Consider the following 72,089-nt stretch of genomic DNA (forward strand, 5'->3'; position numbering starts at 1 on the left):
CCCTAAAACAAAACATATATACATGATTTATTTATTCAAATTTCATTTTAGTCTATTCAATGTGTTACCCTTCTCATGTTCTGAATCTAAGGGCATTTCAAGTCCGGAAATTTTAACTAGAGACACAATATTTAAGTAGAGGCATACCCAAGCGAAACAAGAGAAAGTGTGAAACAAGCACAACTACTTTAGCCCAAGTTTTTAAAAATGAGAAAAAGCCGTAATCAGTTTAACAGTTTTATTTCAATGTCAAAGAGAAAAAAAAACACTTCACCAAAGGCGAAGATCCATCCATAGCGGCTCTGGGTCCCGTCAGTGTAGCACAAAGCTAGCGTGATCTAGGCTGCCATTATCCAAGGAGCAGGGCCAGGCGCGTGCCACCCGTTTGAACAATGCGGGCGAAATAACTGCCTTATGGGATGCGAAGCTTGCGCATGCGCAGTGACGCAGACGCGCCTTTCAAAATGGCGGCGGCAGCAACACACGCGAAAGATCGATCTCCTGTATTTTCTTAGTTTTATTCTAAACAAGATGCCCCGATTTCATTTAAATACATTTAATAGCTGTAGGAACTAGTGAGCGGTATCTAGCAACATGCTATGTTAGAATAATGCCATCAAACGTGTCTGTTAAGCATATCACAGCGGACATACACGGAGGAAACATGGGGTAGAATCAAACAGGCCACAGGCTTTGAGATAGGCTGGCTCCCCAAGCTATTGCCCCCATTTAGCCCGAATGTCATAGACCTCCCCCCCCCCCCCACATCCTGACAAAGATGTATTTAGTTGTATTTTGTTATCAGGGTGATCGTCCGTTCGCAGGCCACTTTGGCCATGTGGTGTAGTCATAAACCGTCGCGGATGTTTACCCGAAACCGGGGCATCAAACAAAGAATAAGGATTCCTTAGACAACCCATTTCAAAATATGGCAGCAACAAACGGAGTGCCCAGTTATTTCAAATAAACCATGACCTTTTTTTTAAAGTATTGAAGCACTTTTCTACCAATGTGAATAATAAACATTTTAGACAAAAAAAATCAACGAATAACGCTGGTAATTCGTTGTCAAAATGAGCGTACGGCATTAGCCCAGAAGAGGGGTGGCAATTTGCATATGTGAAAGCCTATGTGAATGAGACACAGGTCCAAAACTTTTAACTAGAGACACAATATTTAAGTAGAGGCATACCCAAGCGAAACAAGAGAAAGTGTGAAACAAGCACAACTACTTTAGCCCAAGTTTTTAAAAATTAGAAAAAGCCGTAATCAGTTTAACAGTTTTATTTCAATGTCAAAGAGAAAAAAAAACACTTCACCAAAGGCGAAGATCCATCCATAGCGGCTCTGGGTCCCGTCAGCGTAGCACAAAGCTAGCGTGATCTAGGCTGCCATTATCCAAGGAGCAGGGCCAGGCGCGTGCCACCCGTTTGAACAATGCGGGCGAAATAACTGCCTTATGGGATGCGAAGCTTGCGCATGCGCAGTGACGCAGACGCGCCTTTCAAAATGGCGGCGGCAGCAACACACGCGAAAGATCGATCTCCTGTATTTTCTTAGTTTTATTCTAAACAAGATGCCCCGATTTCATTTAAATACATTTAATAGCTGTAGGAACTAGTGAGCGGTATTTAGCAACATGCTATGTTAGAATAATGCCATCAAACGTGTCTGTTAAGCATATCACAGCGGACATACACGGAGGAAACATGGGGTAGAATCAAACAGGCCACAGGCTTTGAGATAGGCTGGCTCCCCAAGCTATTGCCCCCATTTAGCCCGAATGTCATAGACCTCCCCCCCCCCCACATCCTGACAAAGATGTATTTAGTTGTATTTTGTTATCAGGGTGATCGTCCGTTCGCAGGCCACTTTGGCCATGTGGTGTAGTCATAAACCGTCGCGGATGTTTACCCGAAACCGGGGCATCAAACAAAGAATAAGGATTCCTTAGACAACCCATTTCAAAATATGGCAGCAACAAACGGAGTGCCCAGTTATTTCAAATAAACCATGACCTTTTTTTTAAAGTATTGAAGCACTTTTCTACCAATGTGAATAATAAACATTTTAGACAAAAAAAATCAACGAATAACGCTGGTAATTCGTTGTCAAAATGAGCGTACGGCATTAGCCCAGAAGAGGGGTGGCAATTTGCATATGTGAAAGCCTATGTGAATGAGACACAGGTCCAAAACTTTTAACTAGAGACACAATATTTAAGTAGAGGCATACCCAAGCGAAACAAGAGAAAGTGTGAAACAAGCACAACTACTTTAGCCCAAGTTTTTAAAAATGAGAAAAAGCCGTAATCAGTTTAACAGTTTTATTTCAATGTCAAAGAGAAAAAAAAACTTCACCAAAGGCGAAGATCCATCCATAGCGGCTCTGGGTCCCGTCAGCGTAGCACAAAGCTAGCGTGATCTAGGCTGCCATTATCCAAGGAGCAGGGCCAGGCGCGTGCCACCCGTTTGAACAATGCGGGCGAAATAACTGCCTTATGGGATGCGAAGCTTGCGCATGCGCAGTGACGCAGACGCGCCTTTCAAAATGGCGGCGGCAGCAACACACGCGAAAGATCGATCTCCTGTATTTTCTTAGTTTTATTCTAAACAAGATGCCCCGATTTCATTTAAATACATTTAATAGCTGTAGGAACTAGTGAGCGGTATTTAGCAACATGCTATGTTAGAATAATGCCATCAAACGTGTCTGTTAAGCATATCACAGCGGACATACACGGAGGAAACATGGGGTAGAATCAAACAGGCCACAGGCTTTGAGATAGGCTGGCTCCCCAAGCTATTGCCCCCATTTAGCCCGAATGTCATAGACCTCCCCCCCCCCCACATCCTGACAAAGATGTATTTAGTTGTATTTTGTTATCAGGGTGATCGTCCGTTCGCAGGCCACTTTGGCCATGTGGTGTAGTCATAAACCGTCGCGGATGTTTACCCGAAACCGGGGCATCAAACAAAGAATAAGGATTCCTTAGACAACCCATTTCAAAATATGGCAGCAACAAACGGAGTGCCCAGTTATTTCAAATAAACCATGACCTTTTTTTTAAAGTATTGAAGCACTTTTCTACCAATGTGAATAATAAACATTTTAGACAAAAAAAATCAACGAATAACGCTGGTAATTCGTTGTCAAAATGAGCGTACGGCATTAGCCCAGAAGAGGGGTGGCAATTTGCATATGTGAAAGCCTATGTGAATGAGACACAGGTCCAAAACTTTTAACTAGAGACACAATATTTAAGTAGAGGCATACCCAAGCGAAACAAGAGAAAGTGTGAAACAAGCACAACTACTTTAGCCCAAGTTTTTAAAAATGAGAAAAAGCCGTAATCAGTTTAACAGTTTTATTTCAATGTCAAAGAGAAAAAAAAACACTTCACCAAAGGCGAAGATCCATCCATAGCGGCTCTGGGTCCCGTCAGCGTAGCACAAAGCTAGCGTGATCTAGGCTGCCATTATCCAAGGAGCAGGGCCAGGCGCGTGCCACCCGTTTGAACAATGCGGGCGAAATAACTGCCTTATGGGATGCGAAGCTTGCGCATGCGCAGTGACGCAGACGCGCCTTTCAAAATGGCGGCGGCAGCAACACACGCGAAAGATCGATCTCCTGTATTTTCTTAGTTTTATTCTAAACAAGATGCCCCGATTTCATTTAAATACATTTAATAGCTGTAGGAACTAGTGAGCGGTATTTAGCAACATGCTATGTTAGAATAATGCCATCAAACGTGTCTGTTAAGCATATCACAGCGGACATACACGGAGGAAACATGGGGTAGAATCAAACAGGCCACAGGCTTTGAGATAGGCTGGCTCCCCAAGCTATTGCCCCCATTTAGCCCGAATGTCATAGACCTCTCCCCCCCCCCCCCACATCCTGACAAAGATGTATTTAGTTGTATTTTGTTATCAGGGTGATCGTCCGTTCGCAGGCCACTTTGGCCATGTGGTGTAGTCATAAACCGTCGCGGATGTTTACCCGAAACCGGGGCATCAAACAAAGAATAAGGATTCCTTAGACAACCCATTTCAAAATATGGCAGCAACAAACGGAGTGCCCAGTTATTTCAAATAAACCATGACCTTTTTTTTAAAGTATTGAAGCACTTTTCTACCAATGTGAATAATAAACATTTTAGACAAAAAAAATCAACGAATAACGCTGGTAATTCGTTGTCAAAATGAGCGTACGGCATTAGCCCAGAAGAGGGGTGGCAATTTGCATATGTGAAAGCCTATGTGAATGTGACACAGGTCCAAAACTTTTAACTAGAGACACAATATTTAAGTAGAGGCATACCCAAGCGAAACAAGAGAAAGTGTGAAACAAGCACAACTACTTTAGCCCAAGTTTTTAAAAATGAGAAAAAGCCGTAATCAGTTTAACAGTTTTATTTCAATGTCAAAGAGAAAAAAAAACACTTCACCAAAGGCGAAGATCCATCCATAGCGGCTCTGGGTCCCGTCAGTGTAGCACAAAGCTAGCGTGATCTAGGCTGCCATTATCCAAGGAGCAGGGCCAGGCGCGTGCCACCCGTTTGAACAATGCGGGCGAAATAACTGCCTTATGGGATGCGAAGCTTGCGCATGCGCAGTGACGCAGACGCGCCTTTCAAAATGGCGGCGGCAGCAACACACGCGAAAGATCGATCTCCTGTATTTTCTTAGTTTTATTCTAAACAAGATGCCCCGATTTCATTTAAATACATTTAATAGCTGTAGGAACTAGTGAGCGGTATTTAGCAACATGCTATGTTAGAATAATGCCATCAAACGTGTCTGTTAAGCATATCACAGCGGACATACACGGAGGAAACATGGGGTAGAATCAAACAGGCCACAGGCTTTGAGATAGGCTGGCTCCCCAAGCTATTGCCCCCATTTAGCCCGAATGTCATAGACCTGCCCCGCCCCACATCCTGACAAAGATGTATTTAGTTGTATTTTGTTATCAGGGTGATCGTCCGTTCGCAGGCCACTTTGGCCATGTGGTGTAGTCATAAACCGTCGCGGATGTTTACCCGAAACCGGGGCATCAAACAAAGAATAAGGATTCCTTAGACAACCCATTTCAAAATATGGCAGCAACAAACGGAGTGCCCAGTTATTTCAAATAAACCATGACCTTTTTTTAAAGTATTGAAGCACTTTTCTACCAATGTGAATAATAAACATTTTAGACAAAAAAAATCAACGAATAACGCTGGCAATTCGTTGTCAAAATGAGCGTACGGCATTAGCCCAGAAGAGGGGTGGCAATTTGCATATGTGAAAGCCTATGTGAATGAGACACAGGTCCCAAACTTTTAACTAGAGACACAATATTTAAGTAGAGGCATACCCAAGCGAAACAAGAGAAAGTGTGAAACAAGCACAACTATTTTAGCGGTGAGGGTAAAATGCGGACCGTTTACAAACAGCGGATTCCGTGTTTAATAGTGTTGAGGCAATGTTTTCTAGCCATTTAAGAAAGGCAGCAAAGGTTTTTTTTTTATACCTTTAAACATTAACAAAAACCGCTAATGTCTTTTCTTTAAAATTTTCAAGTCTATTTCTGTCTGGTTTTTCGCGATAAGTTGCGTGAACGCCTGAGTTAGTGTGTTTTTGGGGCTTGGATACACATCGAGGTCCTGACAGAAATAATTATGTCTGCTTTCACAAACCTAAAGTTAAACTTTAAAGCCCATCGGCGTGTGTGTGTGTGTGTGTGTGTGTGCTTGTGCACATGAGCACAAGCACATGGTTCAATGTAACTGTAGCAGCTTATTCCATTCATTCATTGTGCACATACACACATACACTCACCTAAAGGATTATTAGGAACACCATACTAATATGGTGTTTGACCCCCTTTCGCCTTCAGAACTGCCTTAATTCTACGTGGCATTGATTCAACAAGGTGCTGAAAGCATTCTTTAGAAATGTTGGCCCATATTGATAGGATAGCATCTTGCAGTTGATGGAGATTTGTGGGATGCACATCCAGGGCACGAAGCTCCCGTTCCAACACATCCCGAAGATGCTCTATTGGGTTGAGATCTGGTGACTGTTGGGGCCATTGTAGTACAGTGAACTCACTGTCATGTTCAAGAAATCAATTTGAAATGATTCGAGCTTTGTGACATGGTGCATTATCCTGCTGGAAGTAGCCATCAGAGGATGGGTACATGGTGGTCATAAAGGGATGGACATGGTCAGAAACAATGCTCAGGTAGGCCGTGGCATTTAAACGATGCCCAATTGGCACTAAGGGGCCTAAAGTGTGCCAAGAAAACATCCCCCACACCATTACACCACCACCAGCAGCCTGCACAGTGGTAACAAGGCATGATGGATCCATGTTCTCATTCTGTTTACGCCAAATTCTGACTCTACCATTTGAATGTCTCAACAGAAATCGAGACTCATCAGACCAGGCAACATTTTTCCAGTCTTCAACTGTCCAATTTTGGTGAGCTCGTGCAAATTGTAGCCTCTTTTTCCTATTTGTAGTGGAGATGAGTGGTACCCGGTGGGGTCTTCTGCTGTTGTAGCCCATCCGCCTCAAGGTTGTGCGTGTTGTGGCTTCACAAATGCTTTGCTGCATACCTCGGTTGTAACGAGTGGTTATTTCAGCCAAAGTTGCTCTTCTATCAGCTTGAATCAGTCGGACCATTCTCCTCTGACCTCTAGCATCAACAAGGCATTTTCGCCCAACGGGACTGCCGCATACTGGATGTTTTTCCCTTTGCACACCATTCTTTGTAAACCCTAGAAATGGTTGTGCGTGAAAATCCCAGTAACTGAGCAGATTGTGAAATACTCAGACCGGCCCGTCTGGCACCAACAACTATGCCACGCTCAAAATTGCTTAAATCACCTTTCTTTCCCATTCTGACATTCAGTTTGGAGTTCAGGAGATTGTCTTGACCAGGACCACACCCCTAAATGCATTGAAGCAACTGCCATGTGATTGGTTGATTAGATAATTGCATTAATGAGAAATTGAACAGGTGTTCCTAATAATCCTTTAGGTGAGCATATATGCTATGTCTAGATCTCCTGGGGAAATCAAGAGTGTTGCCCACAAACATTGTTCAGCTTTTGGCCTAACATGGTCCTTGCGTGTTTTAAAGTTGCGTGAAGTGGAGTGAGGAGCATTCTGAACATCAAACTATTTTAAGATAAATTGTCTGTAACAGGAAATTTAGTTTCTCAATTTATTTCTTATATATTATTTTGTTAATTATTGAGTTCAAAGTTTTGTAGTAAATGGTGATATTGTCATCAATTTGGTGATAATGCGAGCCAAACATTTCTCGAAAATGACATTTGCATACAGTAAGTAAAACATTCTGAAATCATATTTCTATTTTATTCTGCTGCTGCTTACATGTTTACATCTCTGTCTCTCTCGCTCTCTCTCTCCAGGACAGTGAAAGTAGGACTATTTACCCTTGTTTATGTAGCTGTAGGATGGCCATAATATAGTTTCAATCCGATATCGATGTAATGCTTGTCTGTGATGATTGGTTAACATATTGATTGGTGTATTAATATAGCCGGAAAGTAATAAAACCCATTGCAATCAAGTATACAGTGCCTTATAAAAGTATTCAGTTATCATAATTTTACTCAATTACAAAGGATAGTTAAACGTTTTCCAAATGAGCATTTTATTGCATTTCCAAAGGCACTGTAACTTATTTCTGTGCCAACATTAAAATTAAATAAACTTATGATTTAATGTCGATATGAGATGACAAATTATTCACAAATGATACAGAGGTGCCACTCATTTCCACATACAGTAACTCATCACAATTGGGTGCCACTGTGCTTTTTAATGAAAAGCTGATAAAACTTAAAATGTGGTTCGGTCATGTGTGTAGTCTGTGTGTAGACAAGGAAACAGAGGCATAGTAGCTGTTATTTTTTTATTCCAAAGTCATCCAATTTGCTATTTTCCTTACATACCCACCCATTCACTCACTCACTCACTGACCCACCCACCCATTCACACACCCAAGTCTTCCGTAAGGTGTTTGCAGAACTCGCTGCAGAACCCAGGCTGTGTGAAGTTCCCCTCGTCTTCCACGCCCAATGTAGCCTATGGGACAATAAATAATAAGCAAGCATACTTAGTATCAAAACAGAGCAACAATGTTTTTCATTGCATACTTTCAAGAAAATATTCAGGACCTGACACACAATAAATTGTTCTGGTGACTTTCTTTTTGCAACCACTGACTTCAGCAACAATTGTCAACATTCTTACACAGTATGCATACCTGGTAAGCTGTTCTTATAAGTCTCTAGACAGTGCTGGCAGCATTCCAGGCGATACAATCGTCGGAATTGTGCTTGATAGGCCGCACTGTACAGTTTCCATGGGACTACACCTGTAGGTTTCAAATTTAAGAATGATTCATTAGAGTAAAATCCCTTGTTAATGGGAATACAAACATCCTAACTCAAAGGGTATTCAAATATCATAATATGTTTTATACCTACTGTCAAGCCACTGAAAATGCGCTCGGGCACGGAATGTTTCCCTTCCGACTAAGTCCCAAAAAAAGGTGACAAACAAGTGACAGCTTTAAAAAAGCTTTGTCACCCTCGAACAGGACTACTTCTAAAAGGATATCCTCCAGGACGTCGAGGGGGATCTGTGAAAGAAATCATACAAGCACGCAAATATTATTTTACAATAGTTCTGTAATATAACAAAAACAGACAAAAATAGCATGACTTCTACATTCCAACTCCAACTGCTTAAAATGAAGCTCATTGTTTTCACATTTTTGTAGGGTACAGCACAGTAAGCACAGAGAAAAAAAGAGAAAAACAGCAGGTTCAGCTGTAAGATCAGCTACATAAATACCTGTTCAATGGAGATGGAACCCATTCCTCCTCCTCTACCATCTGTGCTTTCAACACATTGAATTTTCCTAAAAGAAATTATATTGTCACAACTATTGTAAAACTATGACATATTGTAATGGTATCACATAGAGTTGACTCCACCTGAGGGCACAGGTGTAAAACAATTTGATCACGTTGGGCACCAGACCTGGAAAAAGGCAGTCATGATACTACCAGCTTGTCAGACTGAAAGGCTTATATGCATATGGGTCAGAACAATGCATCAGAGTGATAAATATTACAGCATCAACTTTGTAAGGTGTATCAATCCCCACTAGGGTTGTAACGGTATACCGGTATGGCGGTTTATTGTGATATTGACATGTACGATTATCATATCATGCACATTTGCCTATCCGCGGTTTGGAAAAAAAAAAAAGAAACCAAATCTCACCTGCGCTGCTGTGTATATGCAACTTCTTTCCGCTTTACTGCTTAGACTCCACCCATAAATGCACAGCGGCGAAAATGTCCGATAGTGGCTGCAAATTCTAATCTCTATTTCCCGCCGAAAAAAAAATTAAAATCTGCAGTATGGGAATATTTTGGGTATCCGAAAAATGATCGTGGGGTGGATATCCAGTTTGCAAGAAATGTGGACGAACAGTGGCCGCAAAAGGAGGAAATACGTCGAACATGTTCTCCCATATTCGCGAACACCATCCCTCCGTGAAGATAAAGGTAAGTTCCATTTATAACTTAAAGCCGTATTATTTCTGTGATGCAGAGGGAATCCCGGAATCCAGTCATGTAATTGGAGTCAATTACAGTATAATTCAGATGCCACGTAAAATGTCCGATTTGATAGATAGATGGATGAATAAATCAAAATATAGCTGTGCAGCAAATTAAATCGCGATGTGCGTCTGTGAATATACAGCGCAAAAAGGCTGCCGCTTGCTCATTAACCAACTACCCCCCCCCCCCCCCCCCCACACCACACACACACACACACACACACACAGCGGCACAGATGATTATTTTGTCCTCCAGGTTCGTGTGCCGCCCCCCATAGAATCCCTCCCGGCGCCCTCCCAACTTCATCCCTTATCGTCTCCGCTCGCCCATCCTCTAGAAAAACGCTTTATTTAGATTATTTTTGTTTTCCTCCAAGTTCGTGTGCCGCCCCCCACGTGACATGAAAAAGTGCCGCCCCGGGCGGCTGCCCCGTTCGCCCATGCCTAAAACCGCCACTGCATGATGGTCATGGTTTTTAAAGCGTCTGCTGTCTCATTCACTATGTGAAGACGTGAACACATGAACATATCCAGAGCTACTCTCAAGAGAACACTTAATGATCACTTTATAATTTTATTTAAAAGAATAATCATCAAATACACTAACTGAAAACTCATAGGTGTTTAGTACAAGTGGACACATTCTCTCACCTCAGCGGTCAAGATTGAGCCCTGAAAATCTCAACATGCTTACATTTCTTCATCATAATCTGACCTGAAAAAAAGCAAAGAAATGCATGCTGCTATGATAATCTCAGGAAAATATTAACAAACATGACCCTGCACATATTGCTCTCCCATATACAGGACTGTCACAGAAAATTAGAATATTGTGATAAAGTTCTTTATTGTCCGTAATGCAATTAAAAAAACAAAAATGTCATACATTCTGGATTCATTACACATCAACTGAAATATTGCAAGCCTTTTATTGTTTTAATAGTGCTGATTATGCCATACAGCTTAGGAAAACTCAAAAATCCTATGTCAAAAAATTAGAATATCATGAAAAACTATACTAGCAGGCTATTTAACTAATCACTTGAATCGTCTAATTAACTCGAAACACCTGCAAGGGTTTCCCTGAGCCTTTAAAAACAGTCAGCTTGGTTCAGTAAACTAAATCACAAGTATGGGGAAGACTGCTGACCTGACTGCTGTCCAGAGGACCATCATTGACACTCTCCATCAGGAGGGTAAGACACAAAAAGAAATCTCCAAAAGAGCAGGCTGTTCACAGAGTGCAGTTTCAAAGCACATTCACAAAAAGTCTGTTGGAAGGAAGAAATGTGGCAGGAAACGCTGCACAACCAAGAGAGAGGACCGCAGACTTAACAGCATTGTGAAGAAGAGCCGCTTCCAGAATTTGGGTGAGCTTCAAAGACAGTGGACTGAAGCCGGAGTTCAGGTATCAAAAGCCACTGTTCACAGACGTGTCCGGGAAATGGGCTACAATAGCCGTATTCCCATGGTCAAGCCACTCCTGAACTCAAGACAACGGAAGAAGCGTCTGACCTGGGCTATGGAAAAGAAGCACTGGACAGTTGCAGAGTGGTCCAGAGTCCTGTTTTCAGATGAAAGCAAGTTTTGTATTTCATTTGGAAGTCAAGGCGCTAGAGTCTGGAGGAAGGCTGGAGAGGAGCAAAATCCAAGTTGCTTGAAATCCAGTGTGAAGTTCCCACAGTCAGCAATGGTTTGGGGAGCTGTGTCAGCTGCTGGTGTTGGTCCGTTGTGTTTCATCAAGTCCAGAGTCAATGCAGCTGTGTACCAAGAGATTTTGGAGCACTACATGCTTCCATCTGTTGAACAGCTCTATGGAGATAATGATTTCATTTTCCAGCATGATCTGGCACCTGCCCACAGTGCCAAAACCACCAGTAACTGGTGTATTGACCATGGCATCACTGTCCTCGATTGGCCTGCCAACTCCCCTGACCTGAACCCTATAGAGAATTTGTGGGGTATTGTGAAGAGGAAGCTGAAACACACCAGACCCAATAATGCAGTTGAGCTAAAGGCCGCTATTGAAGCATCCTGGGCATCCATAACACATCAGCAATGCCACAGGTTGATTGCCTCCATGCCACGCCGAATTGATGCAGTAATCCGTGCAAAAGGATTCCCAACCAAGTACTGAGTGCATTAATTGACATTTTCAAATGTTTGATTTTGTTTTGCTGTTACAAATCTTATTTTTTTACTTGGACTGAGGAAATATTCTAATTTTCTGAGATGGGATTTTTGAGTTTTCCTAAGCTGTATGGCATAATCAGCACTATTAAAACAATAAAAGGCTTGCAATATTTCAGTTGATGTGTAATGAATCCAGAATGTATGACATTTTTGTTTTTTTAATTGCATTACAGACAATAAAGAACTTTATCACAATATTCTAATTTTCTGTGACAGTCCTGTATGCTGTTAAAGAGGAAGGACAGTTTGATTTATTCTTGTCTAATATAAAGAGAAATAACTTATTCCTTATTTTGTTCAAATGGGAGATGCGCAGCTTTATTTTATTTATTTTTCCCCCAAAAGTTAGACTCATACTTCCATAAGTTTTTTTTATTTTCATTAAAAAAAAGTTTGTTACAATAAACCATGTTCATCCAAAAACCATATCTCTTTTTATTCATTTAAGGGTCATTGTAGCTGATGATTATACTAATAATAATGATAGTTTAATACCGTATACCACGAAACCGTGATATTTTCTGAGACGATTATCATACCGTGAAAATCTCATACCGTTACAACCCTAATCCCCACCTTCAGATCAGATCACTAAGACCAATTAATCTGACTCCATTAAATTATGCTGCTGTTTGTAATAGGGTCAGTGGTGGCCTAATGGATAGGGAAGTGCACTTGTAATCGAAAGGTGCCACTGAAGTACCCTGAGCAAGGTACCACCCCCAAGCACTGCTCTCCTCTGCAATGTCATGGTGTCATATAGGTTAAATGCAGAGTACACATTTTGTTGTTGTGCACTGTGTGCTGTGGTGTGTCAATGACAACTAATCACTTCACTTATATGCCATGCACTACGAGGCATCACAGAAAATATTTAAAAAGTATGACACAAAAGGAATTGTATTACTGATTAATGAATAGTTTGTTTCCAAGTTATAAATAATATAATAACCGATACATTAGATGTTAAAAGTTATAACACCCATAAACAATGACAACTGTATTACATGAAATGGTTGCCAATTGTTAAATGGTTTCCAAATTTGCGACTAAGAGAGCCCATGCGGCAATCAATCAAATGAGTCAATCAATATATAAACAAACAAACAAATACGGAGGAACAAAACATAAAACATGCACCTCTGAGTCTCTGATTTCCGATCGGGCACTTGTGTGCTCCAGATGTGGTAGTCCCCAGCAGTCATCACTGCACACTGGTAGATCTCCTGTCATACATATCAGACCATGCATGAAAATATTAACCAAATAAGTGTTTCACCACATTTCTGTGATACTGAGCCATCTTATGAAGCATATAACACTTTCTTAGGGTGGCTGAAGGTTGGTATACATTTAGCTGCAGATCAAGTACCCACTGCAAACATACATAAGTATACATATTCTAAAAAACATGGATGTGTTAAGGTTTTTATTAAGTTGTACAACCAGGCCCTCAAAAAATATATATTGTCTTCATACCAGGGGATGCTGCAGTTGTCATACCATGAGCTGGTGCTGCTGTTGTTGTTTGTGCTTGTTCGGCTGGTGCTTCAGCTGGTGCTGCAAAAAAGCACATTTTAAACCAAATGATTTAGAATGAGTTAAATCGGTTGTACTGCATGCATTTCTCATCAACGCTATGCTGTCTAGCATTTCTGACAGATTTGTAAGTTATAGCTTTATGATCTTTCAAATTGCAAAATAAACATGAGGAATCACCTACAATTAAAAGACAAATATAACTTCACGGCACCGGACAGCAAAATTACATAAACATGACATAAACATGACATTACCACTAATAATTTAGAATGAGGGTGGAATACATACCCAAAACTGTCTGACCATTGGAATTTAACTGTATGTCCACTCCTTTGCCCAATCTCTTCTTCATGCTTTCTATGGTTCTTGAATTTCTAGCATTGTTGTAGTGACACAAAATATTTCGCATCAAAAAGACATGCGATGAGGGAGTCATCATGTTGAGAAAATGATTGTTTTTCCTCATTCCAGCTGGAAGAGCACACGGGCTGTTGATCCAACCACGTAACTCTGGGACCAGTTCCACCTTTCGCAAGACATCCCTGGCATCTTTTGAGTTTGCCTCATGAAATCTATCATAAAGAGCATAATGCTCAGACGATCCAGTTATAGGGTGGCCATTTTCATCAGGAACTGGCTTCTTGGTGACTAGCCATGGCAAGCTCACTTTTATCTGTCCAGTAGTGGCACATCTGATGTTATCTTCAGTAGGCTCAAGTAACCTACCCCCATGAGGTTTGAAGGGTAATGATTCTGGATCTCTTAGGTTGGTATGTGTTGCCAACCCTCTCGCAAAATCATATAATACAATGTTTGGAAAATGTTTCATCGACAATAAAAGGTCAGCAAAGTCCCGGGGGCTCTCAGCCCTTATGTTGAACTTAACACCATACACCACAGCACAAGGACAGGTGACCACAGCCCATCCACCTGTTTAAGGAAACTGTAAATCAGAGTGCAACCATTCCAAGTAATGAAACTAAGAACTGTCTGTAAAAACGGTCTCTCAGTAATAGAACACAACTTACCAGAAGCTCCCCAGATCTGTGAAAACACCTTATCATAACTCGCTCTGTTCTTCATTTCTTGTTGAAGTCTCGTTACCAGGTCCATCCGTGAGCCTTTGGGGTCTATGCCACACTGTCGGCACAGAGCACGCACAGCTTCCATCTATAATGAACATTAGTATAGTTGGTCTGGCGTGGTTCAAAAACACACATCTTTGACAAAACTGACAAAAATTGACTTAAGTTCAGTACCTTGAGCTTAAGAAGTTCATCAGTCAGTCGGTCCTCTGTGAGGTTAAACTCAGATTCCTCCTTTGCACTACAAGCAGAATACACTTCTTTGTATTCAGTGTTGAGTACAACATCCCTATCTCTTGTGTGAGGACCAATCCACGGAGCCCAACTATGGTAACTGGGATGGACGACAAATGGGTTTGACTTGTTGCCTTTAAATGATGTTAGAAAATATTATTAACATAACAGTACATTATTCCACGATAAACAAAGTAAATGCTAGAATACTGTCATCCCACCTAGAACATTGTGCGGACTGTACTTACTTGGGACCAACCCACGGCTGATCATTTCAAGGGAAACCATCTCCCAGAAATTTTCAACACTTACCTTTCCATCAAAAGTCTGAGATGGTTCCTCAATGCTGCTCACTAAGGAAAGCAAGACTTAAGTAAGCATGTTCCAAACAGTCATAGCTGGATATGTGGTGCTTGAAACAATGTAAGACTAAGAAAATGAATAAATGTGTTCACTTACCAGGCATGCTAAAAACGCCCTTCTCATGAAGGTCCATCACAACAGATACTGGATGATAACCACACGATACACAAGCATATGTGTAACCGAGGTCTGACAGTGCTTCAAAGCTTAAATAAGCCTGCAGGACCCTTTCCCTGGATGGATAGGTTTTACCAGAGGTCTTCTCCAACACATCCATGGCACTCCCTACTGCCTGATGAGTCTGTGAAATTGATGTATGACATTTAAAGGCTTTACAATATATTATTTTGATAAAGTATTCGTAATTGTTTTAAATGATTAAAACAACAGAACATGGTTCCTACCTGAAGTGTATTGCGTAGAAAATGGCACATGTATATGGACAGAAGTGTGTGGTCATCGAAATTGTGGACACCATCAGTCCACTCCTGGTATCGATATGCCATACCACACCTGTAGCACCATTTTCTGTACACTGAAATTCCTAATGGACACAAGCACCAGTAAATGTTACACATTTATCTTTCACCATTTTACACTGTGACATGTCTCTATACTTTGCACAGTACTAAAAGCCAGTGTATGAAATTATCTCAGTAAGCATACAAGTGTGAATTGCTGGGAAGGAGGCTAAGCTGCTGATAGTGGAAGTCATGGCTACACTGACATTTACAGTACATGTAGTGAGTAATGAAATGTTAAAATATCGATAATAAATATTTAAATAAAGAGAGAACATACCTTCTATGACATCAGTGATTGTTAGGATTTTAGCCTTAGATGTAATCAGCACAGGTTCGCTTAGAGGAGTGGGCTCTAAACATTCTGAGCAAAAGGTTTCTGATGGTATGAAGTGCACAGGGAAATGAATGGTCTTGACCACGTCTGAGGGGAAAATCGCAGGCAGTTTCTTCTTATGAAAAATGTATTGAACCATCCGCGACAGATTTTTGCCTTCAGGTGAGTATGGAGCTCCTTCTTCTAGGTCAAAACTTTCCATGTCAATTGGAAAATGTTCTGTGATGTTCTCCTCCACACTTCTGGTTTTTCTGAAGAGTGCCTGGTCTGTTTCAAATAAATGCCACTTGGCAACATATTTAGGTATGCATGACTGCCTTGGGTTCGCGCAAGGACAATGCCATGAAATGATTTTAGAATTGTACCTTACCACCACTCTGCCAAGCCGGCTGTAATAGGAGATAGTTGACTCGTATACAGAAATGTGCTTTTTGTAGGGGGGTCCACACACAGTCACCAGACAGGACAACGGGACTCCTGCATCATTTGCTTCTCTCTGACGTACCAAACACCTTTCCTTTTTGTCTTCCCCAAACCACTTGTCATGTACCATCACCTGCAAAACATCCTCTGTAAGTGATGGAGTGTCCATTCTGGCTGGAGGGCAGTACACGAGGGACTGAATGTGGTGGCACTCAAATGGACGAAGGTTTGACCTCTCTGCAAACTCTGCATTAATTCTGCAGATATCCAGCTCACACATTGTTTTTTGTTCAGGACCCCATGTCCTTTTAATGACACGTACTGGTGTGCTGGGTGCTATAAAAGACTTTGCTACTGCAAACACTCCATTTGTGTAATCAACACACTGAGCACTGAGGTGGTTCTGTGCCGTAATGTCCATTTTGATGGGAGTGTGACGTCTTCGAAGATGTATCCGTAGGTTCCGTCTATTAAGGATTAGGCCACAGCTAGTACACTTCACTGTTTTCTGCTTTCTTTGGGTGAGAGGGTGGTAGTGCTGGTGCTGCTGAGGAGCCAGGATCAGAGGAACATGAAGAAAGTGAGGGGTGGAGGATGGGGACTGGGGGAGGGGGACATGCAGCTTCAGAAGCAGTAAAGGAGGGAGCAGGAGAGGCGGGAGGTGACTGATGCGCTTCCGTTGTGGTTGGCTTGGTTTCACTGATGCATTGGGATACATGATGTTTAAACTGGTCTTTGCGTATTATTGTTTGGCTGCAATAAAGACAATGAAAGTGTCCTGTGGGTCTGCAATAATTGTTGCATTTGCTGATGAAGAAACCTGCAAGACGGCAACATGAAGACCAAAGCTATCAACAGAAAAGAAAGGTATACACAGAACGGGACTGGGGGAGTGAGGTCAGGAGTAGCTGATCAGAAAGTTACAGTGTCAAACAAAACACAAACATAGGTAAATTAGCTTACCAATATTCACATGACTTCAGGGACTCCCACTAAGGAACTCCACATCATTTTGTCTATCTTGATTGTAAGAAGTGCATTCTACATTTAAGCATGTGTATGTTTTAAAACCACCAAAATCAATAGACCAATAAACATCATTAGGAATTACCTCTATGCTGTACTGCATGTCTCACGTGGCTCTGAATGTGTGTTGTAAATTTGAATTGTTGGTCAGTTGCATAAGTGCAGCATGGGCATCTGAACACACCGTCTAGGCAAAACCTTGTTGCATCAGGACTGGCCTGTAAATGCGTTGGATGCTTTAAAACATAAACAATAAAACATTGTGTAAACTTACTGTTACTCTGAGGTGCACGCTCATTCTAACAACATAACATGCATGCAGAAGTAATGCAGCTTGTAAGGTTATCAGGCTGTGATATCGATAAAATATCTTATAGAGCATTCATATCATCAGCATTAACTTGAGTATCCTGAGCATCATAATATAGCCTAAACATCTGCATAATATACTATTTTTACATAAATACCATTGAGGTTGTTGGTGTAATTTAATAATATATCGGTCACATACTCCATAACTCTTAATAAAACAATTCGGTCATCATAATCAGAAAAACTCAAAAGCACCTGTCGTAGTCTGTTTTCTACATATGCATTTGTGATAAATATTTTGCAATATTGTCATATAATTTTTAGGACATAAGGCCCAGACCTGCGGTCCCTGAAACAAAAGAGAAACAACCTAGCAGCAAAACGTACCGTCTGCGTTTTCTAGTGTTACGCCCTAAAACAAAACATATATACATGATTTATTTATTCAAATTTCATTTTAGTCTATTCAATGTGTTACCCTTCTCATGTTCTGAATCTAAGGGCATTTCAAGTCCGGAAATTTTAACTAGAGACACAATATTTAAGTAGAGGCATACCCAATTTCATTTTAGTCTATTCAATGTGTTACCCTTCTCATGTTCTGAATCTAAGGGCATTTCAAGTCCGGAAATTTTAACTAGAGACACAATATTTAAGTAGAGGCATACCCAAGCGAAACAAGAGAAAGTGTGAAACAAGCACAACTACTTTAGCCCAAGTTTTTAAAAATGAGAAAAAGCCGTAATCAGTTTAACAGTTTTATTTCAATGTCAAAGAGAAAAAAAAACACTTCACCAAAGGCGAAGATCCATCCATAGCGGCTCTGGGTCCCGTCAGTGTAGCACAAAGCTAGCGTGATCTAGGCTGCCATTATCCAAGGAGCAGGGCCAGGCGCGTGCCACCCGTTTGAACAATGCGGGCGAAATAACTGCCTTATGGGATGCGAAGCTTGCGCATGCGCAGTGACGCAGACGCGCCTTTCAAAATGGCGGCGGCAGCAACACACGCGAAAGATCGATCTCCTGTATTTTCTTAGTTTTATTCTAAACAAGATGCCCCGATTTCATTTAAATACATTTAATAGCTGTAGGAACTAGTGAGCGGTATTTAGCAACATGCTATGTTAGAATAATGCCATCAAACGTGTCTGTTAAGCATATCACAGCGGACATACACGGAGGAAACATGGGGTAGAATCAAACAGGCCACAGGCTTTGAGATAGGCTGGCTCCCCAAGCTATTGCCCCCATTTAGCCCGAATGTCATAGACCTCCCCCCCCCCCCCCATCCTGACAAAGATGTATTTAGTTGTATTTTGTTATCAGGGTGATCGTCCGTTCGCAGGCCACTTTGGCCATGTGGTGTAGTCATAAACCGTCGCGGATGTTTACCCGAAACCGGGGCATCAAACAAAGAATAAGGATTCCTTAGACAACCCATTTCAAAATATGGCAGCAACAAACGGAGTGCCCAGTTATTTCAAATAAACCATGACCTTTTTTTAAAGTATTGAAGCACTTTTCTACCAATGTGAATAATAAACATTTTAGACAAAAAAAAATCAACGAATAACGCTGGTAATTCGTTGTCAAAATGAGCGTACGGCATTAGCCCAGAAGAGGGGTGGCAATTTGCATATGTGAAAGCCTATGTGAATGAGACACAGGTCCAAAACTTTTAACTAGAGACACAATATTTAAGTAGAGGCATACCCAAGCGAAACAAGAGAAAGTGTGAAACAAGCACAACTACTTTAGCCCAAGTTTTTAAAAATGAGAAAAAGCCGTAATCAGTTTAACAGTTTTATTTCAATGTCAAAGAGAAAAAAAAACACTTCACCAAAGGCGAAGATCCATCCATAGCGGCTCTGGGTCCCGTCAGTGTAGCACAAAGCTAGCGTGATCTAGGCTGCCATTATCCAAGGAGCAGGGCCAGGCGCGTGCCACCCGTTTGAACAATGCGGGCGAAATAACTGCCTTATGGGATGCGAAGCTTGCGCATGCGCAGTGACGCAGACGCGCCTTTCAAAATGGCGGCGGCAGCAACACACGCGAAAGATCGATCTCCTGTATTTTCTTAGTTTTATTCTAAACAAGATGCCCCGATTTCATTTAAATACATTTAATAGCTGTAGGAACTAGTGAGCGGTATTTAGCAACATGCTATGTTAGAATAATGCCATCAAACGTGTCTGTTAAGCATATCACAGCGGACATACACGGAGGAAACATGGGGTAGAATCAAACAGGCCACAGGCTTTGAGATAGGCTGGCTCCCCAAGCTATTGCCCCCATTTAGCCCGAATGTCATAGACCTGCCCCGCCCCACATCCTGACAAAGATGTATTTAGTTGTATTTTGTTATCAGGGTGATCGTCCGTTCGCAGGCCACTTTGGCCATGTGGTGTAGTCATAAACCGTCGCGGATGTTTACCCGAAACCGGGGCATCAAACAAAGAATAAGGATTCCTTAGACAACCCATTTCAAAATATGGCAGCAACAAACGGAGTGCCCAGTTATTTCAAATAAACCATGACCTTTTTTTAAAGTATTGAAGCACTTTTCTACCAATGTGAATAATAAACATTTTAGACAAAAAAAATCAACGAATAACGCTGGCAATTCGTTGTCAAAATGAGCGTACGGCATTAGCCCAGAAGAGGGGTGGCAATTTGCATATGTGAAAGCCTATGTGAATGAGACACAGGTCCCAAACTTTTAACTAGAGACACAATATTTAAGTAGAGGCATACCCAAGCGAAACAAGAGAAAGTGTGAAACAAGCACAACTATTTTAGCGGTGAGGGTAAAATGCGGACCGTTTACAAACAGCGGATTCCGTGTTTAATAGTGTTGAGGCAATGTTTTCTAGCCATTTAAGAAAGGCAGCAAAGGTTTTTTTTTTATACCTTTAAACATTAACAAAAACCGCTAATGTCTTTTCTTTAAAATTTTCAAGTCTATTTCTGTCTGGTTTTTCGCGATAAGTTGCGTGAACGCCTGAGTTAGTGTGTTTTTGGGGCTTGGATACACATCGAGGTCCTGACAGAAATAATTATGTCTGCTTTCACAAACCTAAAGTTAAACTTTAAAGCCCATCGGCGTGTGTGTGTGTGTGTGTGTGTGTGCTTGTGCACATGAGCACAAGCACATGGTTCAATGTAACTGTAGCAGCTTATTCCATTCATTCATTGTGCACATACACACATACACTCACCTAAAGGATTATTAGGAACACCATACTAATATGGTGTTTGACCCCCTTTCGCCTTCAGAACTGCCTTAATTCTACGTGGCATTGATTCAACAAGGTGCTGAAAGCATTCTTTAGAAATGTTGGCCCATATTGATAGGATAGCATCTTGCAGTTGATGGAGATTTGTGGGATGCACATCCAGGGCACGAAGCTCCCGTTCCAACACATCCCGAAGATGCTCTATTGGGTTGAGATCTGGTGACTGTTGGGGCCATTGTAGTACAGTGAACTCACTGTCATGTTCAAGAAATCAATTTGAAATGATTCGAGCTTTGTGACATGGTGCATTATCCTGCTGGAAGTAGCCATCAGAGGATGGGTACATGGTGGTCATAAAGGGATGGACATGGTCAGAAACAATGCTCAGGTAGGCCGTGGCATTTAAACGATGCCCAATTGGCACTAAGGGGCCTAAAGTGTGCCAAGAAAACATCCCCCACACCATTACACCACCACCAGCAGCCTGCACAGTGGTAACAAGGCATGATGGATCCATGTTCTCATTCTGTTTACGCCAAATTCTGACTCTACCATTTGAATGTCTCAACAGAAATCGAGACTCATCAGACCAGGCAACATTTTTCCAGTCTTCAACTGTCCAATTTTGGTGAGCTCGTGCAAATTGTAGCCTCTTTTTCCTATTTGTAGTGGAGATGAGTGGTACCCGGTGGGGTCTTCTGCTGTTGTAGCCCATCCGCCTCAAGGTTGTGCGTGTTGTGGCTTCACAAATGCTTTGCTGCATACCTCGGTTGTAACGAGTGGTTATTTCAGCCAAAGTTGCTCTTCTATCAGCTTGAATCAGTCGGACCATTCTCCTCTGACCTCTAGCATCAACAAGGCATTTTCGCCCAACGGGACTGCCGCATACTGGATGTTTTTCCCTTTGCACACCATTCTTTGTAAACCCTAGAAATGGTTGTGCGTGAAAATCCCAGTAACTGAGCAGATTGTGAAATACTCAGACCGGCCCGTCTGGCACCAACAACTATGCCACGCTCAAAATTGCTTAAATCACCTTTCTTTCCCATTCTGACATTCAGTTTGGAGTTCAGGAGATTGTCTTGACCAGGACCACACCCCTAAATGCATTGAAGCAACTGCCATGTGATTGGTTGATTAGATAATTGCATTAATGAGAAATTGAACAGGTGTTCCTAATAATCCTTTAGGTGAGCATATATGCTATGTCTAGATCTCCTGGGGAAATCAAGAGTGTTGCCCACAAACATTGTTCAGCTTTTGGCCTAACATGGTCCTTGCGTGTTTTAAAGTTGCGTGAAGTGGAGTGAGGAGCATTCTGAACATCAAACTATTTTAAGATAAATTGTCTGTAACAGGAAATTTAGTTTCTCAATTTATTTCTTATATATTATTTTGTTAATTATTGAGTTCAAAGTTTTGTAGTAAATGGTGATATTGTCATCAATTTGGTGATAATGCGAGCCAAACATTTCTCGAAAATGACATTTGCATACAGTAAGTAAAACATTCTGAAATCATATTTCTATTTTATTCTGCTGCTGCTTACATGTTTACATCTCTGTCTCTCTCGCTCTCTCTCTCCAGGACAGTGAAAGTAGGACTATTTACCCTTGTTTATGTAGCTGTAGGATGGCCATAATATAGTTTCAATCCGATATCGATGTAATGCTTGTCTGTGATGATTGGTTAACATATTGATTGGTGTATTAATATAGCCGGAAAGTAATAAAACCCATTGCAATCAAGTATACAGTGCCTTATAAAAGTATTCAGTTATCATAATTTTACTCAATTACAAAGGATAGTTAAACGTTTTCCAAATGAGCATTTTATTGCATTTCCAAAGGCACTGTAACTTATTTCTGTGCCAACATTAAAATTAAATAAACTTATGATTTAATGTCGATATGAGATGACAAATTATTCACAAATGATACAGAGGTGCCACTCATTTCCACATACAGTAACTCATCACAATTGGGTGCCACTGTGCTTTTTAATGAAAAGCTGATAAAACTTAAAATGTGGTTCGGTCATGTGTGTAGTCTGTGTGTAGACAAGGAAACAGAGGCATAGTAGCTGTTATTTTTTTATTCCAAAGTCATCCAATTTGCTATTTTCCTTACATACCCACCCATTCACTCACTCACTCACTGACCCACCCACCCATTCACACACCCAAGTCTTCCGTAAGGTGTTTGCAGAACTCGCTGCAGAACCCAGGCTGTGTGAAGTTCCCCTCGTCTTCCACGCCCAATGTAGCCTATGGGACAATAAATAATAAGCAAGCATACTTAGTATCAAAACAGAGCAACAATGTTTTTCATTGCATACTTTCAAGAAAATATTCAGGACCTGACACACAATAAATTGTTCTGGTGACTTTCTTTTTGCAACCACTGACTTCAGCAACAATTGTCAACATTCTTACACAGTATGCATACCTGGTAAGCTGTTCTTATAAGTCTCTAGACAGTGCTGGCAGCATTCCAGGCGATACAATCGTCGGAATTGTGCTTGATAGGCCGCACTGTACAGTTTCCATGGGACTACACCTGTAGGTTTCAAATTTAAGAATGATTCATTAGAGTAAAATCCCTTGTTAATGGGAATACAAACATCCTAACTCAAAGGGTATTCAAATATCATAATATGTTTTATACCTACTGTCAAGCCACTGAAAATGCGCTCGGGCACGGAATGTTTCCCTTCCGACTAAGTCCCAAAAAAAGGTGACAAACAAGTGACAGCTTTAAAAAAGCTTTGTCACCCTCGAACAGGACTACTTCTAAAAGGATATCCTCCAGGACGTCGAGGGGGATCTGTGAAAGAAATCATACAAGCACGCAAATATTATTTTACAATAGTTCTGTAATATAACAAAAACAGACAAAAATAGCATGACTTCTACATTCCAACTCCAACTGCTTAAAATGAAGCTCATTGTTTTCACATTTTTGTAGGGTACAGCACAGTAAGCACAGAGAAAAAAAGAGAAAAACAGCAGGTTCAGCTGTAAGATCAGCTACATAAATACCTGTTCAATGGAGATGGAACCCATTCCTCCTCCTCTACCATCTGTGCTTTCAACACATTGAATTTTCCTAAAAGAAATGATATTGTCACAACTATTGTAAAACTATGACATATTGTAATGGTATCACATAGAGTTGACTCCACCTGAGGGCACAGGTGTAAAACAATTTGATCACGTTGGGCACCAGACCTGGAAAAAGGCAGTCATGATACTACCAGCTTGTCAGACTGAAAGGCTTATATGCATATGGGTCAGAACAATGCATCAGAGTGATAAATATTACAGCATCAACTTTGTAAGGTGTATCAATCCCCACTAGGGTTGTAACGGTATACCGGTATGGCGGTTTATTGTGATATTGACATGTACGATTATCATATCATGCACATTTGCCTATCCGCGGTTTGGAAAAAAAAAAAAGAAACCAGATCTCACCTGCGCTGCTGTGTATATGGAACTTCTTTCCGCTTTACTGCTTAGACTCCACCCATAAATGCACAGCGGCGAAAATGTCCGATAGTGGCTGCAAATTCTAATCTCTATTTCCTGCCGAAAAAAAAATTAAAATCTGCAGTATGGGAATATTTTGGGTATCCGAAAAATGATCGTGGGGTGGATATCCAGTTTGCAAGAAATGTGGACGAACAGTGGCCGCAAAAGGAGGAAATACGTCGAACATGTTCTCCCATATTCGCGAACACCATCCCTCCGTGAAGATAAAGGTAAGTTCCATTTATAACTTAAAGCCGTATTATTTCTGTGATGCAGAGGGAATCCCGGAATCCAGTCATGTAATTGGAGTCAATTACAGTATAATTCAGATGCCACGTAAAATGTCCGATTTGATAGATAGATGGATGAATAAATCAAAATATAGCTGTGCAGCAAATTAAATCGCGATGTGCGTCTGTGAATATACAGCGCAAAAAGGCTGCCGCTTGCTCATTAACCAACTACCCCCCCCCCCCCCCCCCCACACCACACACACACACACACACACACACAGCGGCACAGATGATTATTTTGTCCTCCAGGTTCGTGTGCCGCCCCCCATAGAATCCCTCCCGGCGCCCTCCCAACTTCATCCCTTATCGTCTCCGCTCGCCCATCCTCTAGAAAAACGCTTTATTTAGATTATTTTTGTTTTCCTCCAAGTTCGTGTGCCGCCCCCCACGTGACATGAAAAAGTGCCGCCCCGGGCGGCTGCCCCGTTCGCCCATGCCTAAAACCGCCACTGCATGATGGTCATGGTTTTTAAAGCGTCTGCTGTCTCATTCACTATGTGAAGACGTGAACACATGAACATATCCAGAGCTACTCTCAAGAGAACACTTAATGATCACTTTATAATTTTATTTAAAAGAATAATCATCAAATACACTAACTGAAAACTCATAGGTGTTTAGTACAAGTGGACACATTCTCTCACCTCAGCGGTCAAGATTGAGCCCTGAAAATCTCAACATGCTTACATTTCTTCATCATAATCTGACCTGAAAAAAAGCAAAGAAATGCATGCTGCTATGATAATCTCAGGAAAATATTAACAAACATGACCCTGCACATATTGCTCTCCCATATATGCTGTTAAAGAGGAAGGACAGTTTGATTTATTCTTGTCTAATATAAAGAGAAATAACTTATTCCTTATTTTGTTCAAATGGGAGATGCGCAGCTTTATTTTATTTATTTTTCCCCCAAAAGTTAGACTCATACTTCCATAAGTTTTTTTTATTTTCATTAAAAAAAAGTTTGTTACAATAAACCATGTTCATCCAAAAACCATATCTCTTTTTATTCATTTAAGGGTCATTGTAGCTGATGATTATACTAATAATAATGATAGTTTAATACCGTATACCACGAAACCGTGATATTTTCTGAGACGATTATCATACCGTGAAAATCTCATACCGTTACAACCCTAATCCCCACCTTCAGATCAGATCACTAAGACCAATTAATCTGACTCCATTAAATTATGCTGCTGTTTGTAATAGGGTCAGTGGTGGCCTAATGGATAGGGAAGTGCACTTGTAATCGAAAGGTGCCACTGAAGTACCCTGAGCAAGGTACCACCCCCAAGCACTGCTCTCCTCTGCAATGTCATGGTGTCATATAGGTTAAATGCAGAGTACACATTTTGTTGTTGTGCACTGTGTGCTGTGGTGTGTCAATGACAACTAATCACTTCACTTATATGCCATGCACTACGAGGCATCACAGAAAATATTTAAAAAGTATGACACAAAAGGAATTGTATTACTGATTAATGAATAGTTTGTTTCCAAGTTATAAATAATATAATAACCGATACATTAGATGTTAAAAGTTATAACACCCATAAACAATGACAACTGTATTACATGAAATGGTTGCCAATTGTTAAATGGTTTCCAAATTTGCGACTAAGAGAGCCCATGCGGCAATCAATCAAATGAGTCAATCAATATATAAACAAACAAACAAATACGGAGGAACAAAACATAAAACATGCACCTCTGAGTCTCTGATTTCCGATCGGGCACTTGTGTGCTCCAGATGTGGTAGTCCCCAGCAGTCATCACTGCACACTGGTAGATCTCCTGTCATACATATCAGACCATGCATGAAAATATTAACCAAATAAGTGTTTCACCACATTTCTGTGATACTGAGCCATCTTATGAAGCATATAACACTTTCTTAGGGTGGCTGAAGGTTGGTATACATTTAGCTGCAGATCAAGTACCCACTGCAAACATACATAAGTATACATATTCTAAAAAACATGGATGTGTTAAGGTTTTTATTAAGTTGTACAACCAGGCCCTCAAAAAATATATATTGTCTTCATACCAGGGGATGCTGCAGTTGTCATACCATGAGCTGGTGCTGCTGTTGTTGTTTGTGCTTGTTCGGCTGGTGCTTCAGCTGGTGCTGCAAAAAAGCACATTTTAAACCAAATGATTTAGAATGAGTTAAATCGGTTGTACTGCATGCATTTCTCATCAACGCTATGCTGTCTAGCATTTCTGACAGATTTGTAAGTTATAGCTTTATGATCTTTCAAATTGCAAAATAAACATGAGGAATCACCTACAATTAAAAGACAAATATAACTTCACGGCACCGGACAGCAAAATTACATAAACATGACATAAACATGACATTACCACTAATAATTTAGAATGAGGGTGGAATACATACCCAAAACTGTCTGACCATTGGAATTTAACTGTATGTCCACTCCTTTGCCCAATCTCTTCTTCATGCTTTCTATGGTTCTTGAATTTCTAGCATTGTTGTAGTGACACAAAATATTTCGCATCAAAAAGACATGCGATGAGGGAGTCATCATGTTGAGAAAATGATTGTTTTTCCTCATTCCAGCTGGAAGAGCACACGGGCTGTTGATCCAACCACGTAACTCTGGGACCAGTTCCACCTTTCGCAAGACATCCCTGGCATCTTTTGAGTTTGCCTCATGAAATCTATCATAAAGAGCATAATGCTCAGACGATCCAGTTATAGGGTGGCCATTTTCATCAGGAACTGGCTTCTTGGTGACTAGCCATGGCAAGCTCACTTTTATCTGTCCAGTAGTGGCACATCTGATGTTATCTTCAGTAGGCTCAAGTAACCTACCCCCATGAGGTTTGAAGGGTAATGATTCTGGATCTCTTAGGTTGGTATGTGTTGCCAACCCTCTCGCAAAATCATATAATACAATGTTTGGAAAATGTTTCATCGACAATAAAAGGTCAGCAAAGTCCCGGGGGCTCTCAGCCCTTATGTTGAACTTAACACCATACACCACAGCACAAGGACAGGTGACCACAGCCCATCCACCTGTTTAAGGAAACTGTAAATCAGAGTGCAACCATTCCAAGTAATGAAACTAAGAACTGTCTGTAAAAACGGTCTCTCAGTAATAGAACACAACTTACCAGAAGCTCCCCAGATCTGTGAAAACACCTTATCATAACTCGCTCTGTTCTTCATTTCTTGTTGAAGTCTCGTTACCAGGTCCATCCGTGAGCCTTTGGGGTCTATGCCACACTGTCGGCACAGAGCACGCACAGCTTCCATCTATAATGAACATTAGTATAGTTGGTCTGGCGTGGTTCAAAAACACACATCTTTGACAAAACTGACAAAAATTGACTTAAGTTCAGTACCTTGAGCTTAAGAAGTTCATCAGTCAGTCGGTCCTCTGTGAGGTTAAACTCAGATTCCTCCTTTGCACTACAAGCAGAATACACTTCTTTGTATTCAGTGTTGAGTACAACATCCCTATCTCTTGTGTGAGGACCAATCCACGGAGCCCAACTATGGTAACTGGGATGGACGACAAATGGGTTTGACTTGTTGCCTTTAAATGATGTTAGAAAATATTATTAACATAACAGTACATTATTCCACGATAAACAAAGTAAATGCTAGAATACTGTCATCCCACCTAGAACATTGTGCGGACTGTACTTACTTGGGACCAACCCACGGCTGATCATTTCAAGGGAAACCATCTCCCAGAAATTTTCAACACTTACCTTTCCATCAAAAGTCTGAGATGGTTCCTCAATGCTGCTCACTAAGGAAAGCAAGACTTAAGTAAGCATGTTCCAAACAGTCATAGCTGGATATGTGGTGCTTGAAACAATGTAAGACTAAGAAAATGAATAAATGTGTTCACTTACCAGGCATGCTAAAAACGCCCTTCTCATGAAGGTCCATCACAACAGATACTGGATGATAACCACACGATACACAAGCATATGTGTAACCGAGGTCTGACAGTGCTTCAAAGCTTAAATAAGCCTGCAGGACCCTTTCCCTGGATGGATAGGTTTTACCAGAGGTCTTCTCCAACACATCCATGGCACTCCCTACTGCCTGATGAGTCTGTGAAATTGATGTATGACATTTAAAGGCTTTACAATATATTATTTTGATAAAGTATTCGTAATTGTTTTAAATGATTAAAACAACAGAACATGGTTCCTACCTGAAGTGTATTGCGTAGAAAATGGCACATGTATATGGACAGAAGTGTGTGGTCATCGAAATTGTGGACACCATCAGTCCACTCCTGGTATCGATATGCCATACCACACCTGTAGCACCATTTTCTGTACACTGAAATTCCTAATGGACACAAGCACCAGTAAATGTTACACATTTATCTTTCACCATTTTACACTGTGACATGTCTCTATACTTTGCACAGTACTAAAAGCCAGTGTATGAAATTATCTCAGTAAGCATACAAGTGTGAATTGCTGGGAAGGAGGCTAAGCTGCTGATAGTGGAAGTCATGGCTACACTGACATTTACAGTACATGTAGTGAGTAATGAAATGTTAAAATATCGATAATAAATATTTAAATAAAGAGAGAACATACCTTCTATGACATCAGTGATTGTTAGGATTTTAGCCTTAGATGTAATCAGCACAGGTTCGCTTAGAGGAGTGGGCTCTAAACATTCTGAGCAAAAGGTTTCTGATGGTATGAAGTGCACAGGGAAATGAATGGTCTTGACCACGTCTGAGGGGAAAATCGCAGGCAGTTTCTTCTTATGAAAAATGTATTGAACCATCCGCGACAGATTTTTGCCTTCAGGTGAGTATGGAGCTCCTTCTTCTAGGTCAAAACTTTCCATGTCAATTGGAAAATGTTCTGTGATGTTCTCCTCCACACTTCTGGTTTTTCTGAAGAGTGCCTGGTCTGTTTCAAATAAATGCCACTTGGCAACATATTTAGGTATGCATGACTGCCTTGGGTTCGCGCAAGGACAATGCCATGAAATGATTTTAGAATTGTACCTTACCACCACTCTGCCAAGCCGGCTGTAATAGGAGATAGTTGACTCGTATACAGAAATGTGCTTTTTGTAGGGGGGTCCACACACAGTCACCAGACAGGACAACGGGACTCCTGCATCATTTGCTTCTCTCTGACGTACCAAACACCTTTCCTTTTTGTCTTCCCCAAACCACTTGTCATGTACCATCACCTGCAAAACATCCTCTGTAAGTGATGGAGTGTCCATTCTGGCTGGAGGGCAGTACACGAGGGACTGAATGTGGTGGCACTCAAATGGACGAAGGTTTGACCTCTCTGCAAACTCTGCATTAATTCTGCAGATATCCAGCTCACACATTGTTTTTTGTTCAGGACCCCATGTCCTTTTAATGACACGTACTGGTGTGCTGGGTGCTATAAAAGACTTTGCTACTGCAAACACTCCATTTGTGTAATCAACACACTGAGCACTGAGGTGGTTCTGTGCCGTAATGTCCATTTTGATGGGAGTGTGACGTCTTCGAAGATGTATCCGTAGGTTCCGTCTATTAAGGATTAGGCCACAGCTAGTACACTTCACTGTTTTCTGCTTTCTTTGGGTGAGGGGGTGGTAGTGCTGGTGCTGCTGAGGAGCCAGGATCAGAGGAACATGAAGAAAGTGAGGGGTGGAGGATGGGGACTGGGGGAGGGGGACATGCAGCTTCAGAAGCAGTAAAGGAGGGAGCAGGAGAGGCGGGAGGTGACTGATGCGCTTCCGTTGTGGTTGGCTTGGTTTCACTGATGCATTGGGATACATGATGTTTAAACTGGTCTTTGCGTATTATTGTTTGGCTGCAATAAAGACAATGAAAGTGTCCTGTGGGTCTGCAATAATTGTTGCATTTGCTGATGAAGAAACCTGCAAGACGGCAACATGAAGACCAAAGCTATCAACAGAAAAGAAAGGTATACACAGAACGGGACTGGGGGAGTGAGGTCAGGAGTAGCTGATCAGAAAGTTACAGTGTCAAACAAAACACAAACATAGGTAAATTAGCTTACCAATATTCACATGACTTCAGGGACTCCCACTAAGGAACTCCACATCATTTTGTCTATCTTGATTGTAAGAAGTGCATTCTACATTTAAGCATGTGTATGTTTTAAAACCACCAAAATCAATAGACCAATAAACATCATTAGGAATTACCTCTATGCTGTACTGCATGTCTCACGTGGCTCTGAATGTGTGTTGTAAATTTGAATTGTTGGTCAGTTGCATAAGTGCAGCATGGGCATCTGAACACACCATCTAGGCAAAACCTTGTTGCATCAGGACTGGCCTGTAAATGCGTTGGATGCTTTAAAACATAAACAATAAAACATTGTGTAAACTTACTGTTACTCTGAGGTGCACGCTCATTCTAACAACATAACATGCATGCAGAAGTAATGCAGCTTGTAAGGTTATCAGCTGTGATATCGATAAAATATCTTATATAGCATTCATATCATCAGCATTAACTTGAGTATCCTGAGCATCATAATATAGCCTAAACATCTGCATAATTAACAATCATAATATACTATTTTTACATAAATACCATTCAGGTTGTTGGTGTAATTTAATAATATATCGGTCACATACTCCATAACTCTTAATAAAACAATTCGGTCATCATAATCAGAAAAACTCAAAAGCACCTGTCGTAGTCTGTTTTCTACATATGCATTTGATAAATATTTTGCAATATTGTCATATAATTTTTAGGACATAAGGCCCAGACCTGCGGTCCCCGAAACAAAAGAGAAACAACCTAGCAGCAAAACGTACGGTCTGCGTTTTCTAGTGTTACGCCCTAAAACAAAACATATATACATGAATTATTTATTCAAATTTCATTTTAGTCTATTCAATGTGTTACCCTTCTCATGATCTGAATCTAAGGGCATTTCAAGTCCCAAACTTTTAACTAGTGATGGGATTTATGGCTCTTTGAGGGGATCCGGATCTTGGCGATCCGTTCCTTTCAAAGAGCCGTTCAAAAGAACGGCTCTTTTGGCTCTTTTTAAATATTTAGTCAGTTTTAAGAAGCCAGCTTGGGGGCATCTCAGTTTATCGTGGAAATAATCACTGGGAGGAATGATGAGGTGAGATTTGTAGTCAAATAATTAAATCTCAGATATCACACACCAATATCTGAGTTTGAATTATTCTGAAATATTGATTATTACCTCATTTGTCATCTGTGGACTATATTCCATAGGATTGCACAACATCCCTCTGCTTAGACAGTGACATCACTATTTTGGATTTACCTTTAGTACAAAGTGTGTGTATGTGTAAAGCTATGTTGACTTATGTTATTCATACAATACCTACTCACAAATAAACATCAAAAACAAAGCCGGCTGCAATGAATTTCTGTGCAAAACAGCTTTTACTACAAACACTTCCACACAATGTGGAAGTGAAGGATGCGTGCACAACTATCATCATGCTGTTAGGCAGTAGCACCCCTGCGCTGGGTGCGCCCCTCCTCCTATAACTGTTCTGTCTCGCGGAGGAGCTAATTTGTGTGCATCTGTGTGAAACACGCATAGGCAAAAAAGAACGGCTCCCCTCCAGCCGCGACTCGGCTCCCATCGTTCATGTTTATGAGCCGTTCAAAAGAATTGGTTCGTTCGCGAACGTCACAACTCTACTTTTAACTAGAGACACAATATTTAAGTAGAGGCATACCCAAGCGAAACAAGAGAAAATGTGAAACAGGCACAACTACTTTAGCCCAAGTTTTTAAAAATGAGAAAAAGCCGTAATCAGTTTAACAGTTTTATTTCAAAGTCAAAGAGAAAAAAAAACACTTCACCAAAGGCGAAGATCCATCCATAGCGGCTCTGGGTCCCGTCAGTGTAGCACAAAGCTAGCGTGATCTAGGCTGCCATTATCCAAGGAGCAGGGCCAGGCGCGTGCGACCAGTTTAAACAATGCGGGCGAAATAACTGCCTTATGGGATGCGAAGCTTGCGCATGCGCACTGACGCAGACGCGCATTTCAAAATGGCGGCGGCAGCAACAAACGCGAAAGATCTATCTACCTGTATTTTCTTAGTTTTATTCTAAACAAGATGCCCCGATTTCATTTAAATACATTTAATAGCTGTAGGAACTAGTGAGCGGTATTTAGCAACATGCTATGTTAGAATAATGCCATCAAACGTGTCTGTTAAGCATATCACAGCGGACATGCACCGAGGAAACATGGGGTAGAATCAAACAGGCCACAGGCTTTGAGATAGGCTGGCTTCCCAAGCTATTGCCCCCATTTAGCCCGAATGTCATAGACCCCCCCACATCCTGACAGAAAGATGTATTTAGTTGTATTTTGTTATCAGGGTGATCGTCCGTTCGCAGGCCACTTTGGCCATATGGTGTAGTCAAACCGTCGCGGATGTTTACCCGAAACCGGGGCATCAAACGAAGAATAAGGATTCCTTGGACAACCCATTTCAAAATATGGCAGCAACAAACGGAGTGCCCAGTTATTTCAAATAAACCATGACGTTTTTTTAAAGTATTGAAGCACTTTTCTACCAATGTGAATAATAAAGTAAACATTTTAGACCAAAAAAAAATCAACGAATAACGCTGGTAATTCGTTGTCAAAATGAGCGTACGGCATTACCCCAGAAGAGGGGTGGCAATTTGCATATGTGAAAGCCTATGTGAATGAGACACACGTGCCAAACTTTTAACTAGAGACACAATATTTAAGTAGAGGCATACCCAAGCGAAACAAGAGAAAATGTGAAACAAGCACAACTACTTTAGCCCAAGTTTTAAAAAATGAGAAAAAGCCGTAATCAGTTTAACAGTTTTATTTCAATGTCAAAGAGAGAAAAAAATACTTCACCAAACGCGAAAATCCATCGATAGTGGCTCTGGGTCCCGTCAGTGTAGCACAAACCTAGCGTGATCTAGGCTGCCATTATCCAAGGAGCAGGGCCAGGCGCGTGCCACCCGTTCTTCTTCTTCTTCTTTGGAGTTTAACGGCGGCTTGCATCCGTCAGTGTTGCACTACCGCCACCTTCTGGACGATTCTCCTTCGTAGTTTCTCCCCTCCATTTCCAGAGCAGTTCCTCCACACCTTATATTCTACCCAGCAAACCAGTAGTAGCTAGGAACTTCCAAAGGCTTTTTTTTCTTGCCTTGCCCAATCATCCCACTTTTCAATACATCTTTTATCCCTGCTCCACCCAATCCTCTTTTTCTTAATTCTCCCATCATTTCCCTCCTTTGTGCTTCATATCTTCTGCAATTTATAAGCACATGTTTTATGGTTTCAGGTGTCTTACACACCTCACAAAAACCAGTAGGATGCTTCCCTATAATATGTAACGAACTATTCAGGTTACTGTGTCCAATTCTTAATCTTGTCATCACCGTTTCCTCTCTTCTAGGCCCTCCCCAGTTCCTTGTCATTCCAACTTTATTTTGAAGGCCATATAGATGTCTCCCTTTAGATTCCCTATCCCACTGCTGTTGCCATTCTCTCACAGCTTCTTTCCAAACTATACTTTTCCCTTCAGTTTTTGACATTTTTACATATACTTCAATTTCATCTTTCTTAGTGGCTTGCTTGGCTAGCTTATCCACCCTCTCGTTACCCAAAATACCTATATGAGCTGGGACCCAAATAAGTTGAACCTATTTACCTTTTCCTTTTATTCTCATATATGTCAGCAATATTGCATACATCAGATCCTGACGGCTATTGGACATCCCTGAACTGAGACTGTACAGTGCAGACAACGAATCACTTCCAATCAAGATTTTACTTACTTTTTCTTCCTTTCCAACCCATCCTAAAGCCATCATGATGGCATATAGTTCGACTGTATACACACTCAGTTCATTCGATGTTCGTTTGCTTTCCTCACTTCCCTGGTGACCTATAACAAATGCAGATCCAGTCCTTCCAGACTCAGGATCTTTCGATCCGTCTGTGTAAATCTGAATATGGTCTCCATACTTGTGTTCCACATATCTATAAAATTCATCTACTAGGTCTATATTATTACTTATTGATTTGACTTGCCGTAATTGAAAATCAACTTCCATGGTTTCTATTTTCCACACTGGACAGTCAGGCCACATCACAGTAGGACAGAACTCTGTTTCTCTCACCCCCAAATCTCTAGCTGCCTCATCTCCTACCCACCCAAAACTATTCTTTCGTACTCCTTCCTTTTCCCAACTGGTTCGTAACACTCTCTTAGTGGGGTGACTGTCTCTATGTCCCTTCAAATTAACCCAATAATTTACAAGCAGTTGCTTACGTCGAATGTGTAAAGGCAGTTCTCCCGCTTCCACTTGAAGCGCACATACTGGAGACGTTTGAACTGCACCTAAGCATAACCTTAGAGCTCTAGCCTGTATTTTATCAAGCCTCGTAAGTACAGATTTGGCTGCTGATCCGTACACCACGCTCCCATAGTCTATTCTTGATCTTATTAAACTTACATATATATATATTTCAGTGATTGATAGTCTGCACCCCAGTCTCGTCCTGTTAAACACCTCATTGTATTTATTACTTTTTTGCACTTACTCTCCACCTTCTTTATATGTTCTCCCCAGGTCAACCATGGATCAAAATGTAAACCCAGAAAGCAAAATGTAGTAACTTTCTCCAAAGTACTTCCATATAATTTTAAAGTAACCCCCTCATTAACTTTCTTCCTAGTAAAAAACATTACTTTAGATTTTTCAACAGAGAATTTAAAACTCCATTTTATTCCCCACCTCTCAACCTGCTGGATACCTTCTTGCAGTTTCTTAACTATATACTCCACATTTCTTCCTCTTTTCCAGAGTGCCCCATCATCCGCAAACAAAGATCTCCCCATGTCCTCTTGTATATGTCCATATATATCATTTATCATAATTGAAAATAATGTGGGACTTATTACACTCCCCTGAGGGGTTCCATTCTCTGCCACTTGTTTACTAGACAGTATTTTCCCTATCCTAACCTGAATTGTTCTGTCTTTCAGAAAATCCCTAACCCAATTAAAAAGTCTTCCTCTAATTCCCATTGTATATAACTTAATCATCAACCCCTCTCTCCATAGCATATCATATGCTTTTTCCACATCAAAAAAGACTGCTACAACTGTCTCTTTATTCACTTGAGCTTTCCTTACCTCATCTTCCAAGCATAACACTGCATCCATAGTACCCCGTCCTCTCCTAAATCCACTTTGACACTCAGTCACCATTCCTTGTTTTTCCATAACATACATTAGTCTCTCATTTATCATTCTTTCCATTAGTTTACAGATATGAGAGGTTAGGGCAATGGGTTGATAATTTGATGGCTTACTAGAATCTTTCCCAGGTTTCCTTACTGGTATAATAATGGCTTCCTTCCAGCTGTTCGGCACTCTACCTGCTTCCCACACTTTATTGAAGAGGCCCAGTAACACCTTCTTCCCCTCATCACTCAAATGCTTTAGCATTATATAGCAAATTTCATCTTTCCCCGGTGCAGACAGCCCAGTTTTTGCCAGTGCTTTGCTTAACTCTTCCAGACTAAATGGTAAATTTTGGTCACCGTCGTCTCTTCCCATGACTTGCAGTGCGTCCAGATTCTCAGTACTAGTTTTCTCTCTACCCCTCTTCCCTTCTTCAGATAAATTATTAGTGCTGTGAACTTTAGCAAACGCATTGACCAGCATTTCACCCTTTTCTTCATTTGTCACTGCAACCTCATTCCCATCACTCAACACCGGGTAGCTCCAATCTCTCCTTTCTCCACCCATCATCTTAATCATTGTCCACACATCTCCTATTTGAGTAGTGTTCCCAATTGAACTGCAGTAAGTCCTCCAACATATTCTTTTTGCTTGCCTTACCGTTTTCCTTACTATTGCTTGAGCACATTTATACTGAACCATATGCATGAAATTATGTGATCTTTTCATTACTTTAAACGCTTTATTTCTGTTTTGGACTGCTTTTTTACATTCTTCATTCCACCATGGAACTTCCCTTCTTTTTACTTTACCTTGACTTTTTGGGACAGATTCTAGCGCTGCTGATATTATACCCTGCCTTACAGTATGTTCAAACATTTCTATATCACCATCATACACAACCTGATTTAAATATTTGTCACTTTCTTTCCGAAATTTATCCCAGTTAGCTCTTTCAAACACCCATCTGCCTCCTCTTCCTTCATTAACTTGTGACATATTTATATTGATGCTACACAAAACTGGATAGTGATCACTTCCCATTGTTCCTTCCTTATACACATTCCAAGTACACAATGCTGCCACATTGCTAGACACCAATGTGAGATCCAGGACAGACACCCTTCCAGTCCTAACCTCTATTCTTGTTTTAGTCCCATCATTTAAACACACTAAATTTTTCTCCTCCAGTAACTCTTCTATCACTTGCCCATTAATATCCACTTTGTCACTTCCCCACAATGTATTATGTGCATTGAAGTCCCCACACCATATAACATTACTACTACCTTGTTCCTCTACCTCCTCAAGGTGATTTACTTGTAGTCTTCTACATGGATTATAAAAATTTATAATTACAAATTTCTTCCCCCCACCCCATACTTCCACTGCTACATATTCATATTCACTCCCTACACCTACCACCCTGTGCGGTACCCCTTGTTTCACAAAAGTAACACATCCCCCTCCACCACCTCTTACCCTATCCTGTCTAATCGCTACATATCCATACATAACAAAATCCAAATGTGGTTTTAGCCAGGATTCCTGTATACACATAACGTCTGGTTTGACTTTCCAATTAGCAATGGACTGTTTGAATTCTTGCCCATTGGCAATCAGGCTCCTTGCATTCCAGTGAAGGAGCAACATTAATACAGTAATTAACCCACACATGTTACCTCTTGACTAGCCTGCACACTTAGTTCATCCCTTACCTCTTCCCATTTCAAACCTACCATACCTAGATGATTTATCGCTGCTTTTACTATAATCTGGATTCTTCCTGTTTTAGATCTGCTTTCAGCTGTAGCATTTATTACTCCTGCTATAAATGTCACCAGTTTCTTCTTCTCCTCCCACAGATTTTTACGTTCTTGTCGGACTTCTCTTGTCGCTCTCTCCATACCATCCCTTTCACCCCTCTTATTTTCCATCCCCGTCCGTTCAACAGCCTCAGAATAAGAAAGGTTTTCCTTTACTCTCACTTGCTGTATTTTCACTTGCTTTTTCATCATTTCACATCCCCAAAATGCAACACTGTGATTCCCTCCACAGCTACAACACTTTGGCTGCACTTCTGCCCCACATTTCCCATACTCGTGGTCTCCACTGCACCTGGCACATCTTCTTTGTCCTTTGCAAACCTTAGCCACATGTCCAAATTTTTGGCAGTTATAGCATCTCATTGGCTTAGGCGTATATTCCCTCACACTATATCTCAGAAATCCATAATATACCTCTTTCGGCACTTCCTTTGACTCAAACACAACCAAAACCGATTCTGTGTCAACTTTGTCAACTCCCCTTGTCAATCTTACAGCGCTTTTCACTGACTTATTCTGCACCTTCAAGTCCTCAATTAGCCCTTTTATATTTACAGTAAGAGGAATTCCATATATTACCCCCTTACTGCCACCCATGCTTCTTTCCCCCACTCTTACTACTGTAACTATTTTAATTTTTCCCATACTACTCATCTTCATTGCCTTTTCCATCTGCTCCACACTACTACAACCTACAAGTAAATTTCCATCTCCCAAAATTCTTGCATATGTTACTTCTCCTACTTGTCCTCTTATTACTTTCGTTAACTTAAGTGGGTCCATCCTCTTAACTCCTCCCTCTCCTTCAAATCGTACCACTACATTAAACAATCTTTTCACTAGACACTCCGTCACCATCCCTACCGTCACTTTCCGTTCCAGGTGCACTAGCCTCACCTTTTTTCTTTCTCTTACGACTTGTACCCTGCCGTACTGACTGCCCTCTACTTACTTCTTCCCAATCACTTTCTCTCCCCACATCACTACTAGTCCCCTCTTGCGCACTACAGTCCATACCATCCGTTCTCGTCCCTGCCATTTTGCTTAAGTTGATATAACGTGGCCGACGCAGAAGCTGCGGGGAAACACCGCTACCGGACCCATACAGGCCGTCGGCCGATGCCTCCCACACCACTCCCCAATCGACTCACTACCAACTTTCACTTCTACTTCCAATTCCAGGATCAGAAAACTTTGTATTCAATCCACCGCAGTCTTGGATGCAAATCCGTTTAATTCAGACAGAGCCAAAAAACACCCCGTCGCCCCGTGCCACCCGTTTGAACAATGCGGGCCAAATAACTGCCTTATGGGATGCGAAGCTTGCGCATGCGCACTGACGCAGACGCGCATTTCAAAATGGCGGCGGCAGCAACAAACGCGAAAGATCTATCTACCTGTATTTTCTTAGTTTTATTCTAAACAAGATGCCCCGATTTCATTTAAATACATTTAATAGCTGTAGGAACTAGTGAGCGGTATTTAGCAACATGCTATGTTAGAATAATGCCATCAAACGTGTCTGTTAAGCATATCACAGCGGACATGCACGGAGGAAACATGGGGTAGAATCAAACAGGCCACAGGCTTTGAGATAGACTGGCTCCCCAAGCTATTGCCCCCATTTAGCCCGAATGTCATAGACCTCCCCCCCCCACATCCTGACAGAAAGATGTATTTAGTTGTATTTTGTTATCAGGGTGATCGTCCGTTCGCAGGCCACTTTGGCCATATGGTGTAGTCATAAACCGTCGCGGATGTTTACCCGAAACCGGGGCATCAAACAAAGAATAAGGATTCGTTAGACAACCCATTTCAAAATATGGCAGCAACAAACGGAGTGCACAGTTATTTCAAATAAACCATGACCTTTTTTTAAGGTATTGAAGCACTTTTCTACCAATGTGAATAATAAATTAAACATTATGTGAAAGCCTATGTGAATGTGACACAGGTCCCAAACTTTTAACTAGAGACACAATATTTAAGTAGAGGCATACCCAAGCGAAACAAGAGAAAATGTGAAACAAGCACAACTATTTTAGGGGTGAGGGTAAAATGCGGACCGTTTACAAACAGCGGATTCCGTGTTTAATAGTGTTGAGGCAATGTTTTCTAGCCATTTAAGAAAGGCAGCAAAGGTTTTTTTTTTATACCTTTAAACATTAACAAAAACCGCTAATGTCTTTTCTTTAAAATTTTCAAGTCTATTTCTGTCTGGTTTTTCGCGATAAGTTGCGTGAACGCCTGAGTTGGTGTGTTTTAGTTGGATACACATCGAGGTCCTGACAGAAATAATTATGTCTGCTTTCACAGACCTAAAGTTAAACTCTAAAGCCCATCGGCGTGTGTGTGTGTGCTTGTGCACATGAGCACAAGCACATGGTTCAATGTAACTGTAGCAGCTTATTCCATTCATTCATTGTGCACATACACACATACACTCACCTAAAGGATTATTAGGAACACCATACTAATATGGTGTTTGACCCCCTTTCGCCTTCAGAACTGCCTTATTCTACGTGGCATTGATTCAACAAGGTGCTGAAAGCATTCTTTAGAAATGTTGGCCCATATTGATAGGATAGCATCTTGCAGTTGATGGAGATTTGTGGGATGCACATCCAGGGCACGAAGCTCCCGTTCCACCACATCCCGAAGATGCTCTATTGGGTTGAGATCTGGTGACTGTTGGGGCCATTGTAGTACAGTGAACTCATTGTCATGTTCAAGAAACCAATTTGAAATGATTCGAGCTTTGTGACATGGTGCATTATCCTGCTGGAAGTAGCCATCAGAGGATGGGTACATGGTGGTCATAAAGGGATGGACATGGTCAGAAACAATGCTCAGGTAGGCCGTGGCATTTAAACGATGCCCAATTGGCACTAAGGGGCCTAAAGTGTGCCAAGAAAACATCCCCCACACCATTACACCACCACCACCAGCCTGCACAGTGGTAACAAGGCATGATGGATCCATGTTCTCATTCTGTTTACGCCAAATTCTGACTCTACCATTTGAATGTCTCAACAGAAATCGAGACTCATCAGACCAGGCAACATTTTGTTGTCCAAAACTGTCCAATTTTGGTGAGCTCGTGCAAATTGTAGCCTCTTTTTCCTATTTGTAGTGGAGATGAGTGGTACCCGGTGGGGTCTTCTGCTGTTGTAGCCCATCCGCCTCAAGGTTGTGCGTGTTGTGGCTTCACAAGTGCTTTGCTGGATACCTCGGTTGTAACGAGTGGTTATTTCAGCCAAAGTTGCTCTTCTATCAGCTTGAATCAGTCGGACCATTCTCCTCTGACCTCTAGCATCAACAAGGCATTTTCGCCCACAGGACTGCCGCATACTGGATGTTTTTCCCTTTGCACACCATTCTTTGTAAACCCTAGAAATGGTTGTGCGTGAAAATCCCAGTAACTGAGCAGATTGTGAAATACTCAGACCGGCCCGTCTGGCACCAACAACCATGCCACGCTCAAAATTGCTTAAATCACCTTTCTTTCCCATTCTGACATTCAGTTTGGAGTTCAGGAGATTGTCTTGACCAGGACCACACCCCTAAATGCATTGAAGCAACTGCCATGTGATTGGTTGATTCAGGGCTCTAGACTAACTTTTTGCACTGGTTGCACTGGTGCGCCTAACTTTTTTTCTTAGGTGCACCAGCACAAAAGTTAGGTGCACCCAAATTTTCAACCGCATCACATTTAACACCGCAGTTTTACAAGTTCACTTTATTTATTTATTTATTTGTTTGTTTGTTTTTTAATCGCTGTCCATATAGGCAATATTGACTTGTAAATGATTAACTAACAATCTGGTCAATATAAAGTTCTTTATTTGAAGGCAAGCACAATTCTACAAGAAAGGTAACTTACTGAAAAAGTGTTGGTGCTTAAAGTGCTTTACTGAGCTGAAATTTAAACTTAAAAAATCTCAAGATAAATTACCTAAAAAGAAAATCTAAATTAAGTGTTTTAAGGGCTTCAAACTGAACATCTCATGGCTCAATGTCTTATGGACTATCCTCCATTGCAGTCACATGCCCCTCGGATGGCCAACTCCTGTAGTTTGGCCTTCTTGATCTTTGGCCTTGACTAAACCAGCTGGCCACACTCTCTCTAGCATCAAAATCTTCCAGACTTGGCCCCTCTACACTGATTCTTATCAGATCTTCCACTGTGTCTGAATGAAGGGATGCTCTAGTGTCTGATTTGATCCTCTTCTGTGCAGAGAACCCTCTCTCACAAACTGCAGCTGAGACAGGGAGGACCAGCATAATATGTACAAGGTGCAGGATGTTCTGAGAAAAAAAAATACATTCAAGAATTTATTTAAGCAATGTGTGTACGATAGCAAAACTGACACAATCTTACAAGAACATTAACAAAAACTGACCTTGTACTCTGAACAGTAGGGCTCTCTGGTCAACATGAGCTCCCAAAGGCTGAGGTAGGTCTTGTCTTTGAACATCCTGGCAATTAACAGCTTCAAGCCTACAAACTTCTTTTGCATGCTCAGTGGTTACACCATTTCTGAAAATGATGATTACACAGCTAATCAGTGTTCACATGAACAAAATATCTACCAACAGCACACATAATATTGTAGTAATCCACCAGCTACCTTCTCAGGACTGTGGAGAAGTGATCCAATAGAAATGCAAGGTCATCAGCACCATGGTCCACTAAGTCCTCTTGGTTCTCTGGCCAGCTATCATGATTGAAAATTTTGAAGCATTTGACAGCCTTAGTTGTGTCAGACTCAGAAGCACTCTCCCCTGTTGTAAGAACAAATACATTTTAGTAAATGAGTAACAATATTTCTTATCTACATGTGTTTATAAGACAGGTGACTACACTTGCCTAGGAGGCTACTGAATCTTGCTTTCAGATGTTTTACAGTGGATTTGATTGTTGCATCCATTACTCCTGCCAGCTTTGATGCCTCTCCTTTGAGTGTTATTGTCTGTGTGTTGCATAAACCATAAATAGAGATTGTGAGTTAGATATTAGAAATATTTGTAAAAATGGACTGTTCTAGGAGACAAAACCATACATATACCTGGAATTTGTAGATTGCCATTTCACCCTCATCCTGCTGTTGCCTTCTCTGCAGCCTCATGTCAGCCAGGAACTCTGACAGTTGTCCATTAGGCTTGGGTCTCACAACCATTGCCTCTGTGGTCACCAGCAGTTTTTCAAGGCCGCAAACTGCCTGTTTAGATATAACAGTGCAGTATTATTAAAACAGCTGAAGATGACCACAAACACAATTCAAATTTACACATCCCACATTCATCTCCCTTACCTGAGGTAGGATGATCTCATTCCTCTGAAGTAGGAGGCTAAACTTACTAATGCCACTGAACACGTCTGCAATAAAATGGCAAAAGGCCACAAAAGTGGCATCTTCCATTGATTTCTTAACCTGTATCATACAACAGTAAAAAATAGCCACATAGAACACTGATGAACTAAATTCCTAAAAAAAAATAAAATGAAAGGAATATTCTGAAAGAATGCACTGGCCTTTGTAGCTCAGCCTGCAATGTCTGCATTGGCAGAGGAGCCTGCCAAATGGTCCACATGGTAGTACACAGCAGTGAACTGTCCTGGTTTAAGAAAGGTCTCCAGGGCCCTTGAAACATGTGGGAGCCACCTTGTCCCCTTCACCCCACTGGGCATCAGCACATTTACCCCCAAGTCAGCCCCAACGACCCTGAGCTCTCTCATTGATTTTGGGCTGAAATGGTAGGTCTTCCAAATTAAATGTAGAAGGTCGTACAATTGCCCCATCATTGGATTGTCCCTCTGCACTGACAACATTGCCAATTCCAATCTGAAAAGATAGTCAAATTTTAAATTTAGATACATCTACATTTAAATGAAAAAAACTCACAGTGACTTTAGGGTGTCAGTCATACCTTATCTTCTAGTCTTACCTGTGAGGCATACAGTGGAAAGGCACAATATGGTCACCTGCCTCTTGCTGCAGAAGTGCTATGACACCCCCTTTGCTGCCCAAATTAACAGCAGCACCATCAGCACCCAGAGCAATGATTTTCTCCAGCCAGTTACTGCACTGGTCCCCAAGAGCAGCAAATGCTTTCTTTGAGGCAGCATAAATTCCTAATTAAACAAATAAAAACGATAATACCATTTACTACCCAGATCAAGAGTTTATAATGCAGTCTATTTATTTATTTTTATTTTTTCATTTTTAAGTATAAGAATATTATGGTTAATGCAGTAACGAGACGGTAGGCATATTATTGACATAGGCTCCATGACATGACATGGCTTACCTTGGGCATGAGCATGCTCGACCTCAATGTGTCCAATAAGTAAGTATATTCACCGGTCTTCCTCTCCTCAAGATACGACCATACACAATGACGCATTCCTTTGTGGCGATATCTGTGTCTCCGTCGATCAGGAATGCCATGTACGCACTGTTCGCAATTTGCACAGACGTCTTTTTTTTCAATGTATCTGCGACGACTCCTATAAATTGGGCGCACGCGACATCATTGCTGTACGTCAGGTTTACGTTCAAGCCATTTTTCTTCATAAGAATTATTTCGGACTTGAATTTAGTGAAGGGAAGTTCTTCTTTTGCAATATTGTAGGCAACGTTAAACTTAATTATCATCTCGGCCTCGTCTGATGATCTGTTTGCTGCTGCCTGCCGCTGAAAGGCAGCGGGGAGAGGGGACACTTGAGCAGTGCATTTATCGCGGCATGTAATGTGTTTTATAGATGCATTGTGCTTTTTCAGCGTTTCAATTCTAAATGTATTAGAACCAGTCACAAATGCACTACTGCCGGCCATGGTCTTCCCACACTCTTTACAGTAAATACAGTGCATTATATTATCGGCTTTACTGTATCTTAGCCAGGGAAACTGGTCAAGCCACTCTTTTCGAAATGTATACACTTTACCCCTTTTAATTTCAGTGGGCTCGGACTCGGTCGTATGTGGCTCATTATCTAATGCCGTCTCCGGACCAGGGCTTGCTATAACTTGGGAGGTTGATGGCTCCGTGTCAGAGCATTGGTTATGATTTTCGGACGGATCAGGCCCTAACTTAACATTCTTAACGAAAAAGCTGTCAATCGTTCTTTTCATCTTCTCTCATAATCCGCGGCTACATCCACTGTTTACCTGATGGGCTACTCACCTCTCTCTGTCTGACTACATCACATGCATTTTCAAACGTACACACACGTACTGGAATATCTGGCCCACGGCCAATCAGAGGGGGGGCGGGATCCGCCCTTCACTATCTCTGATTGGTTTAGACCACGATATGGGCCTAATGTGTGTCTGTTGTTGAACAACAGGGAGACTTTAAGAGTCACAGAGTTTCGTTTTTTTTCCCCCTCGAATGGCTGGTCGCACCGGTGCAACCTTTGATTTTTTTTAGTCACACCATTGAGAAATTAGGTCGCACTCTAGAGCCCTGTGATTAGATAATTGCATTAATGAGAAATTGAACAGGTGTTCCTAATAATCCTTTAGGTGAGTGTATATGCTATGTCGAGATCTCCTGGGGAAATCAAGAGTGTTGCCCACAAACATTGTTCAGCTTTTGGCCTAACATGGTCCTTACGTGTTTTAAAGTTGCGTGAAGTGGAGTGAGGAGCATTCTGAACATCAAACTATTTTAAGATAAATTGTCTATAACAGGAAATTTAGTTTCTCAATTTATTTCTTATATATTATTTTGTTAATTATTGAGTTCAAAGTTTTGTAGTAAATGGTGATATTGTCATCAATTTGGTGATAATGTGAGCCAAACATTTCTCGAAAATGACATTTGCATAAGTAAAACATTCTGAAATTATATTTCTATTTTATTCTGCTGCTGCTTAGATGTTTACATCTCTGTCTCTCTCTCTCTCTCTCTCTCTCTCTCTCTCACTCTCTCCAGGACAGTGAAAGTATAGCTTACAAGCCGCTGTATCCTGGTGTACCTCTTTCAAAAGGAGAAAATACAGTATATTGATGTCCAGTCTGTTACGACATATTTTAACCAGTGAATCCCTGATTCACTTATTAGAAATGTTTAACATAATGATGCCTGATCTTATCCCATCTTCACATTACCTTTTCCACGAAGAATTTGCAAGTTCATCAAAATTTAAAGTTCACTTTTATTGTGAAATCTGTCTAAAATACCTTGGCATTAGACTGTGGGCGTATCCGTTGTTCTGATTGGTCGAGGGGGTTTTGGCCAATTGGTATCAAAGATGCTTATGCCACGTGTTGCCAAGTATACCTGGCTGCAGCCAGCGGGAGGGCCTACCCTACGTCACCCCACGAGTCTACCTGAGTGCTGCCGCTGACCATGTCCATCCCTTTATGACCGCAGCCTACCTGAGTTCTGCCGCTGACCGTGTCCATCCCTTTATGACCACAGCCTACCTGAGTTCTGCCGCTGACCATGTCCATCCCTTTATGACCGCAGCCTACCTGAGTTCTGCTGCTGACCATGTCCATCCCTTTATGACCAGTCTACCTGAGTGCTGCCGCTGACCGTGTCCATCCCTTTATGACCACAGCCTACCTTAGTGCTGCCGCTGACCATGTCCATCCCTTTATGACCGCAGCCTACCTGAGTGCTGCCGCTGACCGTGTCCATCCCTTTATGACCAGTCTACCTGAGTGCTGCCGCTGACCGTGTCCATCCCTTTATGACCACAGCCTACCTGAGTGCTGCCGCTGACCGTGTCCATCCCTTTATGACCAGTCTACCTTAGTGCTGCCGCTGACCGTGTCCATCCCTTTATGACCGCAGTCTACCTGAGTGCTGCCGCTGACCGTGTCCATTCCTTTATGACCAGTCTACCTGAGTGCTGCCGCTGACCGTGTCCATCCCTTTATGACCGCAGCCTACCTGAGTGCTGCCGCTGACCGTGTCCATCCCTTTATGACCGCAGCCTACCTGAGATCTGCTGCTGACCGTATCCATCTCTTTATGACCACAGTCTACCTGAGTGCTGCCGCTGACCGTGTCCATCCCTTTATGACCAGTCTACCTGAGTGCTGCCGCTGACCGTGTCCATCACATTATGACCGCAGCCTACCTGAGTGCTGCCGCTGACCGTGTCCATCACATTATGACCGCAGCCTACCTGAGTGCTGCTGCTGACCATGTCCATCACATTATGACCGCAGCCTACCTGAGTGCTGCCGCTGACCATGTCCATCCCTTTATGACCACAGTCTACCTGAGTTCTGCCGCTGACCGTGTCCATCCCTTTATGACCGCAGCCTACCTGAGTTCTGCTGCTGACCGTGTCCATCCCTTTATGACCACAGTCTACCTGAGTGCTGCCGCTGACCGTGTCCATCCCTTTATGACCACAGCCTACCTGAGTGCTGCCGCTGACCGTGTCCATCCCTTTATGACCAGTCTACCTTAGTGCTGCCGCTGACCGTGTCCATCCCTTTATGACCGCAGTCTACCTGAGTGCTGCCGCTGACCGTGTCCATCCCTTTATGACCGCAGCCTACCTTAGTGCTGCCGCTGACCGTGTCCATCCCTTTATGACCACAGCTTACATGAGTGCTGCCGCTGACCGTGTCCATCCCTTTATGACCAGTCTACCTTAGTGCTGCCGCTGACCGTGTCCATCCCTTTATGACCGCAGTCTACCTGAGTGCTGCCGCTGACCGTGTCCATCCCTTTATGACCAGTCTACCTGAGTGCTGCCGCTGACCGTGTCCATCCCTTTATGACCGCAGCCTACCTGAGTGCTGCCGCTGACCGTGTCCATCCCTTTATGACCGCAGCCTACCTGAGTGCTGCCGCTGACCGTGTCCATCCCTTTATGACCGCTGCCTACCTGAGTGCTGCCGCTGACCGTGTTCATCCCTTTATGACCGCAGCCTACCTGAGTTCTGCTGCTGACCGTGTCCATCCCTTTATGACCAGTCTACCTTAGTGCTGCCGCTGACCGTGTCCATCCCTTTATGACCGCAGCCTACCTGAGTGCTGCCGCTGACCGTGTCCATCCCTTTATGACCGCAGCCTACCTGAGTGCTGCCGCTGACCGTGTCCATCCCTTTATGACCAGTCTACCTGAGTGCTGCCGCTGACCGTGTCCATCACATTATGACCGCAGCCTACCTGAGTGCTGCCGCTGACCGTGTCAATCTCTTTATGACCACAGTCTACCTGAGTGCTGCCACTGACCGTGTCAATCTCTTTATGACCACAGTCTACCTGAGTGCTGCCGCTGACCGTGTCCATCCCTTTATTACCAGTCTACCTGAGTGCTGCCGCTGACCGTGTCCATCACATTATGACCGCAGCCTACCTGAGTGCTGCTGCTGACCATGTCCATCCCATTATCACCGCAGCCTACCTGAGTGCTGCCACTGACCGTGTCAATCTCTTTATGACCAGTCTACCTGAGTGCTGCCGCTGACCGTGTCCATCCCTTTATGAGCAGTCTACCTGAGTGCTGCCGCTGACCGTCTCCATCCCTTTATGACCGCAGCCTACCTGAGTGCTGCCGCTGACCGTGTCCATCCCTTTATGACCAGTCTACCGTAGTGCAGCCGCTGACCGTGTCCATCCCTTTATGAGCAGTCTACCTGAGTGCTGCCGCTGACCGTCTCCATCCCTTTATGACCGCAGCCTACCTGAGTGCTGCCGCTGACCGTGTCCATCCCTTTATGACCGCAGCCTACCTGAGTGCTGCCGCTGACCGTGTCCATCCCTTTATGACCGCAGCCTACCTGAGATCTGCTGCTGACCGTATCCATCTCTTTATGACCACAGTCTACCTGAGTGCTGCCGCTGACCGTGTCCATCCCTTTATGGCCAGTCTACCTGAGTGCTGCCGCTGACCGTGGCCATCCCTTTATGACCAGTCTACCTTAGTGCTGCCGCTGACTGTGTCCATCCCTTTATGACCGCAGTCTACCTGAGTGCTGCCGCTGACCGTGTCCATCCCTTTATGACCAGTCTACCGTAGTGCAGCCGCTGACCGTGTCCATCCCTTTATGAGCAGTCTACCTGAGTGCTGCCTCTGACCGTGTCCATCCCTTTATGACCGCAGCCTACCTGAGTGCTGCCGCTGACCATGTCCATCCCTTTATGACCGCAGCCTACCTGAGTGCTGCCGCTGACCGTGTCCATCCCTTTATGACCAGTCTACCTTAGTGCTGCCGCTGACCGTGTCCATCCCTTTATGACCGCAGCCTACCTGAGTGCTGCTGCTGACCATGTCCATCACATTATGACCGCAGCCTACCTGAGTGCTGCCGCTGACCGTGTCCATCCCTTTATGACCAGTCTACCTGAGTGCTGCCGCAGACCGTGTCCATCCCTTTATGACCAGTCTACCTGAGTGCTGCCGCTGACCGTGTCCATCCCTTTATGACCGCAGCCTACCTGAGTGCTGCTGCTGACCATGTCCATCCCTTTATGACCGCAGCCTACCTGAGTGCTGCCGCTGACCGTGTCCATCCCTTTATGACCAGTCTACCTGAGTGCTGCCGCTGACCGTGTCCATCCCTTTATGACCGCAGTCTACCTGAGTGCTGCCGCTGACCGTGTCCATCCCTTTATGACCAGTCTACCGTAGTGCAGCCGCTGACCGTGTCCATCCCTTTATGAGCAGTCTACCTGAGTGCTGCCGCTGACCGTGTCCATCCCTTTATGACCGCAGCCTACCTGAGTGCTGCCGCTGACCGTGTCCATCCCTTTATGACCGCAGCCTACCTGAGTGCTGCCGCTGACCGTGTCCATCCCTTTATGACCGCAGCCTACCTGAGATCTGCTGCTGACCGTATCCATCTCTTTATGACCACAGTCTACCTGAGTGCTGCCGCTGACCGTGTCCATCCCTTTATGACCAGTCTACCTGAGTGCTGCCGCTGACCGTGTCCATCACATTATGACCGCAGCCTACCTGAGTGCTGCTGCTGACCATGTCCATCCCTTTATGACCACAGTCTACCTGAGTTCTGCCGCTGACCGTGTCCATCCCTTTATGACCACAGTCTACCTGAGTGCTGCCGCTGACCGTGTCAATCTCTTTATGACCACAGTCTACCTGAGTGCTGCCGCTGACCGTGTCCATCACATTATGACCGCAGCCTACCTGAGTGCTGCTGCTGACCATGTCCATCACATTATGACCGCAGCCTACCTGAGTGCTGCCGCTGACCATGTCCATCCCTTTATGACCACAGTCTACCTGAGTTCTGCCGCTGACCGTGTCCATCCCTTTATGACCGCAGCCTACCTGAGTTCTGCCGCTGACCGTGTCCATCCCTTTATGACCACAGTCTACCTGAGTGCTGCCGCTGACCGTGTCCATCCCTTTATGACCACAGCCTACCTGAGTGCTGCCGCTGACCGTGTCCATCCCTTTATGACCAGTCTACCTTAGTGCTGCCGCTGACCGTGTCCATCCCTTTATGACCGCAGTCTACCTGAGTGCTGCCGCTGACCGTGTCCATCCCTTTATGACCGCAGCCTACCTTAGTGCTGCCGCTGACCGTGTCCATCCCTTTATGACCACAGCTTACATGAGTGCTGCCGCTGACCGTGTCCATCCCTTTATGACCAGTCTACCTTAGTGCTGCCGCTGACCGTGTCCATCCCTTTATGACCGCAGTCTACCTTAGTGCTGCCGCTGACCGTGTCCATCCCTTTATGACCAGTCTACCTGAGTGCTGCCGCTGACCGTGTCCATCCCTTTATGACCGCAGCCTACCTGAGTGCTGCCGCTGACCGTGTCCATCCCTTTATGACCGCAGCCTACCTGAGTGCTGCCGCTGACCGTGTCCATCCCTTTATGACCGCTGCCTACCTGAGTGCTGCCGCTGACCGTGTTCATCCCTTTATGACCGCAGCCTACCTGAGTTCTGCTGCTGACCGTGTCCATCCCTTTATGACCAGTCTACCTTAGTGCTGCCGCTGACCGTGTCCATCCCTTTATGACCGCAGCCTACCTGAGTGCTGCCGCTGACCGTGTCCATCCCTTTATGACCGCAGCCTACCTGAGTGCTGCCGCTGACCGTGTCCATCCCTTTATGACCAGTCTACCTGAGTGCTGCCGCTGACCGTGTCCATCACATTATGACCGCAGCCTACCTGAGTGCTGCCGCTGACCGTGTCAATCTCTTTATGACCACAGTCTACCTGAGTGCTGCCACTGACCGTGTCAATCTCTTTATGACCACAGTCTACCTGAGTGCTGCCGCTGACCGTGTCCATCCCTTTATTACCAGTCTACCTGAGTGCTGCCGCTGACCGTGTCCATCACATTATGACCGCAGCCTACCTGAGTGCTGCTGCTGACCATGTCCATCCCATTATCACCGCAGCCTACCTGAGTGCTGCCACTGACCGTGTCAATCTCTTTATGACCAGTCTACCTGAGTGCTGCCGCTGACCGTGTCCATCCCTTTATGACCAGTCTACCTGAGTGCTGCCGCTGATCGTGTCCATCACATTATGACCGCAGCCTACCTGAGTGCTGCTGCTGACCATGTCCATCCCTTTATTACCAGTCTACCTGAGTGCTGCCGCTGACCGTGTCCATCACATCATGACCGCAGCCTACCTGAGTGCTGCTGCTGACCATGTCCATCCCATTATGACCGCAGCCTACCTGAGTGCTGCCACTGACCGTGTCCATCCCTTTATGACCAGTCTACCTGAGTGCTGCCGCTGACCGTGTCCATCCCTTTATGACCAGTCTACCTGAGTGCTGCCGCTGACCGTGTCCTTCACATTATGACCGCAGCCTACCCGAGTGCTGCTGCTGACCATGTCCATCCCTTTATGACCGCAGCCTACCTGAGTGCTGCCGCTGACCGTGTCCATCCCTTTATGACCAGTCTACCTGAGTGCTGCCGCTGACCGTGTCCATCACATTATGACCGCAGCCTACCTGAGTGCTGCTGCTGACCATGTCCATCACATTATGACCGCAGCCTACCTGAGTGCTGCCGCTGACCGTGTCCATCCCTTTATGACCAGTCTACCTGAGTGCTGCCGCTGACCGTGTCCATCACATTATGACCGCAGCCTACCTGAGTGCTGCCGCTGACCGTGTCCATCACATTATGACCGCAGCCTACCTGAGTGCTGCCGCTGACCGTGTCCATCCCTTTATGACCGCAGCCTACCTGAGTTCTGCTGCTGACCGTGTCCATCCCTTTATGACCGCAGCCTACCTGAGTGCTGCCGCTGACCGTGTCCATCCCTTTATGACCGCAGCCTACCTGAGTGCTGCCGCTGACCGAGTCCATCCCTTTATGACCGCAGCCTACCTGAGTTCTGCTGCTGACCTTATCCATCTCTTTATGACCACAGTCTACCTGAGTGCTGCCGCTGACCGTGTCCATCCCTTTATGACCAGTCTACCTGAGTGCTGCCGCTGACCGTGTCCATCCCTTTATGACCGCAGCCTACCTGAGTTCTGCTGCTGACCGTGTCCATCCCTTTATGACCGCAGCCTACCTGAGTGCTGCTGCTGACCGTGTCCATCCCTTTATGACCACAGTCTACCTGAGTGCTGCCGCTGACCGTGTCAATGTCTTTATGACCACAGTCTACCTGAGTGCTGCCGCTGACCGTGTCCATCCCTTTATGACCAGTCTACCTGAGTGCTGCCGCTGACCGTGTCCATCACATTATGACCGCAGCCTACCTGAGTGCTGCTGCTGACCATGTCCATCACATTATGACTGCAGCCTACCTGTGTGCTGCTGCTGACCATGTCCATCCCTTTATGACCACAGCCTACCTGAGTGCTGCTGCTGACCATGTCCATCACATTATGACCGCAGCCTACCTGAGTGCTGCCGCTGACCGTGTCCATCCCTTTATGACCAGTCTACCTGAGTGCTGCCGCTGACCGTGTCCATCACATTATGACCGCAGCCTACCTGAGTGCTGCTGCTGACCGTGTCCATCACATTATGACCGCAGCCTACCTGTGTGCTGCTGCTGACCATGTCCATCACTTTATGACCAGTGTACCTTAGTGCTGCTGCTGACCGTGTCCATCCCTTTATGACCAGTCTACCTGAGTGCTGCCGCTGACCGTGTCAATCCCTTTATGACCGCAGCCTACCTTAGTGCTGCCGCTGACCGTGTCCATCCCTTTATGACCGCAGCCTACCTGAGTTCTGCTGCTGACCGTGTCCATCCCTTTATGACCGCAGCCTACCTGAGTGCTGCCGCTGACCGTGTCCATCCCTTTATGACCAGTCTACCTGAGTGCTGCCGCTGACCGTGTCCATCACATTATGACCGCAGCCTACCTGAGTGCTGCTGCTGACCGTGTCAATCTCTTTATGACCACAGTCTACCTGAGTGCTGCCACTGACCGTGTCAATCTCTTTATGACCACAGTCTACCTGAGTGCTGCCGCTGACCGTGTCCATCCCTTTATGACCAGTCTACCTGAGTGCTGCCACTGACCGTGTCAATCTCTTTATGACCACAGTCTACCTGAGTGCTGCCACTGACCGTGTCAATCTCTTTATGACCACAGTCTACCTGAGTGCTGCCGCTGACCGTGTCCATCCCTTTATGACCAGTCTACCTGAGTGCTGCCGCTGACCGTGTCCATCCCTTTATGACCAGTCTACCTGAGTGCTGCCGCTGACCGTGTCCATCACATTATGACCGCAGCCTACCTGAGTGCTGCTGCTGACCATGTCCATCCCTTTATGACCGCAGCCTACCTGAGTGCTGCCGCTGACCGTGTCCATCCCTTTATGACCAGTCTACCTGAGTGCTGCCGCTGACCGTGTCCATCACATTTTGACCGCAGCCTACCTGAGTGCTGCTGCTGACCATGTCCATCACATTATGACCGCAGTCTACCTGAGTGCTGCCGCTGACCGTGTCCATCCCTTTATGACTGCAGCCTACCTGAGTGCTGCCGCTGACCGTGTCCATCCCTTTATGACCGCAGCCTACCTGAGTTCTGCTGCTGACCGTGTCCATCCCTTTATGACCGCAGCCTACCTGAGTGCTGCTGCTGACCGTGTCCATCCCTTTATGACCACAGTCTACCTGAGTGCTGCCGCTGACCGTGTCAATGTCTTTATGACCACAGTCTACCTGAGTGCTGCCGCTGACCGTGTCCATCCCTTTATGACCAGTCTACCTGAGTGCTGCCGCTGACCGTGTCCATCACATTATGACCGCAGCCTACCTGAGTGCTGCTGCTGACCATGTCCATCACATTATGACTGCAGCCTACCTGTGTGCTGCTGCTGACCATGTCCATCCCTTTATGACCACAGCCTACCTGAGTGCTGCTGCTGACCATGTCCATCACATTATGACCGCAGCCTACCTGAGTGCTGCCGCTGACCGTGTCCATCCCTTTATGACCAGTCTACCTGAGTGCTGCCGCTGACCGTGTCCATCACATTATGACCGCAGCCTACCTGAGTGCTGCTGCTGACCGTGTCCATCACATTATGACCGCAGCCTACCTGTGTGCTGCTGCTGACCATGTCCATCACTTTATGACCAGTGTACCTTAGTGCTGCTGCTGACCGTGTCCATCCCTTTATGACCAGTCTACCTGAGTGCTGCCGCTGACCGTGTCAATCCCTTTATGACCGCAGCCTACCTTAGTGCTGCCGCTGACCGTGTCCATCCCTTTATGACCGCAGCCTACCTGAGTTCTGCTGCTGACCGTGTCCATCCCTTTATGACCGCAGCCTACCTGAGTGCTGCCGCTGACCGTGTCCATCCCTTTATGACCAGTCTACCTGAGTGCTGCCGCTGACCGTGTCCATCACATTATGACCGCAGCCTACCTGAGTGCTGCTGCTGACCGTGTCAATCTCTTTATGACCACAGTCTACCTGAGTGCTGCCACTGACCGTGTCAATCTCTTTATGACCACAGTCTACCTGAGTGCTGCCGCTGACCGTGTCCATCCCTTTATGACCAGTCTACCTGAGTGCTGCCACTGACCGTGTCAATCTCTTTATGACCACAGTCTACCTGAGTGCTGCCACTGACCGTGTCAATCTCTTTATGACCACAGTCTACCTGAGTGCTGCCGCTGACCGTGTCCATCCCTTTATGACCAGTCTACCTGAGTGCTGCCGCTGACCGTGTCCATCCCTTTATGACCAGTCTACCTGAGTGCTGCCGCTGACCGTGTCCATCACATTATGACCGCAGCCTACCTGAGTGCTGCTGCTGACCATGTCCATCCCTTTATGACCGCAGCCTACCTGAGTGCTGCCGCTGACCGTGTCCATCCCTTTATGACCAGTCTACCTGAGTGCTGCCGCTGACCGTGTCCATCACATTTTGACCGCAGCCTACCTGAGTGCTGCTGCTGACCATGTCCATCACATTATGACCGCAGTCTACCTGAGTGCTGCCGCTGACCGTGTCCATCCCTTTATGACTGCAGCCTACCTGAGTGCTGCCGCTGACCGTGTCCATCCCTTTATGACCGCAGCCTACCTGAGTTCTGCTGCTGACCGTGTCCATCCCTTTATGACCGCAGCCTACCTGAGTGCTGCCGCTGACCGTGTCCATCCCTTTATGACCGCAGCCTACCTGAGTGCTGCCGCTGACCGTGTCCATCCCTTTATGACCGCAGCCTACCTGAGTTCTGCTGCTGACCGTATCCATCTCTTTATGACCACAGTCTACCTGAGTGCTGCCGCTGACCGTGTCCATCCCTTTATGACCAGTCTACCTGAGTGCTGCCGCTGACCGTGTCCATCCCTTTATGACTGCAGCCTACTTGAGTTCTGCTGCTGACCGTGTCCATCCCTTTATGACCGCAGCCTACCTGAGTGCTGCTGCTGACCGTGTCCATCCCTTTATGACCACAGTCTACCTGAGTGCTGCCGCTGACCGTGTCAATGTCTTTATGACCACAGTCTACCTGAGTGCTGCCGCTGACCGTGTCCATCCCTTTATGACCAGTCTACCTGAGTGCTGCCGCTGACCGTGTCCATCACATTATGACCGCAGCCTACCTGAGTGCTGCCGCTGACCATGTCCATCACATTATGACCGCAGCCTACCTGAGTGCTGCCGCTGACCGTGTCCATCCCTTTATGACCAGTCTACCTGAGTGCTGCCGCTGACCGTGTCCATCACATTATGACCGCAGCCTACCTGAGTGCTGCTGCTGACCGTGTCCATCACATTATGACCGCAGCCTACCTGTGTGCTGCTGCTGACCATGTCCATCCCTTTATGACCACAGTCTACCTGAGTGCTGCCGCTGACCGTGTCCATCCCTTTATGACCAGTCTACCTTAGTGCTGCCGCTGACCGTGTCCATCCCTTTATGACCAGTCTACCTGAGTGCTGCCGCTGACCGTGTCAATCCCTTTATGACCGCAGCCTACCTGAGTGCTGCCGCTGACCGTGTCCATCACATTATGACCGCAGCCTACCTGAGTGCTGCTGCTGACCGTGTCCATCACATTATGACCGCAGCCTACCTGTGTGCTGCTGCTGACCATGTCCATCCCCTTATGACCACAGTCTACCTGAGTGCAGCTGCTGACCATGTCCATCCCTTTATTACCAGTCTACCTGAGTGCTGCCGCTGACCGTGTCCATCACATCATGACCGCAGCCTACCTGAGTGCTGCTGCTGACCATGTCCATCCCATTATGACCGCAGCCTACCTGAGTGCTGCCACTGACCGTGTCCATCCCTTTATGACCAGTCTACCTGAGTGCTGCCGCTGACCGTGTCCATCCCTTTATGACCAGTCTACCTGAGTGCTGCCGCTGACCGTGTCCTTCACATTATGACCGCAGCCTACCCGAGTGCTGCTGCTGACCATGTCCATCCCTTTATGACCGCAGCCTACCTGAGTGCTGCCGCTGACCGTGTCCATCCCTTTATGACCAGTCTACCTGAGTGCTGCCGCTGACCGTGTCCATCACATTATGACCGCAGCCTACCTGAGTGCTGCTGCTGACCATGTCCATCACATTATGACCGCAGCCTACCTGAGTGCTGCCGCTGACCGTGTCCATCCCTTTATGACCAGTCTACCTGAGTGCTGCCGCTGACCGTGTCCATCACATTATGACCGCAGCCTACCTGAGTGCTGCCGCTGACCGTGTCCATCACATTATGACCGCAGCCTACCTGAGTGCTGCCGCTGACCGTGTCCATCCCTTTATGACCGCAGCCTACCTGAGTTCTGCTGCTGACCGTGTCCATCCCTTTATGACCGCAGCCTACCTGAGTGCTGCCGCTGACCGTGTCCATCCCTTTATGACCGCAGCCTACCTGAGTGCTGCCGCTGACCGAGTCCATCCCTTTATGACCGCAGCCTACCTGAGTTCTGCTGCTGACCGTATCCATCTCTTTATGACCACAGTCTACCTGAGTGCTGCCGCTGACCGTGTCCATCCCTTTATGACCAGTCTACCTGAGTGCTGCCGCTGACCGTGTCCATCCCTTTATGACCGCAGCCTACCTGAGTTCTGCTGCTGACCGTGTCCATCCCTTTATGACCGCAGCCTACCTGAGTGCTGCTGCTGACCGTGTCCATCCCTTTATGACCACAGTCTACCTGAGTGCTGCCGCTGACCGTGTCCATCCCTTTATGACCAGTCTACCTGAGTGCTGCCGCTGACCGTGTCCATCACATTATGACCGCAGCCTACCTGAGTGCTGCTGCTGACCATGTCCATCACATTATGACTGCAGCCTACCTGTGTGCTGCTGCTGACCATGTCCATCCCTTTATGACCACAGCCTACCTGAGTGCTGCTGCTGACCATGTCCATCACATTATGACCGCAGCCTACCTGAGTGCTGCCGCTGACCGTGTCCATCCCTTTATGACCAGTCTACCTGAGTGCTGCCGCTGACCGTGTCCATCACATTATGACCGCAGCCTACCTGAGTGCTGCTGCTGACCGTGTCCATCACATTATGACCGCAGCCTACCTGTGTGCTGCTGCTGACCATGTCCATCACTTTATGACCAGTGTACCTTAGTGCTGCTGCTGACCGTGTCCATCCCTTTATGACCAGTCTACCTGAGTGCTGCCGCTGACCGTGTCAATCCCTTTATGACCGCAGCCTTCCTTAGTGCTGCCGCTGACCGTGTCCATCCCTTTATGACCGCAGCCTACCTGAGTTCTGCTGCTGACCGTGTCCATCCCTTTATGACCGCAGCCTACCTGAGTGCTGCCGCTGACCGTGTCCATCCCTTTATGACCAGTCTACCTGAGTGCTGCCGCTGACCGTGTCCATCACATTATGACCGCAGCCTACCTGAGTGCTGCTGCTGACCGTGTCAATCTCTTTATGACCACAGTCTACCTGAGTGCTGCCACTGACCGTGTCAATCTCTTTATGACCACAGTCTACCTGAGTGCTGCCGCTGACCGTGTCCATCCCTTTATGACCAGTCTACCTGAGTGCTGCCACTGACCGTGTCAATCTCTTTATGACCACAGTCTACCTGAGTGCTGCCACTGACCGTGTCAATCTCTTTATGACCACAGTCTACCTGAGTGCTGCCGCTGACCGTGTCCATCCCTTTATGACCAGTCTACCTGAGTGCTGCCGCTGACCGTGTCCATCCCTTTATGACCAGTCTACCTGAGTGCTGCCGCTGACCGTGTCCATCACATTATGACCGCAGCCTACCTGAGTGCTGCTGCTGACCATGTCCATCCCTTTATGACCGCAGCCTACCTGAGTGCTGCCGCTGACCGTGTCCATCCCTTTATGACCAGTCTACCTGAGTGCTGCCGCTGACCGTGTCCATCACATTTTGACCGCAGCCTACCTGAGTGCTGCTGCTGACCATGTCCATCACATTATGACCGCAGTCTACCTGAGTGCTGCCGCTGACCGTGTCCATCCCTTTATGACTGCAGCCTACCTGAGTGCTGCCGCTGACCGTGTCCATCCCTTTATGACCGCAGCCTACCTGAGTTCTGCTGCTGACCGTGTCCATCCCTTTATGACCGCAGCCTACCTGAGTGCTGCCGCTGACCGTGTCCATCCCTTTATGACCGCAGCCTACCTGAGTGCTGCCGCTGACCGTGTCCATCCCTTTATGACCGCAGCCTACCTGAGTTCTGCTGCTGACCGTATCCATCTCTTTATGACCACAGTCTACCTGAGTGCTGCCGCTGACCGTGTCCATCCCTTTATGACCAGTCTACCTGAGTGCTGCCGCTGACCGTGTCCATCCCTTTATGACTGCAGCCTACTTGAGTTCTGCTGCTGACCGTGTCCATCCCTTTATGACCGCAGCCTACCTGAGTGCTGCTGCTGACCGTGTCCATCCCTTTATGACCACAGTCTACCTGAGTGCTGCCGCTGACCGTGTCAATGTCTTTATGACCACAGTCTACCTGAGTGCTGCCGCTGACCGTGTCCATCCCTTTATGACCAGTCTACCTGAGTGCTGCCGCTGACCGTGTCCATCACATTATGACCGCAGCCTACCTGAGTGCTGCTGCTGACCATGTCCATCACATTATGACCGCAGCCTACCTGTGTGCTGCTGCTGACCATGTCCATCCCTTTATGACCACAGTCTACCTGAGTGCTGCCGCTGACTGTGTCCATCCCTTTATGACCACAGCCTACCTGAGTGCTGCCGCTGACCGTGTCCATCCCTTTATGACCAGTCTACCTGAGTGCTGCCGCTGACCGTGTCCATCACATTATGACCGCAGCCTACCTGAGTGCTGCCGCTGACCGTGTCCATCCCTTTATGACCAGTCTACCTGAGTGCTGCCGCTGACCGTGTCCATCACATTATGACCGCAGCCTACCTGAGTGCTGCCGCTGACCGTGTCCATCCCTTTATGACCAGTCTACCTGAGTGCTGCCGCTGACCGTGTCCATCACATTATGACCGCAGCCTACCTGAGTGCTGCTGCTGACCGTGTCCATCACATTATGACCGCAGCCTACCTGTGTGCTGCTGCTGACCATGTCCATCCCTTTATGACCACAGTCTACCTGAGTGCTGCCGCTGACCATGTCCATCCCTTTATGACCAGTCTACCTTAGTGCTGCCGCTGACCGTGTCCATCACTTTATGACCAGTCTACCTGAGTGCTGCCGCTGACCGTGTCAATCCCTTTATGACCGCAGCCTACCTGAGTGCTGCCGCTGACCGTGTCCATCCCTTTATGACCGCAGCCTACCTGAGTGCTGCCGCTGACCGTGTCCATCCCTTTATGACCGCAGCCTACCTGAGTTCTGCCGCTGACCGTGTCCATCCCTTTATGACCGCAGCCTACCTGAGTGCTGCCGCTGACCGTGTCCATCCCTTTATGACCAGTCTACCTGAGTGCTGCCGCTGACCGTGTCCATCACATTTTGACCGCAGCCTACCTGAGTGCTGCTGCTGACCGTGTCAATCTCTTTATGACCACAGTCTACCTGAGTGCTGCTACTGACCGTGTCAATCTCTTTATGACCAGTCTACCTGAGTGCTGCCGCTGACCGTGTCCATCCCTTTATGACCGCAGCCTACCTGAGTTCTGCTGCTGACCGTGTCCATCCCTTTATGACCGCAGCCTACCTGAGTGCTGCTGCTGACCGTGTCCATCCCTTTATGACCACAGTCTACCTGAGTGCTGCCGCTGACCGTGTCAATGTCTTTATGACCACAGTCTACCTGAGTGCTGCCGCTGACCGTGTCCATCCCTTTATGACCAGTCTACCTGAGTGCTGCCGCTGACCGTGTCCATCACATTATGACCGCAGCCTACCCGAGTGCTGCTGCTGACCATGTCCATCACATTATGACCGCAGCCTACCTGTGTGCTGCTGCTGACCATGTCCATCCCTTTATGACCACAGTCTACCTGAGTGCTGCCGCTGACTGTGTCCATCCCTTTATGACCACAGCCTACCTGAGTGCTGCCGCTGACCGTGTCCATCCCTTTATGACCAGTCTACCTGAGTGCTGCCGCTGACCGTGTCCATCACATTATGACCGCAGCCTACCTGAGTGCTGCCGCTGACCATGTCCATCACATTATGACCGCAGCCTACCTGAGTGCTGCCGCTGACCGTGTCCATCCCTTTATGACCAGTCTACCTGAGTGCTGCCGCTGACCGTGTCCATCACATTATGACCGCAGCCTACCTGAGTGCTGCTGCTGACCGTGTCCATCACATTATGACCGCAGCCTACCTGTGTGCTGCTGCTGACCATGTCCATCCCTTTATGACCACAGTCTACCTGAGTGCTGCCGCTGACCGTGTCCATCCCTTTATGACCAGTCTACCTTAGTGCTGCCGCTGACCGTGTCCATCCCTTTATGACCAGTCTACCTGAGTGCTGCCGCTGACCGTGTCAATCCCTTTATGACCGCAGCCTACCTGAGTGCTGCCGCTGACCGTGTCCATCACATTATGACCGCAGCCTACCTGAGTGCTGCTGCTGACCGTGTCCATCACATTATGACCGCAGCCTACCTGTGTGCTGCTGCTGACCATGTCCATCCCCTTATGACCACAGTCTACCTGAGTGCTGCCGCTGACCGTGTCCATCCCTTTATGACCAGTCTACCTTAGTGCTGCCGCTGACCGTGTCCATCCCTTTATGACCAGTCTACCTGAGTGCTGCCGCTGACCGTGTCAATCCCTTTATGACCGCAGCCTACCTGAGTGCTGCCGCTGACCGTGTCCATCCCTTTATGACCGCAGCCTACCTGAGTTCTGCTGCTGACCGTATCCATCTCTTTATGACCACAGTCTACCTGAGTGCTGCCGCTGACCGTGTCCATCCCTTTATGACCAGTCTACCTGAGTGCTGCCGCTGACCGTGTCCATCCCTTTATGACCGCAGCCTACCTGAGTTCTGCTGCTGACCGTGTCCATCCCTTTATGACCGCAGCCTACCTGAGTGCTGCTGCTGACCGTGTCCATCCCTTTATGACCACAGTCTACCTGAGTGCTGCCGCTGACCGTGTCCATCCCTTTATGACCAGTCTACCTGAGTGCTGCCGCTGACCGTGTCCATCACATTATGACCGCAGCCTACCCGAGTGCTGCTGCTGACCATGTCCATGACATTATGACCGCAGCCTACCTGTGTGCTGCTGCTGACCATGTCCATCCCTTTATGACCGCAGCCTACCTGAGTGCTGCCGCAGACCGTGTCCATCCCTTTATGACCAGTCTACCTGAGTGCTGCCGCTGACCGTGTCCATCACATTATGACCGCAGCCTACCTGAGTGCTGCTGCTGACCGTGTCAATCTCTTTATGACCACAGTCTACCTGAGTGCTGCCACTGACCGTGTCAATCTCTTTATGACCACAGTCTACCTGAGTGCTGCCGCTGACCGTGTCCATCCCTTTATGACCAGTCTACCTGAGTGCTGCCACTGACCGTGTCAATCTCTTTATGACCACAGTCTACCTGAGTGCTGCCACTGACCGTGTCAATCTCTTTATGACCACAGCCTACCTGTGTGCTGCCGCTGACCATGTCCATCCCTTTATGACCAGTCTACCTGAGTGCTGCCGCTGACCGTGTCCATCCCTTTATGACCAGTCTACCTGAGTGCTGCCGCTGACCGTGTCCATCACATTATGACCGCAGCCTACCTGAGTGCTGCTGCTGACCATGTCCATCCCTTTATGACCGCAGCCTACCTGAGTGCTGCCGCTGACCGTGTCCATCCCTTTATGACCAGTCTACCTGAGTGTTGCCGCTGACCGTGTCCATCACATTATGACCGCAGCCTACCTGAGTGCTGCTGCTGACCGTGTCCATCACATTATGACCGCAGCCTACCTGAGTGCTGCTGCTGACCGTGTCCATCCCTTTATGACCGCAGCCTACCTGAGTTCTGCTGCTGACCGTGTCCATCCCTTTATGACCGCAGCCTACCTGAGTTCTGCTGCTGACCATATCCATCTCTTTATGACCGCAGTCTACCTGAGTGCTGCCGCTGACCGTGTCCATCCCTTTATGACCGCAGTCTACCTGAGTGCTGCCGCTGACCGTGTCCATCCCTTTATGACCTCAGTGTACCTGAGTGCTGGGGCTGACCGTGTCCATCCCTTTATTACCGCAGTCTACCTGAGTGCTGCCGCTGACCGTGACCATCCCTTTATGACCGCAGCCTACCTGAGTGCTGCCGCTGACCGTGTCCATCCCTTTATGACCGCAGCCTACCTGAGTGCTGCCGCTGACCGTGTCCATCCCTTTATGACCGCAGCCTACCTCAGTTCTGCCGCTGACCGTGTCCATCCCTTTATGACCAGTCTACCTTAGTGCTGCCGCTGACCGTGTCCATCCCTTTATGACCAGTCTACCTTAGTGCTGCCGCTGACCGTGTCCATCCCTTTATGACCGCAGCCTACCTGAGTGCTGCCGCTGACCGTGTCCATCCCTTTATGACCAGTCTACCTTAGTGCTGCCGCTGACCGTGTCCATCCCTTTATGACCACAGCCTACCTGAGTGCTGCCGCTGACCGTGTCCATCCTTTTATTACCGCAGCCTACCTGAGTGCTGCCGCTGACCGTGTCCATCCCTTTATGACCGCAGCCTACCTGAGTGCTGCCGCTGACCGTGTCCATCCCTTTATGACCGCAGCCTACCTGAGTTCTGCTGCAGACCGTGTCAATCTCTTTATGACCACAGTCTACCTGAGTGCTGCCGCTGACCGTGTCCATCCCTTTATGACCAGTCTACCGTAGTGCAGCCGCTGACCGTGTCCATCCCTTTATGAGCAGTTTACCTGAGTGCTGCCGCTGACCGTGTCCATCCCTTTATGACCGCAGCCTACCTGAGTGCTGCCGCTGACCGTGTCCATCCCTTTATGACCGCAGCCTACCTGAGTGCTGCCGCTGACCGTGTCCATCCCTTTATGACCGCAGCCTACCTGAGTGCTGCCGCTGACCGTGTCCATCCCTTTATGACCGCAGCCTACCTGAGTTCTGCTGCTGACCGTATCCATCTCTTTATGACCACAGTCTACCTGAGTGCTGCCACTGACCGTGTCCATCCCTTTATGACCAGTCTACCTGAGTGCTGCCGCTGACCGTGTCCATCCCTTTATGACCGCAGCCTACCTGAGTTCTGCTGCTGACCGTGTCCATCCCTTTATGACCGCAGCCTACCTGAGTGCTGCTGCTGACCGTGTCCATCCCTTTATGACCACAGTCTACCTTAGTGCTGCCGCTGACCGTGTCAATGTCTTTATGACCACAGTCTACCTGAGTGCTGCCGCTGACCGTGTCCATCCCTTTATGACCAGTCTACCTGAGTGCTGCCGCTGACCGTGTCCATCACATTATGACCGCAGCCTACCCGAGTCCTGCTGCTGACCATGTCCATCACATTATGACCGCAGCCTACCTGTGTGCTGCTGCTGACCATGTCCATCCCTTTATGACCACAGTCTACCTGAGTGCTGCCGCTGACTGTGTCCATCCCTTTATGACCACAGCCTACCTGAGTGCTGCCGCTGACCGTGTCCATCCCTTTATGACCAGTCTACCTGAGTGCTGCCACTGACTGTGTCCGTCACATTATGACCGCAGCCTACCTGAGTGCTGCCGCTGACCATGTCCATCACATTATGACCGCAGCCTACCTGAGTGCTGCCGCTGACCGTGTCCATCCCTTTATGACCAGTCTACCTGAGTGCTGCCGCTGACCGTGTCAATCCCTTTATGACCGCAGCCTACCTGAGTGCTGCTGCTGACCGTGTCCATCCCTTTATGACCACAGTCTACCTGAGTGCTGCCGCTGACCGTGTCAATGTCTTTATGACCACAGTCTACCTGAGTGCTGCCGCTGACCGTGTCCATCCCTTTATGACCAGTCTACCTGAGTGCTGCCGCTGACCGTGTCCATCACATTATGACCGCAGCCTACCTGAGTGCTGCTGCTGACCATGTCCATCACATTATGACCGCAGTCTACCTGAGTGCTGCCGCTGACCGTGTCCATCCCTTTATGACCGCAGCCTACCTGAGTGCTGCCGCTGACCGTGTCCATCCCTTTATGACCGCAGCCTACCTGAGTTCTGCCGCTGACCGTGTCCATCCCTCTATGACCGCAGCCTACCTGAGTGCTGCCGCTGACCGTGTCCATCCCTTTATGACCGCAGCCTACCTGAGTGCTGCCGCTGACCGTGTCCATCCCATTATGACCGCAGCCTACCTGAGTTCTGCTGCTGACCGTATCCATCTCTTTATGACCACAGTCTACCTGAGTGCTGCCGCTGACCGTGTCTATCACTTTATGACCACAGTCTACCTGAGTGCTGCCGCTGACCGTGGCAATGTCTTTATGACCACAGTCTACCTGAGTGCTGCCGCTGACCGTGTCCATCACATTATGACCGCAGCCTACCTCAGTGCTGCTGCTGACCATGTCCATCACATTATGACCGCAGCCTACCTGTGTGCTGCTGCTGACCATGTCCATCCCTTTATGACCACAGTCTACCTAAGTGCTGCCGCTGACCGTGTCCATCCCTTTATGACCACAGCCTACCTGAGTGCTGCCGCTGACCGTGTCCATCCCTTTATGACCAGTCTACCTGAGTGCTGCCGCTGACCGTGTCCATCACATTATGACCGCAGCCTACCTGAGTGCTGCCGCTGACCGTGTCCATCCCTTTATGACCTCAGTGTACCTGAGTGCTGCCGCTGACCGTGTCCATCCCTTTATGACCGCAGTCTACCTGAGTGCTGCCGCTGACCGTGTCCATCCCTTTATGACCGCAGCCTACCTGAGTGCTGCCGCTGACCGTGTCCATCCCTTTATGACCGCAGCCTACCTGAGTGCTGCCGCTGACCGTGTCCATCCCTTTATGACCGCAGCCTACCTGAGTGCTGCCGCTGACCGTGTCCATCCCTTTATGACCGCAGCCTACCTGAGTGCTGCCGCTGACCGTGTCCATCCCTTTATGACCAGTCTACCTGAGTGCTGCCGCTGACCGTGTCCATCACATTATGACCGCAGCCTACCTGAGTGCTGCTGCTGACCGTGTCCATCACATTATGACCGCAGCCTACCTGAGTGCTGCTGCTGACCGTGTCCATCCCTTTATGACCGCAGCCTACCTGAGTTCTGCTGCTGACCGTGTCCATCCCTTTATGACCGCAGCCTACCTGAGTTCTGCTGCTGACCGTATCCATCTCTTTATGACCACAGTCTACCTGAGTGCTGCCGCTGACCGTGTCCATCCCTTTATGACCGCAGTCTACCTGAGTGCTGCCGCTGACCGTGTCCATCCCTTTATGACCTCAGTGTACCTGAGTGCTGGCGCTGACCGTGTCCATCCCTTTATTACCGCAGTCTACCTGAGTGCTGCCGCTGACCGTGACCATCCCTTTATTACCGCAGTCTACCTGAGTGCTGCCGCTGACCGTGTCCATCCCTTTATGACCGCAGCCTACCTGAGTGCTGCCGCTGACCGTGTCCATCCCTTTATGACCGCAGCCTACCTCAGTTCTGCCGCTGACCGTGTCCATCCCTTTATGACCAGTCTACCTTAGTGCTGCCGCTGACCGTGTCCATCCCTTTATGACCAGTCTACCTTAGTGCTGCCGCTGACCGTGTCCATCCCTTTATGACCGCAGCCTACCTGAGTGCTGCCGCTGACCGTGTCCATCCCTTTATGACCGCAGCCTAACTGAGTGCTGCCGCTGACCGTGTCCATCCCTTTATGACCAGTCTACCTTAGTGCTGCCGCTGACCGTGTCCATCCCTTTATGACCACAGCCTACCTGAGTGCTGCCGCTGACCGTGTCCATCCTTTTATGACCGCAGCCTACCTGAGTGCTGCCGCTGACCGTGTCCATCCCTTTATGACCGCAGCCTACCTGAGTGCTGCCGCTGACCGTGTCCATCCCTTTATGACCGCAGCCTACCTGAGTTCAGCTGCAGACCGTGTCAATCTCTTTATGACCACAGTCTACCTGAGTGCTGCCGCTGACCGTGTCCATCCCTTTATGACCAGTCTACCGTAGTGCAGCCGCTGACCGTGTCCATCCCTTTATGAGCAGTTTACCTGAGTGCTGCCGCTGACCGTCTCCATCCCTTTATGACCGCAGCCTACCTGAGTGCTGCCGCTGACCGTGTCCATCCCTTTATGACCGCAGCCTACCTGAGTGCTGCCGCTGACCGTGTCCATCCCTTTATGACCGCAGCCTACCTGAGTGCTGCCGCTGACCGTGTCCATCCCTTTATGACCGCAGCCTACCTGAGTTCTGCTGCTGACCGTATCCATCTCTTTATGACCACAGTCTACCTGAGTGCTGCCGCTGACCGTGTCCATCCCTTTATGACCAGTCTACCTGAGTGCTGCCGCTGACCGTGTCCATCCCTTTATGACCGCAGCCTACCTGAGTTCTGCTGCTGACCGTGTCCATCCCTTTATGACCGCAGCCTACCTGAGTGCTGCTGCTGACCGTGTCCATCCCTTTATGACCACAGTCTACCTGAGTGCTGCCGCTGACCGTGTCAATGTCTTTATGACCACAGTCTACCTGAGTGCTGCCGCTGACCGTGTCCATCCCTTTATGACCAGTCTACCTGAGTGCTGCCGCTGACCGTGTCCATCACATTATGACCGCAGCCTACCCTAGTCCTGCTGCTGACCATGTCCATCACATTATGACCGCAGCCTACCTGTGTGCTGCTGCTGACCATGTCCATCCCTTTATGACCACAGTCTACCTGAGTGCTGCCGCTGACTGTGTCCATCCCTTTATGACCACAGCCTACCTGAGTGCTGCCGCTGACCGTGTCCATCCCTTTATGACCAGTCTACCTGAGTGCTGCCACTGACTGTGTCCATCCCTTTATGACCACAGTCTACCTGAGTGCTGCCGCTGACCGTGTCAATGTCTTTATGACCACAGTCTACCTGAGTGCTGCCGCTGACCGTGTCCATCCCTTTATGACCGCAGCCTACCTGAGTTCTGCTGCTGACCGTGTCCATCCCTTTATGACCGCAGCCTACCTGAGTGCTGCTGCTGACCGTGTCCATCCCTTTATGACCACAGTCTACCTGAGTGCTGCCGCTGACCGTGTCAATGTCTTTATGACCACAGTCTACCTGAGTGCTGCCGCTGACCGTGTCCATCCCTTTATGACCAGTCTACCTGAGTGCTGCCGCTGACCGTGTCCATCACATTATGACCGCAGCCTACCCGAGTGCTGCTGCTGACCATGTCCATCACATTATGACCGCAGCCTACCTGTGTGCTGCTGCTGACCATGTCCATCACATTATGACCGCAGTCTACCTGAGTGCTGCCGCTGACCGTGTCCATCCCTTTATGACCGCAGCCTACCTGAGTTCTGCCGCTGACCGTGTCCATCCCTTTATGACCGCAGCCTACCTGAGTGCTGCCGCTGACCGTGTCCATCCCTTTATGACCGCAGCCTACCTGAGTGCTGCCGCTGACCGTGTCCATCCCATTATGACCGCAGCCTACCTGAGTTCTGCTGCTGGCCGTATCCATCTCTTTATGACCACAGTCTACCTGAGTGCTGCCGCTGACCGTGTCCATCCCTTTATGACCAGTCTACCTGAGTGCTGCCGCTGACCGTGTCCATCCCTTTATGACCGCAGCCTACCTGAGTTCTGCTGCTGACCGTGTCCATCCCTTTATGACCGCAGCCTACCTGAGTGCTGCTGCTGACCATGTCCATCCCTTTATGACCACAGTCTACCTGAGTTCTGCCGCTGACCGTGTCTATCCCTTTATGACCACAGTCTACCTGAGTGCTGCCGCTGACCGTGTCAATGTCTTTATGACCACAATCTACCTGAGTGCTGCCGCTGACCGTGTCCATCACATTATGACCGCAGCCTACCTGAGTGCTGCTGCTGACCATGTCCATCACATTATGACCGCAGCCTACCTGTGTGCTGCTGCTGACCATGTCCATCCCTTTATGACCACACTCTACCAAAGAACTGCCGCTGACTGTGTCCATCCCTTTATGACCACAGCCTACCTGAATGCTGCCGCTGACCGTGTCCATCCCTTTATGACCAGTCTACCTGAGTGCTGCCGCTGACCGTGTCCATCACATTATGACCGCAGCCTACCTGAGTGCTGCCGCTGACCGTGTCCATCCCTTTATGACCTCAGCGTACCTGAGTGCTGCCGCTGACCGTGTCCATCCCTTTATGACCGCAGCCTACCTGAGTGCTGCCGCTGACCGTGTCCATCCCTTTATGACCGCAGCCTACCTGAGTGCTGCCGCTGACCGTGTCCATCCCTTTATGACCGCAGCCTACCTGAGTGCTGCCGCTGACCGTGTCCATCCCTTTATGACCGCAGCCTACCTGAGTGCTGCCGCTGACCGTGTCCATCCCTTTATGAACGCAGCCTACCTGAGTTCTGCCGCTGACCGTGTCCATCCCTTTATGACCAGTCTACCTTAGTGCTGCCGCTGACCGTGTCCATCCCTTTATGATCGCAGCCTACCTGAGTGCTGCCGCTGACCGTGTCCATCCCTTTATGACCGCAGCCTACCTGAGTGCTGCCGCTGACCGTGTCCATGCCTTTATGACCAGTCTACCTGAGTGCTGCTGCTGACCGTGTCCATCACATTATGACCGCAGCCTACCTGAGTGCTGCCGCTGACCGTGTCAATCTCTTTATGACCACAGTCTACCTGAGTGCTGCCACTGACCGTGTCAATCTCTTTATGACCGCAGTCTACCTGAGTGCTGCCACTGACCGTGTCAATCTCTTTATGACCACAGTCTACCTGAGTGCTGCCACTGACCGTGTCAATCTCTTTATGACCACAGTCTACCTGAGTGCTGCCGCTGACCGTGTCCATCCCTTTATGACCAGTCTACCTGAGTGCTGCCGCTGACCGTGTCCATCCCTTTATGACCAGTTTACCTAAGTGCTGCCGCTGACCGTGTCCATCACATTATGACCGCAGCCTACCTGAGTGCTGCCGCTGACCGTGTCCATCCCTTTATGACCAGTCTACCTGAGTGCTGCCGCTGACCGTGTCCATCACATTATGACCGCAGCCTACCTGAGTGCTGCTGCTGACCATGTCCATCACATTATGACCGCAGTCTACCTGAGTGCTGCCGCTGACCGTGTCCATCCCTTTATGACCGCAGCCTACCTGAGTTCTGCCGCTGACCGTGTCCATCCCTTTATGACCGCAGCCTACCTGAGTGCTGCCGCTGACCGTGTCCATCCCTTTATGACCGCAGCCTACCTGAGTGCTGCCGCTGACCGTGTCCATCCCATTATGACCGCAGCCTACCTGAGTTCTGCTGCTGACCGTATCCATCTCTTTATGACCACAGTCTACCTGAGTGCTGCCGCTGACCGTGTCCATCCCTTTATGACCAGTCTACCTGAGTGCTGCCGCTGACCGTGTCCATCCCTTTATGACCGCAGCCTACCTGAGTTCTGCCGCTGACCGTGTCCATCCCTTTATGACCGCAGCCTACCTGAGTGCTGCTGCTGACCATGTCCATCCCTTTATGACCACAGTCTACCTGAGTTCTGCCGCTGACCGTGTCTATCCCTTTATGACCACAGTCTACCTGAGTGCTGCCGCTGACCGTGTCAATGTCTTTATGACCACAATCTACCTGAGTGCTGCCGCTGACCGTGTCCATCACATTATGACCGCAGCCTACCTGAGTGCTGCTGCTGACCATGTCCATCACATTATGACCGCAGCCTACCTGTGTGCTGCTGCTGACCATGTCCATCCCTTTATGACCACACTCTACCAAAGAACTGCCGCTGACTGTGTCCATCCCTTTATGACCACAGCCTACCTGAATGCTGCCGCTGACCGTGTCCATCCCTTTATGACCAGTCTACCTGAGTGCTGCCGCTGACCGTGTCCATCACATTATGACCGCAGCCTACCTGAGTGCTGCCGCTGACCGTGTCCATCCCTTTATGACCTCAGCGTACCTGAGTGCTGCCGCTGACCGTGTCCATCCCTTTATGACCGCAGCCTACCTGAGTGCTGCCGCTGACCGTGTCCATCCCTTTATGACCGCAGCCTACCTGAGTGCTGCCGCTGACCGTGTCCATCCCTTTATGACCGCAGCCTACCTGAGTGCTGCCGCTGACCGTGTCCATCCCTTTATGACCGCAGCCTACCTGAGTGCTGCCGCTGACCGTGTCCATCCCTTTATGAACGCAGCCTACCTGAGTTCTGCCGCTGACCGTGTCCATCCCTTTATGACCAGTCTACCTTAGTGCTGCCGCTGACCGTGTCCATCCCTTTATGATCGCAGCCTACCTGAGTGCTGCCGCTGACCGTGTCCATCCCTTTATGACCGCAGCCTACCTGAGTGCTGCCGCTGACCGTGTCCATGCCTTTATGACCAGTCTACCTGAGTGCTGCTGCTGACCGTGTCCATCACATTATGACCGCAGCCTACCTGAGTGCTGCCGCTGACCGTGTCCATCCCTTTATGACCGCAGCCTACCTGAGTGCTGCCGCTGACCGTGTCCATCCCATTATGACCGCAGCCTACCTGAGTTCTGCTGCTGACCGTATCCATCTCTTTATGACCACAGTCTACCTGAGTGCTGCCGCTGACCGTGTCCATCCCTTTATGACCAGTCTACCTGAGTGCTGCCGCTGACCGTGTCCATCCCTTTATGACCAGTCTACCTAAGTGCTGCCGCTGACCGTGTCCATCACATTATGACCGCAGCCTACCTGAGTGCTGCCGCTGACCGTGTCCATCCCTTTATGACCGCAGCCTACCTGAGTGCTGCCGCTGACCGTGTCCATCCCTTTATGACCGCAGCCTACCTGAGTGCTGCCGCTGACCGTGTCCATCCCTTTATGACCGCAGCCTACCTGAGTGCTGCCGCTGACCGTGTCCATCCCTTTATGACCAGTCTACCTGAGTGCTGCCGCTGACCGTGTCCATCACATTATGACCGCAGCCTACCTGAGTGCTGCTGCTGACCGTGTCCATCACATTATGACCGCAGCCTACCTGAGTGCTGCCGCTGACCGTGTCCATCCCTTTATGACCGCAGCCTACCTCAGTTCTGCAGCTGACCGTGTCCATCCCTTTATGACCGCAGCCTACCTGAGTGCTGCCGCTGACCGTGTCCATCCCTTTATGACCGCAGCCTACCTGAGTGCTGCCGCTGACCGAGTCCATCCCTTTATGACCGCAGCCTACCTGAGTTCTGCTGCTGACCGTATCCATCTCTTTATGACCACAGTCTACCTGAGTGCTGCCGCTGACCGTGTCCATCCCTTTATGACC

At 46.6% G+C, this 72,089-nt stretch overlaps 4 long non-coding RNA genes across 6 annotated transcripts; all 4 read right to left on the reverse strand.

Annotated features, from left to right (window-relative positions):
• Positions 1 to 7,985: 7,985 nt before the first annotated feature.
• On the reverse strand, positions 7,986 to 15,379 carry LOC140578110 (uncharacterized). 2 transcript variants are annotated; one of them, XR_011982119.1, is made up of 11 exons: positions 15,178 to 15,379; positions 14,659 to 15,071; positions 14,428 to 14,569; positions 13,688 to 14,329; positions 13,337 to 13,417; positions 12,998 to 13,083; positions 10,316 to 10,379; positions 8,887 to 8,953; positions 8,517 to 8,671; positions 8,294 to 8,404; positions 7,986 to 8,112 (listed from the first exon to the last, which is right to left on the reverse strand). It is a non-coding gene; the product is annotated as an uncharacterized lncRNA (long non-coding RNA). The 2 variants fall into 2 exon arrangements; XR_011982118.1 differs by having other exon boundaries at positions 8,513 to 8,671.
• A 509-nt stretch (positions 15,380 to 15,888) lies between these two features.
• Positions 15,889 to 18,558, reverse strand: LOC140578132 (uncharacterized). The gene is made up of 3 exons (XR_011982150.1): positions 17,956 to 18,558; positions 17,474 to 17,624; positions 15,889 to 16,495 (listed from the first exon to the last, which is right to left on the reverse strand). It is a non-coding gene; the product is annotated as an uncharacterized lncRNA (long non-coding RNA).
• A 4,516-nt stretch (positions 18,559 to 23,074) lies between these two features.
• LOC140578111 (uncharacterized) lies at positions 23,075 to 28,856 on the reverse strand. Of its 2 annotated transcripts, none has more exons than XR_011982121.1 (11): positions 28,655 to 28,856; positions 28,136 to 28,548; positions 27,905 to 28,046; positions 27,165 to 27,806; positions 26,814 to 26,894; positions 26,475 to 26,560; positions 25,405 to 25,468; positions 23,976 to 24,042; positions 23,606 to 23,760; positions 23,383 to 23,493; positions 23,075 to 23,201 (listed from the first exon to the last, which is right to left on the reverse strand). It is a non-coding gene; the product is annotated as an uncharacterized lncRNA (long non-coding RNA). The 2 variants fall into 2 exon arrangements; XR_011982120.1 differs by having other exon boundaries at positions 23,602 to 23,760.
• A 12,580-nt stretch (positions 28,857 to 41,436) lies between these two features.
• On the reverse strand, positions 41,437 to 43,892 carry LOC140578120 (uncharacterized). The gene is made up of 7 exons (XR_011982138.1): positions 43,773 to 43,892; positions 43,360 to 43,669; positions 43,139 to 43,258; positions 42,893 to 43,045; positions 42,694 to 42,796; positions 42,227 to 42,608; positions 41,437 to 42,131 (listed from the first exon to the last, which is right to left on the reverse strand). It is a non-coding gene; the product is annotated as an uncharacterized lncRNA (long non-coding RNA).
• Positions 43,893 to 72,089: the final 28,197 nt, after the last annotated feature.

This window comes from Paramormyrops kingsleyae, chromosome 13, assembly GCF_048594095.1.
Source record: "Paramormyrops kingsleyae isolate MSU_618 chromosome 13, PKINGS_0.4, whole genome shotgun sequence".
Taxonomy (NCBI): domain Eukaryota; kingdom Metazoa; phylum Chordata; class Actinopteri; order Osteoglossiformes; family Mormyridae; genus Paramormyrops; species Paramormyrops kingsleyae.